We start from the raw sequence: 51210 nt of genomic DNA on the forward strand, positions 1-51210 counted from the left end.
GGCCGCCATGTGCGGACGTTCTTCTCCGTTGGCCGGCAACGCAGACGAGACATCTAGTCTTTATATATATCTATGGTCTCAGCTGCTCTTGTTTATCACTGATGTGAATTTAATGCGAACAGATCTGAGAACAGTTCAGCTCATAAACAGAGAGAAGCTGCAAGCCTCAGCCCCCCCCCCCTGGCGGATGAAAGCGCCGCTCGAGTCAATCGTCTCTTTTACACATTTATTTCCAAACAGCACAAAAGTGAATGGCATTTCAGCAAGCAGACCACAACCATGGAAAAAGAAAATGACATGAAATTTCCACTATTGATCTATATAAATATGATAGCATGACATATAAAAGATACAAACGGACAAAAAAAAGAGAGAACTGCGCTCGTCGGCCTCCGTCACGTGAAGGCTGTTTTTCAAACATATAAAAGAAACCGTGAGAACAGCAAGCACTGGTTCTGTAGATTAAAAAAACATCTCAAGAGATAAACATTTGTATTCATACACATTAAGACGACACAACCCCCCCGCTCGCACTCCGCTTTGTAATTACAATGTATAGCTACCTCTAGGGGGGGTTAGGGTTCTTTTTTTCTTTTTAGACTTCAAATGGTTTTGGAGAAAAGAAAAGGAGGAGGAACGGTACAAGTACAAATACTTTACGTATTCACATTATCATAACAAGTTACTCAAACCAGAACGCTTTTCTTTTAGTGTCATTATATGTATTTACAAAACTCGTACACACGTACACTACGGGCAGGAAGCCTGGCCTCTCTTCTTCTAGCTTTTTACGATTAACATCACCACACGTTATTCACACTACACAGGCCCCGCCCCTCCGGTGACCTCGTCTGCTGATGAAACGCCGTCCAGGGGTCGCCGCTCGCGTTGGTGTCGCAGGGAAATCGTCACCGTAGCAACCGACTCGCACAGATACCAAGAGTCCTAATGCGTTTCATATAAATAAATATTATAGCAAAATAAAAAAACAAAAATCAGTGTCAATTCTGCGCTCACCAGATGTCGAGGAATTTTTTTGTTGTGGCTTGAGATCATGTGACCGGCGTCTGGAGAAAAAAGAATCGACGACTTGAAGCAAACGAATGTGAGAACGATGTAAAGTAGAAAAATATCGGCACTACAGCGATCGTGAGTACAGTGGGGGGGGGGGGGTGTTGTGTATTAAAATATGTGATACATGGTGTAACAGGCAGGTGGCGACACTCAGGGCAGAGTGATTGGAAAACAATATGGCGGATATAGAAATGCTTTAGTTTGGGGGTTGGGAAGGGGGCGGGGCTGTTTGAGAGCCGCTCCACTATCACAGGTGCGTTCAGTCAGGTGACCAGTAACAGGTGCGTTCAGTCAGGTGACCAGTAACAGGATCAAACATGCAGTAACAATCGCACACACACGAGGTGCCAGAGATTTAAACTGTTTACTGTAGCGTTAAAAAAAACAAACAGCAGAGGAAGCAGCTCCGTTTTCGTCCACATTCATATTCTGCCGCCTCCCTGCAGGGGGCGTGGCACCCGACTCCTCGCCGGACCCCCGGCTCCGCCCTCTACTGGGGCTTGTCCGTCTTGTGTGCGGTGAGGAAGGCCATGCCGTGGGTCCTGAGGTGGGTGGTGAGGTCCGAGGCCTTGTCGAAGCGCCGGCCGCACACCTTGCAGCCCAGGTTCCCGTCGCCGTCCTCGCCCAGCGCCTGGGGGGAGGAGCCTGGGGAGCCGTCCGGGGAGCCGTGCGCCCGCGCCGCGCCCCGGTCGGCGTCGCTCTGGGTATCCCGAACGCGGTGGGCGATGAAGCGGTGGCGGCCGAGGGAGCCGGCCGAGGCGAAGCAGACGCCGCACTGCAGGCACTGGAAGGAGGCGGTGTCGGCCCGGTGCTGGGGGATGTGGCGCTGGAACTCGGCGCCGTCCTCGGTGGAGAAGCCGCACGGGACGCAGCGGAAAACGTTTTCCTCCTCTTCCAGCTCAGACGCCGCCGGCGCGGCCGCCCTGGTTCTCTTGGCGGGAGCGCTGACCTCCTCACCCTCCTCCGTGGCGTTCTCCTCCTCGTCTCCCGCCCGGCCTCCAGGGGGCGCGCCCTCGCCGTCCTGTTCTGAGGAGCTTCCTGCGCCTTCTCCCCCGGTGGCTGCACGCTTCCTGGTCACGGGGGCAGCCTGAGTATAACAGAAGAGAGAGAGAGAGAGAGAGAGAGAGAGAGAGAGAGAGAGAGTTAATGTTGGACTCAGACTCTTTGTGCAGCTTCAGGTTCCTGTGACTGAGTCCTGAAGCAGATCTTCACTTCCTGCTGCTCAATTACCGAAGGTCACTTTTACAGTTTCAGAAAGGAAACTGTAACCAGCATCACCACAGGCAGGGACCACTTATTGCCTGAATTATTTTCCAATATATAAAAAAATATTATTTGTGATTTTGGCTGTCATACAGATGCTAAATTAAGTGGAGATTGTTGATTTCAATATAGCATAAACAATAGATATAAAATATAGGTATGAAAGGCAAATTAGGCGACATTAGGCATAATAGGGGGTAACCGTAATTTTACAAATTTTCCAGTCTCTGGTATGTAGATTATTATACTGATGCTGCTTTTGCTTGAAATTGACTAACAACATATGTTTCTGTTCAATCATTGCTGTTCCATCATCACAGTATTTCAAATACAGCTTAATATCTCAAAATAACTTTGCTGCACAGAACCAAGGAGCTAGTATGTATTTTCCACTCCGACCACTAGATGACAGCAGAGAACTTCCAATACCTTCATGGTATGTGTAGTATTTGCACCATCAGGCACTAGTGGGATAAAAAGACCTGAATGGGGTTTGAGGTAAATTCGGGACATTCGTCTACAAGGGTTTAAATTACAACTCAGCCATCTTCCCTCACCTGTCCATCCGGGTTTCTGTGATGGAGACGAATGTGTTTGTCCAGTAGGAACCGACTGCCGAAGGTCCGCTTGCCCTCTGTGCAGTATCTGAAACAGAGTCAGGTTTTGTTTCAGTTTGTGTGGTGAAACACCAAAGTGTGTGTTTGTGACGGAGGCTTCGGGGACTCACTGGCAGTGGAAGACTCTCTTGTTTCCCTCGTGAATGACGCGCTCGTGACGCCTCAGGCTGGAGGACGTGCTGAACGTACCTCCACAGATACGACAGGGGAACTTCGAAGTGGGCGGCACACACAGGGACGCAGAGAGAGAGAGAGAGAGAGAGAGGGAGAGAGAGAGAGATAAGGAGAGAGAGAGAGAGAGAGGAGAGAGAGGATAAAAAGAGAGGAGAGAGGAGAGCGAGGAGAGAGAAGAGAGAGGAGAGAGAGAGTGAGAGAGAGAGAGAGGATAAAAAGAGAGAGAGGAGAGAGAGGAGAGCGAGGAGAGAGAGAGGAGAGAGAGGAGAGAGAGGAGAGAGAGGAGAGAGAGAGAGAATAAAAAGATAGAGAAGAGAGAGGAGAGAGAGAGGAGAGGGAGGAGAGAGAGAGGAGACAGAGGATAAAAAGATATTAAATCTCAGTCAAACCCGCGACAGTACAGACAGGAAATGAACAGCAGCCTTCCTCTCGCTCTTTTTTCAACCTCAAAGTTCAATGTTTGGATTTGATGGACTCAGCTTCCTCCTCAACTAGATTCAATCAGATCAGATTCAAATACAGAACAGAGGTATTGATCTCCACCTTGCCGTGCTCCGTCTTCACATGACTCAGGTAGTCGTCGTTGTCGGTGAACGTGGACTGACACTGGGGGCAGGTCCACTCGGTCTGGGCAGCGAGTTGACTGGTGCCCCCCCCCGCGGTCGCCCCCGGGGCCTCGTAGTCCTCGTCGGCGTCGTCGTCTTCGTCGTCCTCCTCTTCCTCCTCCTCCTCCTGCTCCCTCCCCCAGTCCTCCCCGTCAGAGTTGTCGGGCTTCCCAGAGGGTTTGGGTTTGAGGCCCGAGGGGCTGGAGGTGAGGGCCGGGGCCGAGACCGGGTTGGAGGCCTCGGACACAGACTCCTGTTTGGCTGCTGGGCCTCTGTGGGTGGTCTGAGGACAAAGAGACAGACAGAGCTCAGACGGGATTCATTCACCTTCACAAAAACATTTCCATTACTCCCATATAGGGTTGCAAAATTCCGGGAATATTCAAAGTTGGAAACTTTCCATGGGAATTAACGGGAATTTACAGGAATATACGGGAATTAACGGGAATAAACGGGAATAAACTGGAAATGTTGTGGGTAATTTATACTAACTGTATTTACCTTGTCATATACAGACATAAATATAAACATTTTGTCTTGTCATAGGCTGATTTGAGCCCTGAGGAAACTTTGGGCACTTGACTATATGCTTCTGCATCGTTGTGTCATTCTTAACATAGGTCTTTGCACAGTATTTGCAAATGTACACAGCCTTTCCTTCTACATTGGATGGGGTGAAATGTCTCCACACATGAGATAGTGCACGTGGCATTGTTCTGTAGAATAAGATGAGAAAAAAGTTTGTAAAAAAACACTAATGCAATGCCAGAGATATAAATAGTTAGCCAAACTATTGGAATCGTCTGTAAAAATGATTTACATGATGGATAAATGAATGGAAATAGGCTAGATGAACAGATGAACAATCCTCAATCAGAATGCTAATATATTTTCCCAGTAATATCATTGAAACTTACCTGACTAGTCCTGCACACTACAGCAGGCCTCAATAGCCCTGCTGTAGAGTGAAGGATGCTGGGAGTTATCTGTGCATGTGATGGAAGAATGACCAGTGGAGGGTTGAAACTCAACGTGCAGTGTGTGCTTCATTCCATATATCTTTAAAATAGAGTTTTGAATGATGGTTTTATTGCTCAGCGTTTAATTTGCGTATTTTTTTTTTCTTCAAAATTCCCAAAATTCCAAAGCTAAACTTCCCATGGAAAGTTTCTGGAAAGTTTCCGGAATTTTACCGGAAACTTTCCGCCCCTTTGCAACCCTACTCCCATAGCTGCTGTTCTTGGTTTAGAACTTGTAATAAAGTCCCAAGAGAGGAACTCTGCTAAGGTCGATCCAGGAACTGCTGGTTGCCTCAGTTGACACCACGTTCACTGTAGAAAGCATGAAGAGGCAAAAGGCTCATGAACTACAATAAACATATAATACCTGAATAAACAAACCTTAATATGCTCCATCATGGAACCTTTCTGGGCGTAGAGCTTCGTGCAGTCGGGACACTTGAACACGTGCACTTTCTGCTTGGCTAGATGAGTGTCAAAGTGCATGTACAGCAAGGGCTTCTGGGTAAAAACCGTATCGCACATCACACACTTGTAGATCATTCTGCAAAAGAAGAAAAACACAGATATTCTTACAATCTGAGACCAAAAATGTGAGAGTAATTTTTTTCTGAAGAAATTTTCTCAGTGGGTTGAGGCTGAAGCAGCTGTCGTACTTGGCCTGTCCCCCGGTGAGCGTCGGGTGCTGGGTGCTGATGTGGCTCTGGGCGCTGGGGGAAGACTTGAAGGCCATGGGGCAGCTGGGGCACTTGTGGAAGACCTCGCAGTGAGCCGTCTGGATGTGGGACTTGATGGAGTTCAGGCCTCCGAACACCACCTGGCAGCTCGAGCACCTGGAGAGAGTGAAATCTGTTAATCCTCCATATCATAAAAATCTCTGGATTCAAACTTTGTTTTTGGGCAATATATTGTTTGACACGAGGAACATAAAAGACCAAAAACTGCTCGCTATACTGTTGGCAGCTAGTAAGAAATGTGTCACGAGGAAATGGATAAAAGTGAACCCTCCCACCATTGATGAATGGATTGAAATTGTGTATGAGATTTATGTTATGGAAAAGATCTCTTTTTCCCTCAAGGTCGAGAAAGACATTTTTTATAAGACCTGGACCAAATGGACTGAGTATGTAAAACCAGTTAGATCTGATTTTATTTGAATATACTTGTGTTTTGTGTGATCCTCCTTTTTTTTGATGTGATGTGCGCTCCCCGGTTGTGTTCTCTTTACCTCTGTTATTGTTCCTACATGGAGAAATTTAGGTCCATAAAACAAAACCCCAGAAAGGCAGTATGAACAAAATCACCCAAACTTACTACATCCATCCTTTCTTCTTATGTCCTTGACAGACTAAAGCTGTATTTAATGTATGTGATGGAAATGTGCCTTTCTAAATAAAAAGAGAATTTAAAAAAAAAAAAAAAAAATCTCTGGATACATTTTTGCAGATTGTTTTTTATACCATTACACTTTCAGAGACTTGGGCTGTTTGGAAGACTAATGACTTAGATGCTATAAAGTCAATTAACTATATCATGTATCAATAAATGTAGTGAAAACTTGTATTTTCAGATTCAAAAATGTAATTATTTGCTGGTTTTCTTATAGATTATCAACATTTTCCTGGACAAAACTTTTTGAATATGTTGACCTGGGCTTTGGAAAATGAAATGTTTCCCCATTTTCAGACATTTTACAGATCTTTAAGTAAACAGCTAAATAATTTATGATCTTTCATTTTCTTACTGATAAAATGTGGAAAGATAGATAAATAAAAACACTACGTTATGGAAGGTGTCCCCTCACCTGTAGCCGATGCGCCGGGCGAAGTGAAGACACGCCTCCTCCAGGTGGGTCTGGAAGCCGTCCTGCCGGGCGATCCCACCGCACTCGGGACACACGTGGGGCGCTTTGTGTTTGTGGATCCTCTGGTGGGCCGACACCGCACACGAGTTGGGCAGCATCATGGGAGGTGAGCACTGCGTACACGTCTGAAACACAGAAGAAAGAGGAAATCGAACCTTTACCAGCAGCAGACGCCGGCAGCACATTGACCCTGTGCTCTCGTCGCCGAGGCTCACCGAGTTGGGAGTAGCTCTGATCTGCTGGAAGTGGGTGACCAGGTTAGCCTTGCAGGCGAATTGTGTTTGGCACTCGGGACATTTGAAGTTGTGGTACTGCAGCACGTCGGCCTTCTTGCAGGGCAGAGGCATCAGCGCCTGGGGACCCTGAGGCACGCGGCGGACCGGCCGGGGCTGAGACGCTGCCGGAGACGAGGCGTCCTTCATCGGGCTGGAGCTGGCCGACATGGCGGCGCCCCCGGACGTGGTGGAGGGAGAGGAGACTGGAGGAGACGAGGACGAAGAGGTGAGCAGGCCTGTTCAGCCGGAGGGCGGAAATCAACCGGGACAAATGGGACATGGTCAATGGAGGTGAATCGCAAAGGGAGGATGCGTCAAGTTTCTTCAGTGAGACATCGGCAGAGAAACAGGTTTCAATGGTTCTGTTTAATTTTCTACACACATAGAAGATAAAAATGTGTTGAGCTGAAATGAGGAGTCAATCAACGAAAAATGTATTTGGATAATCTTGTAATGACTTTTTTTAAGAAGGATGCAAAACCCCTTTTTCTTTTTGGAATATTTTCCAACTCTCTTTTGGTCTCAAATATAAAAGGTGACTATCTCTAGAGTCTGGACTGTTGATCGGTAGTGGTGGGGGAAAAAATCGATTCTGTTCAGTATTGCGATATTTTGCACCCGCGATTATATTGATACTGTAGCACAAAGTATTGCAATATTTATAAAAAAAAAACTTTATTTACAATTATATATGTAACAGCCCCTGGCTGGCAAAACATGACGAGGAGAGTTTCAGAGTTTAAAAGATACCTAGTGTGTATGTGGAAAGGATGTTCTCCACTGCAGGAGATATAGTAACGGCCCAGAGGACTTCTGAGCATGTTGACCAACTCCTTTTTCTGAACAAAAATGCCAATATTCCCAAATGAATTTAACATTTTGGGTCATGACCTTGCAGCCAACTGGACCGGACTCTAGTAGTACACATTTTTTTTTTTTTCTCAATTTGATTGAAGCTCTAGGTTACTCTTATTTATATGATTATTCTCAGGTTTATGTTACTCTGTTATGTCTGCTTGATGTTACTGTATTGCATTTAAATAATTGTTATGTGCTGGGAGCTCAGCGTTCATGTGAGAGGTCTCCTATTCAGAAAATAATTATAAAGGTCCTGTGTCCTGAATGTTCAAGGACAAAGTTTTTGCACTACAGTTAATGTGTAGAAGACAATGTTGTTCACAGAATTAAATGTGACATTTGAAGTGAGTTGAGCAGTCTTATTATCCTCATTTTTTGTAATGCCTTTCAATAATATGGGGGACATGAATCGCAATATATCGCAGAATCGAATCGCAATACTTGCAGTATCGCAATATATCGCAGAATCGCAATACTATTGAATCGTGGCCCAAATATCGCAATACTATTGAATCGTCACATTTTTGCCAATTCCCACCCCTATTGATCGGGCGTCTAAAGTCAAACTGACTCCAAAAGCATCAAACACAGTTTTGTGATTCCAGGTATCGTCTGTTTCCGACTCCTCAAAATGTACGAATTGAATTTGTTTCATGTGGTTGTAAATGAAAGGCTCTGGGAGATTGTGACGATAATTTGAAAACGAGTAAATTTAAAAATACTTGTCAGCTGCAGCCCAACTCACCACCGATGGGCGTTATGTCCTGCTGGCCGATCATCTGCTCCACGGTGACGGGCCTCATGACCAGGTGCGAGCACTGCATGACCAGCCCGCGCTCCTTGTGCTCCCTGGCGTGCAGCAGCAGGCTGCACTTGTTGAAGAACGCCAGTCTCTTGGCGCAGTGGTTGCACGTCACCTCGATGCGCAGCGATCGCCGGTCGTAGTGGCGAGCCAGGCTGCGCTCCAGGGCGAAGGCGTCGCCGCACTCCAGGCAGCGGTACCCGGTGGCGGGGAGCGGGAGACCCCACTCGGCCGGCGGGGGGGCAGAGAGGTCGGGCTTGTAGCTCGGCAAAAGGTTCTTACTGTTCAGGATCTTGTTGAAGGCCTCCACCAGGCTGGACTGGCTGCGGGAGATGACGGCGCCCGTGCTGTTGACGATGGAGGCGGGCTTGTTGGGCGACAGGGTGCCGCCGCCGCCGTTGGCCGTCTTGTTGGTGGTCGTGCGAACGCTGATCCCACCGGCGGCTACGGAGAACTTGGGGGAGGAGGTCACGGATGGAGTCGCGGGCAGAGCAGCAGACTTGGTGATGCTCACAGCCGTAGCAGAAACCTTGGCCTTGTCAGACGCTGCCATTTTGTTTTGAACCTTGGTGGCGGCGGCGAGCATCACGCTGCTGGCGGCGAGCGTGGACACGGGCAGAGCGTTGAGAGCACTGACCTTCTGGGATGTTGTTGTCATGTGACCGGGGGACGCTTCCAGTTTTTGGGCCTGTTTCCCCAGCAGCTTCCGCTCCCCGGCTGGAGCTTTAGAGTCCGAACCTTTGGCCGCGGCCCCTTTGGGCGCCACCCTGGTGACCGTTCTGGTGATTCCGCCCGTGGAGGTTTTTATTGTCTTTATTCGGACTTTCAAGGGTCGGGACGGAGCTCCGGAAGCAGCCGGTGCAGGAACATCTCCCACATCAGTGGACGGGGCTTTAGGCTTCCCATCATCTACCTCCATTTTCTCCTCAGCCGTTCTCGCATTGTCTCCCTTGTCGGCTTTGCCATCGACGACCCTATCGATCCCGTTCCCCACCTCCATCTCCTCCTCCTCCTCTTTGGGCTCCCGCAGCTCAGAAGGAGGTGGAGAGGAGGCCACCGCCGGGCTGGAGCACCTCTTTGAGCTGACTTGAGCAGCTGACTTGGGGACCTCCGGCTCTGGACTCTCTGGAGAGTCTCTCTCTTCGATGACGTGTTCCGGGTGCCGGTCCTCCGGCTGGGGACTCTCCGTCGAGCCGGACGGGGGGGTGGAGGAAGTCAGAGAGCCCCCGGACGGAGTGTCTCCAGGCTTCGGGTGAGATGAGGAAGAGGAGGGAGGCTGGGATGAGACCGAGTCAGACTTGTAGCGTTGTTGGCTCAGCTGAGTGCAGGTCGGGGAGTCGGGGGTCTCCTGGATCACCAGTGGACTCCCCAGATCAGGGTCCGAATCCTCCTCCTCCTCCTCCTCCATCTGCTGGTGCTGAAACCCAGCGGCGCCACTTTTGGAGGCTCCGTTAAAAGGCTGAGACGAGTGCAGCGGGTGGGAGGAGAGGGCGGAGGGTGGAGCTGGAATCAGAGGCTTGGAGGGCGGAAAGAAAGGAGAGGCCAGTCCGACGGGTCCGGGGGCCGCCAGAGGAGAAGAGCCCGCGGACAGAGAGGAGGACGACGGTAAGGAAGCTTTGACGCCATCAGCTCTCTCCTGGCCGGTGTCCTGCTGCTGCTGGTGCTGCTGCTGGAGGAGCTGCATCTTCCTGGCCCGACCCACCGGATCTCCGGACCCCTGGGCCACGAGCGGTTTGAGTCTGTTGAAGATGTTGCCCCCTTGCTTGTGAGCCTTACTCGCCCCGGGTGCTTCTGAGGACGCTTTGGGGGTGTTCATGGACCACGGCGCCCCGTTGGACTGGGCCTGGCTGAGGGGCAGCGGCGTGGAGACTCCGGACGCCCCGAACCCGTTGTGGTTCAACGCCTCCGACTCGGCCATCCCAGGGGCACACGCAGCCAGTCTGGGACCCACATCCACGGGGTCCTGGTCCGCGTCCCCCTCGTCTCCATCCACGGTCTCGAGGCGTACTTTATTCTTCACGATCACGCTGACGATGGGGGGGTCCGCCTGCGGGTCAGGTGGGCTCGGCGGCCTCAGGGAGGACCCCACACTGTCCTGCTTCCCCAGGGGGGCCCCAGCGGCTCCGTGGGGCCCCTCCGCCTCGTCGGGGGCCGACTGGATGGCCTCCTTGGCATCGATGTCCGGGATGTCAAACGCTGCCAACAGGTCGTCGAAATCTGGGGTCTTCATGTCCCCCATGCCGGAGTTTCACCTCCTGGTGTTAAAACCCAACAGACATGTTAGCAGAATGAAAACATGCCACTGAACCAATCAACGTGCAGCACATTTAAAAAATCATTTACAGCCTTTAACGTGTTTATATTTACGTGTGCATTTCCCCGGGAACACTTTGGTTTGACAGAAGGCTGCAGCCGGTTAGCTTGTTATGATCCTGCACTGCTAGCATACACGTTAGCCTGTTAGCATGCTAGCGTCGCCGTTTCTGCACCAAAACGTGAATGCAGAGACATCCCGATTCATTTCCCAGCTTCGTAAAAACATGCAACATCCTCACTTTGGTGACATTTCGAGCCTCGGTTCAACCCGGACGGCGACCTCGCTTTATTGTGAAGCTAGCGGTATTCCACACCCCCCCCCTACACGCACACAGACACACACACACACACACAGGGCTGGGGCTGGCTAGCTGGCCAGACAGAGGGGTCATTTAGCTAACGAGCTAGCGATCCCCGCTACACACACAAACATGCAGCCGGAGCCGGTGCACCGAGGTGCGGGTTCGCAGCGGCCGAGCCCCGGTGACCGGAGGCCCGCAGGAGAGGCTGGCCGGGACGGGGAGGTTCATTTCATATTTCATGTATTTTTTTGATTGTTTACCTGGATGTGCGATTCCCGACTATCCTAGCTCGTTTTCAGCTGAAAATGCTGGCGCTTCCCGTCACATGATCCGGGACATCCTATCAGGTTGTGTGATCGCGCTGGGAAAACGCAACCGAGGAGGATGATGCTAGCGACACGTATGTTTTGATTTCTGCAGGAAAACGACTTTGAAATATTCCCCCTTGTGTCCTTTTATCTTCAAGACCTCCTGTCTCTGCGAGGATCTGATGGTTCTGTGTCAACCATCAGGACCAGGGGACAAACACACCACAAGGAAATGGACTCACGTATAGATTTTTATTGCAAAAACACACAAAGACTTGACAGGAATGTGTGGCTGGTTGTGTTCTTCCCTTCTTGGGGGATTGATGGGTGTCAACACCACGTAGGAACATGAAGGGTAAAGACTCCACCAGGCCCAAATCCTATTTATAAGATCAAATAAATGTGTGTAACTGGGGAGTCAGATATCACACTAGGAAATGAAGACTGTAGTTTTTTTTATTTCTTGCATGTCGGTGATTTTTTTCAAACAGGAGAGTATTAAATGCCGGTCCCAGGGCCGTCATGCAGGAGAAAGCATCTATTCATACATAAAAAGTCATAATGCATTCGTCTGCAAAGTGTTCATTTTTATTTATCTGGTCAACATCTGGAGTCACTGTCAGTTTTTCTCCTTTTCTTTCTTCTCATTTCTTCTTCTCTTCGTCCTTTTTGGCGGCGTCTGGCTTGTTTCCTGTCTGGGAGGCCAGGGAGCCCATGGCGTTGCGGATGGCCTCGTTGTTCGGGTCGACGCCGGGGAGGTTCTCCAGGACGCTCTGAAGAAACTCCGGGTCTTGCATCACATCGTAGTCGTCTTCCTCCTGTTCAATTACAATAAAGGATCAAAATCAGTTGGGTCCATTGAGTCCTCTTTGAGGTTTTAACATCTAATGGGTCCAGGATGTGGCCGTGTGTCTCATGTCAATCAATCAATCAAATTTTGTTTGTATAGCCCATATTCATAAATCACAATTTGTCTCATAGGGCTTTAACAATGTGAGTTATCCTCTGTCCTTAACCCTCAACAAGAGTAAGGAAAAACTACTAAAAACCCTTGCAACCCGTGCAATAGATGTCAAGTGTAGGAAAACATCAAGATAAAGGCTTTTAGCAGCAATGAGGTTAAACATCTACTATATTTCAAGCAGTCCTGCTGCAATCATAGTCTATCATGTGAAGGTAAACATGTGTGAATTTATTAATATATGAATTATATCCTCATTTTTAATAGGAAACCTCAAATTATGTCATTCCTGTATGTAAAAATGCTTTAAGTTTTCACTGTCTCCTCCATTTCCCTAAACAATGCCATGAGTTGTAATAAGATCTGTAACAAACCCCTTATAACACACCTATTCCACCCAAAATGTCATCCACTGCTGAATGTCTTATTACACTTGTAAAAATTCTCAAAATTGTCTCCTTGTTCATTTTAAGATATGGATGTTTCCTTTTAAAACTCTGGTTCTGAAGTCGTACCTCACTTTTTTCTTTTGACATTTTCATGTTCAGTCTTGTGATTATTTATATGAATGATTCAACCAGGGACTTTTCATCTTCATCTGACCACGAGACTCAAAAGTATAAGCTGTGTAAATAATGGATGGATGGATGATGACTCACCTTGGCTGATTCTGTAGTGTCCATGGCGGCTCCTGTGTCCATTTCACCATACTCTGTTCACAGAATAAAAAAATCTTATTAGCACTATTTTAATAAACACATATCAAGAGCATACATGTGCACGATAAGCAAATGGAACTCACCTCCACCGGCAAGAGACATCTGCATGGCGTATGCGATCTGCTCCTCCTCCGTCATGCTGCTGAAGTCAGGAAGCACCGCGGCACCAGTCTCAGGCTGAGAAACTGACATCTTCAACAAGGCCTCCTCTGACTCTGCGTGAAAACAAATCAAAATTCAGTTTAAGGCTAAAAATATAATCGAATTAAATCCAAAAACATTATTAGAATCCTTATTGTCACTTAGGTGAAGTCAGCTCTCAGATTACCATCTGCAATGGGTGTGGTCACGCCGGCATCGGCTGCAGAAGCGACAGCAGCTCGGCGGGCGTCTTCCTCCTGCCTCTGTCGCTGCTCCTCCATCGATACACGGAGGGCCTAAAAAATGCATAAGAGATGAAGTCAACATGTCAATCATGGGATTTTAGTCTTGATACTAGGGACGGGAATCGGCAGGGACCTCCCGATACGATACTATCACGATACTTAGGTGGCGATACGATATGTATTGCGATTCGATATTACGATTTCCTGGGATTTCTTTTGGTTATTTTTTTTTTTTTTAAATACTGGACCATGGAAAAATGTTGAATCATACCTTCAAATACAACAGTCAAATTCACTTAGAGCTTTACAAGTTTATTTCAAATATTAACATTAACTTAATGACTGCCGGGAAGCCAATAGAGAAAATAAATAAAAATGTGCCCTATTATTGTATAGCTCCTGTCAACTGCACACAAACTGACAGATTAAGAAATGTATGCCACTTAGGCTACTTTTAAACAATAAATAAAAGGTTAATTAAATAGAATGAATAAAAGTTTACTTAAAATATAAACTTTGAAATAAACAAAAAGTAGGCTATTGTTGTTTGCATGTAGGCGATGCAAAGCTAGTGCTTGGGTATGTTTAGATTCTTCAAAAACAAGAGCTGGTCAACATGCTCTGGGGTGATGTTGTTCCCCCCGTATAAACCATTAAATATGTTATAATATATACAATAAAAATTCTTTTTTTTAATATCGATTTGGGAGGCAGCATGGCGATTTATTCACAAGAATCACGATTTGTAACTGAATCGATTTTTTCCCCCATCCCTACTAGATACTGCAAGTATTTCTTTATTGATGCCATTTAAGTGCCCTACTATGTCATCTGCATCACATTGTTTATATTTTTCTGTGTAGATCAGTGGATTCTAACCTCAGACTGGTTCCTTGGAGCCAACACATGTATTTGCTATGTAAACAGTAACTTCTAACATTGACTCATGATGTTAATAGTTCTTATATTGCTTACCAGTGCCAGCTCTGGATCAGCACTGGGATCCACACCAAACTCAAAGTCACTGGCACCAAGACCCATCAAAGCACCGCTTTCACCAGCCAGGATGGGAGAGGAGATCAGTGCATCAGCCAGACTGGGCCCCGGAGGGACGGTGACCAGATGGGAGCCCGTGCCCTCTCTCCCATTAAGAGTATTTATGAAAGCCGTCAGCTTCTCTGTATTCAACTCCTAAATAAAACAGTTTAAGAAAGATGGTAAGGGCAATGGAAAACACATTTTATAAATACATACAAGTGTCAGATTCACAAACATTCTATAAAATTCAAAGCAAGATAAAACAATTCTCTGTCTGACAATCACTCTGTCTTACAACAACACAAAGGGATTCCTCACCTCTTCTCCAAAGTTGACAATATCCACATTCACTTTCTCTTTTTTCAAGCGCTTTGCCATCTTCACAAGCTGCAGAAGTGACACGTTGGGAGAGAAGCAGTCAGAGATAAAGAAAGAAACAACACATAACAGTCATGTAGACAGTGGGACAGATTGTCAAACCTATTGTGTATCATCAATAGGAAAAACAACATTTATCTCTGGTACAAAATATGATACAAGACTTCAAACTCACATCTTTTTCACTATCCTCCACAGGACTCCCAACAAAGGCAATGATCCTCATCTTGTGGTTTTTTCCTTGTCTGTGTTTAAGGGCCAGCTACAAAGGAAAAAAAAAAACATCAAACATATCAGAAATAGGGCTTCACAAAATCGGCGACAACAATGGATTATAAATCAGGAACTGTTACACACGTGAGCCACTCTGATGCCCGTGCAGAAGGTGATATTTCCTTTGGGCTGGATGGCGTGGAGCTTGGACAGGATGCGGCCGGTGTCCGGCGTCAGCGTGGTCAGGACCTCGCAGTTACTGCATGAAAACAAGAGTCGGTGTTACAGCAGTACTGACACATCCTGTTGTTGACATCATGCACAACAAAAAAAGTGTATTCAGCGCAGCAGCAATTACTACTTTGTTGACAAAAAATAATAAATAAACAGCAACAAATAATAACAAATAGCCTTATTCAGGGTTCATACACATTTTGACCAATGGATTTCCATGACTTTTCAACAACTTTCAAATTTCCATGTCCAAACATTTTGTGAAATCTCGGTGTATACATGAAAAAGTGACAAAATGTAGTATTTAAACTAACAATGAGAATTCCAAGGCATACAGTATACCTTATAAATACGCTCACATACGAACTCAGTTAGTATGAGAGCGTATGCCTGCTTATATTTTGAGCGTATTTCTTTAAAAGCATATGAATTATTTAAAACTCAGCGTAAATGAACAACATGAAAATATGAATTTAACAAATTTCCATGACTTCTCCAAAACTTTTGGGATTTTTTTTTTTTCCCAGGACTTTTCCAGGCCTGGAAATGCACATTTTACAATTTCATGACTTTTCCAGGTTTTCCATGACCGTAGGAACCCTGCTTATTTCTTTGTTGTTCTGATCAAACAAGATATCTGGAGACGTCAGCTTGGTCTGTGGGGATTTCTCACTACACTATTATTCATGCAATAAAAGTCACATTAAGTCAGCTATTTAATAATCATTCTGTGCTGGCTTAATTGGAGTAAATTCGTTATTTCACACTTGTGTTTATCTGTTGATGTACAGTAGATTCTCCATTACAGATGTGTGTCCATGGAAAGTGGCCACCAGGGTTCATACACATTTTGACCAATGGATTTCCATGACTTTTCCATGACTTTTCAACAACTTTAAACCAAAATTCCATGTCCAAACATTTTGTGAAATCTCGGTGTATACATGAAAAAGTGACGAAATGTAGTATTTAAACTAACAATGAGAATTCCAAGGCATACAGTATACCTTATGCATACGCTCTCATACGAACTCAGTTAGTATGAGAGCGTATGCCTGCTTATATTTTGAGTGTATTTCTTTAAAAGCATATGAATTATTTAAAACTCAGCGTAAATGAACAACATGAAAATATGAATTTAACAAATTTCCATGACTTTTCCAAAACTTTTTTTTTTTTCCAGGACTTTTCCAGGCCTGGAAATACACATTTTACAATTCCATGACTTTTCCAGGTTTTCCATGATCGTAGGAACCCTGCTTATTTCTTTGTTGTTCTGATCAAACAAGATATCTGGAGACGTCAGCTTGGTCTGTGGGAATTTCTCACTACACTATTATTCATGCGATAAAAGTCACATTAAGTCAGCTATTTAATAATCATTCTGTGCTGGCTTAATTGGAGTAAATTCATTATTTCACACTTGTGTTTATCTGTTGATGCACAGTATTAAATAATAGTGGTGGGGGGAAAAATCGATTCTGTTCAGTATCGCGATATTTTGCGCCCGCGATTATATCGATACTGTAGCACAAAGTATTGCAATATTTTAAAAAATAAATAATAATTTACATTTTTTTAAATTTACAATTATATATGTAACAGCCCCTGGCAGGCAAAGCATGACGAGGAGAGTTTCAGAGTTTAAAAGATACCTAGTGTGTATGCGGAAAGGATGTTCTCCACTGCAGGAGATATAGTAACGGCCCAGAGGAGCACTTTAACATCTGAGCATGTTGACCAACTCCTTTTTCTGAACAAAAATGCCAATATTCCCAAATGAATTTAAAATTTTGGGTCATGACCTTGCAGGTCTCAATTTGATTGAAGCTCTAGGTTACTCTTATTTATATGACTGAGCTCAGTGTTCATGTGAGAGGTCTCCTATTCAGAAAATAATTACAAAGGTCCTGTGTCTTGAATGTTCAAGGACAAAGTTTTTGCACTACCCTTTCTTAGTTTTTGCACTTCAGTTAATGTGTAGAAGACAATGTTGTTCACAGAATTAAATGTGACATTTAAAGTGAGTTGAGCAGTCTTATTTTCCTCATTTTTTGTAATGCCTTTGAATAATATGGGGGACATGAAGGTGAACGTTTTGTTTGATGAGGAGATTAAAACGTACTTTGCCATGGTGATGAGGCCCACGTTGTTCTCTGGGTTGCTTCGTGTTTTGGAATGACACACGATGTTGACCGCATCCTGCTGCGCCTGAAGCCTCGTCGGCAGGAAGTCTCCATTCCTCATGTATTCACTGTTGTCCACACTGAGGAGAAAACAAGTTCAGTAAAGTTGGCAAGACATTCACAGATTCGGACTTCCCGGATCAATACGTCTTAAGCGAAACGTTGTTAAAGCACAAACGCTGCATAATTCCCACCGTAGTAATGTGGACAATGGGCTACTACAGGCGAGTTTTTATCAATATGAGTCGTCCTGCGTGATGGACACATAACATGGGTGTCTATGTACAGCTTGCTGAGAAACGAGTGCGCAGGGACTGTCTACAAAGTGCAACACGGAAAAGATACAAAAATATTCAATAACCTCACTGTAATACTGTATATTCTCACCAAAATCATGTCACAGGTCCAGTGAGTCCTGCTGACTATGCTACACTACAAAGTTTAAAAAAATGTCATTTATCATAATTTTGGGAAATATTTTAATGAAGATTATTCAATAGCTTCACTGTTATACTGTACATTTTCACCAAAATCACTCCACAGGTTCAGTGAGTCCTGTTGGCTATGCTACAGTACAACAAATTCCACTCATCACTGAGCTAGCCTGCTAACATTAGCCAACATGATTGTCAACCTTGACCTCGTTCGGCCCAGTAGCTCATTTTCATTGATGACGCAACGTCCTCTTCGTCACCAGCTCCCCGGGGAAGGGGCTTCCTCGCCGGGGAGTTGGTGAACGAGCTGGCGGTCCAGATCATAGATGGTTCAGATTGAGGATGTTAGCAAGGGAAGCTAACGTTAGCAAGCGGTGTCACCACTGTCGCTCGTTGTAAACAACTAAATATTTAAGGTTGTCAGTTCAATAATCAGCTCGAAGGAACGTAACCGCGAATGATGATACTTAAAAACGTGGAGAATTGACGAAATATTGAATAAGACAGGAGATGTGAGCTACTTTTAGCCACAATGACTCAGCCGTCGGTCGACATCGCGTTAGCCTACTCCTAATCGGCCATTTATTTGACCAGTTTCCGGGTTATTTCCTCCAAATCCCGCTCTGAGGACAACATAGTTACAATTAATAAACAACGCCTCTTCGTGTGAACAGATATCGGATCAAAAACCACAGGAAAAACCAACTTAATCCAGCTCTTACCAGACCATGGTACTTTCCAGCCCCATTTTGGAAACTTCTTGTTGCTCTCTGTCGTGATGTCGCAAGCTCTCCCGCTATTGGGTGAAGGCTGAGCAAGGTGACATCTGATTGGTCAAGATTTTGGTTTCCTGTGATGTCTTTATAAATACAATGTATCATGATCCCATCGTCCACTTCTTTGATCTTTTTTCCTTTGAAGTGTTTATCAAGCTTATGGTGATAATTTAGGGATCTGGCAGTTAAATTCTCACATTTATAAAAACTGCAATTTTGTTTTTATCTGAACAACCTTTGAAGGGTGTCACTGTCAACTAGTGCATTTTTTTTTTTTTTTTAATATTTATTTACAATTATATATGTAACAACTGGCTGGCAAAGCACGACGAGGAGAGTTTCAGAGTTTAAAAGATACCTCGTGTGTATGCGGAAAGGATGTTCTCCACTGCAGGAGATATAGTAACGGCCCAGAGGAGCACTTTAACATCTGAGCATGTTGACCAACTCCTTTTTCTGAACAAAAATGCCAATATCCCCAAATGAATTTAACATTTTGGGTCATGACCTTGCAGGTCTTAATTTGATTGAAGCTCTAGGTTACTCTTATTTATATGATTGAGCTCAGTGTTCATGTGAGAGGTCTCCTATTCAGAAAATAATTACAAAGGTCCTGTGTCCTGAATGTTCAAGGACAAAGTTTTTGCACGACCCTTTCTTAGTTTTTGCACTTCAGTTAATGTGTAGAAGACAATGTTGTTCACAGAATTAAATGTGACATTTGAAGTGAGTTGAGCAGTCTTATTTTCCTCATTTTTTGTAATGCCTTTGAATAATATGGGGGACATGAATATATCGCAGAATCGCAATACTATTGAATCGTCACATTTTTGCCAATTCCCACCCCTACTGTCAACACACCAATAAAAATGAATTTGGGTTTCTTTTTCACCAAACAGACAAAGTTGAAGATCTATATAATGAAAAATAGTCAAACGAAGGCTGCATGGGTTTTCTTTTTCTTTAATAACTTCAGGTATAACTGTACAAAAACATGACAACCACCAAAAGAGCAAGGAAATGTGTAATTTCATATTCTGTGAAAAAGGCACTGCTCTGATCCCCGTTTACAGACATGCACACACTTTATCATAGCAATTCAAAAGTGTATGGGAAATGATGCAGGGAGATTCCCTAATTGTTAAGATAAAAACCATAATCATCACAAAGTGTTCACACTTTAACATTGAATGCCTCAGTCACAGGGTTGTTGTGCTTAAGAAAAGGTGCATTTTCAATCCATCTCCACCATTAATACACATTTTCGAATCAAGAGAAATATATGTAGTAATAAATACTAGGATAAATATGAACATAATTGGTTCAAGGGCATAGTTTCACTTTTATTTGTTGGGAGTGAGCAGTGTGAGACGGTAACATGTGCCAGGCAGAGTGGAAAAACACCTCATACGTACAATTTAAAGGTTGACTGAAAATGCCCAAATGATGTTTATTAATCACATCTCGGTTGGAAAATTGTCAATTCACGTAGAGTATTGCACAGTATATTCATTCACATATACACATAGTATGGTTTACGTTACCAAACCATTAGATCATGTTAAAACACTGCACAAAACAGTTTTTAGATCACCAACAGTAATGCCATCAGTTTTAGTTTACAAAAAAGCAGACAAACAGTTTTGCCTGGTTTCCTTTTCAACCGTCAGGCATCCATCACCACATATTCCAAGTGAAAAGTTGTCACAACCATTTGTGATTCTAGAAAACCCATCTCACAACACTCACACAACCGGCTGCGCTCACCATGAGTTCACCGGTCCAACTGTGAGCTTGTGCACATGACACAGGTTTTTTAAATTACAAGCCAATCACACACAGCATCACCAAATAAACAACAGGGAATTTAATAAGAGAAGCGCTGAAAATCTCTGTTACTGTGTGGAAAATTCAACAAGACATTTTCTATAAACACTGTCATCAAAATGAAAAATAAACTGCGAGTACTGTTTAAGAAAATACTAAATACACCACTTGAATACAAAAAGGAGGAAAAGGAATGAATCACAATCATACAATAAGGTCGATACTTAATAAATCAGTGTGGAAATTTAAAGGCTTTCAACTCTAATCTGCAGCCTTGACTAGAATGTAACATGTGTATAATCCATGATATATATACTTAATGCATAGTTGTTGTTTTACTTTTAGCAGCCGGCGACAGGAAATAGTGAAAAAACACAGTGCCACCCAAGTGTATAGATCAAATATCCAGAAGTACAGTTATATCTCTTACCACCCTGGTTGTTATGGACATATAAACTCAGATTAGGACAACACTTGCTAACTCATAGAACTGAGAACTGACCTGAACACGTGTGTAAATCTTTCTACGTTGTCCTGGAATATATGTTGTAACGTTAAAAACAACACTAGCTACAAAACTCACTGGCTTAAAGGTGGCAGTTGTGTCTGAAATGCTCAAGCTATTTATTTCCCTGCACATCAGCATGTCCTCTTTATCTGCAGATCTGAAACTGCTGCTGGTTTTGTCTTAATGCCTTGTCTCCCTGTTATATGCACTTGAGTTGTTAGTTTGTTAGATGGATATTAAGTACTGTCCCTACCTAACAATGCCCTGCTGGTACCATTTGTTTGCAGGGTGGGGCACTGTGTGTACTGTAAACACTTCCTATTAATACATACATTGCCGGTATCATAATAATGAAAGTAAAACAAAGTGATTGTAACGCGATTTTGTAATAAAGTCGTCCTGTGCTCTTTGCCACTTGATTAGTGAGGTTGTCGGTCTCATTATTACTAACTGCTCTTTCCAGGGTTGGTCAGAGGCCTTAGTTACTATGGCAACCACTAAATGAGAAGACGAAGTTCGCTCCTAGCTGACTAACTCGGTAATTCATGAGACAGGCACAAGGCTTCTGTTTGTCATCCGAGAATCAGTTTGTTGGTCACATTTGGTCATAAACCGTCTACACACTTAACCTGAGACTGAAATCAGATCGTACCGTGTAGAAGTATCTAAAAAAACGTCCTTTAAAAGTAAAAATAACAGTTTGATCAGAACACGAGAGATGACATTTGGGAATCACAGTCTCGACAGAAGAACAGGTCGGTTAAAAACTGCAGGTTGAGGATCACAGATCTTTTCCAGCACAGTTTGCATTTAGAGTACACTGAAGAAACCTCACATTAATATGTATGAAAACAGCATTAGCTTAAAAAAAATAAACCCTTTATTCAAAATTGTGTTCCCAATCCAGATAATATAGTTTTGTGTTAAAGTCCCTGTATCAAACATTGGGTAGGAACAGCAGTCTGGTCTTTATTCTCATAAAGAGTCAGGTGTGCATGAGGATGTGCAACAATGTGGTAAATACAAATGAGGAATCAATTCCCCAAACTAGATAATGGATGTGAAATAACTGGGATTAAATAAGGAAATCATGTTCTCAAATAAGCCCTCGAGTTAAACTCTACACCGTACACGTGCTTAGTTGAGAAAATCTGTGCCATGAACCATCTTTGGTTGAGGCATTTCTCATTTCATTAGATGAATAATAGCAGTCAATAACCAGAGCATTAATATACCAACAATTATTAGTGTCAGAACATGACCAGATACTAACATGCTCCTCCCATGTTGAAATTTGGAAAAGTGCAAAAGTATAAACAAAAAGATCCCATTTGTTTCCCCCTTTTCCAGTTTAGGTACCTCAAATCCCACAAAGGGGCGTTGTAACATTTCATCCATGTTCATAACATCCTCCAAGCTTGATCAGGATTTATTTCAATCTCCCCGCATTTATACCTGCAAACCAAAAGCAACGAACCTGGTTAGAAAACCACCTGGCGTTAGTAGAAAGTGTCACAGAAAAACCAGAGAAGTTCAAGAAAATCAACCTACAGAACATTTGCTTGTGTGAGGAGTTATGTCACTGAGAGCGATTTCACCCTCAGCACCAAAACTTTCTTCGAGAGACGAAGCCGGAGCTCTGAAAACAAGAAACAGAGGAGTGAATCAAAAAGGTGTCCAGAAAGACTTAAGGACATTTTAATTAAGTTTAAATTTTCACCTAATAATTCATGATTTTTGCCAATAGATATCCATTTTAAATATGTTGCACTGCTGAATTCATGCTGAGCTTCCAGAGGTTCTGGTTTAGGAACATTTTTGCCAATGTGTCATACTGTACGGCCATAACTTCCAGTCTGTGTACCAATTATAACAGGTCTACGCCTGAAACACTCGCACTCTGGTTAGGTGTGGCCAATAGCAGCGTGAACACATCCTGGTTCTAAAAAATGGAAGTTAAGTACTTTTAAATCCAGCGATTTTCTTTGGATCTCTCACTAAAATACTAATCTTCATGTCCATTTTTCTCTCTTACCTCTTGGGGGTGCTGCGCTCCATAGCTTTACTCAACATGCTGTTTAAATCCACTCCGACTGACCTGCATGTGTCTTGGGAGTGAATCCCAGGAGTGGTTGTGGGAGTGAAACCAGGGTTTTCCAAGGAGGAGGAGCCCGAGGAGAATGTGGCATCGGCAGCGTTGCCAGCAGCATTGCTGGGTGGGGAGGCCTTCGGGAGGAGGTCAGGACGATCTGACGCCATTACTGTACGAAGAGGGCGGAAAAACTGTTAGTGCTGTGTTATGAAAGAAGAAGTCCACAGGCTGATACATGCTCTCTGTGGTTAACAGTGCACATTCATTTAGTTCATTGGCTGCAGTTGAAACCCCACAGTTCCCCTGTTTTCCTGTATTTACAATTGTCTCCATCGGTTTCATCTCTGGTGTCAGAGCTGCCTTGACGTTGGAAGAAAGCTGGCTGGCTGCTGCTGCTGCTGATTTGTGTCGAGAGAAAAGGCCCAGAGCCCGCTGGTTTTCTCATAGGAACATGGGTCACTGCACGCCGCTTCTTAGATGGAGAGCTCTTCACTGAAGAGAAAGAAAGGTGTTCATTAAGAGAGACTGACATGATCTCTGCATGCTCATCGACAGATTGAGTATATACAAACATGGGATCTTCCTGAAGACTGTGTTGCACATGAACTTCTGAAATCGCTCTGCATAGAAGCCCGGTCTGTGCACTGACACAGTATCCTGAAGGAAAGGAACGATTACAAGTTGACATCTGTTGTTTTTTAATTTCAAACACTATAACTGAGGCTGGGAGAGGAATCTTACCCCATCGTGAACCAGAGCTTTCCATCCGTGCTCAAGCCTCTTCGCCAATCTGAAAATCAAGAGCAGATTACTTGCAGAAGTTCGGTGGTCGGACACGTGCAGTTCCACATGATACATTGACAGTCGAGACACATTCAACTGAAATCCACTTCGAACTTGCATTTAAAGAACAAACAGACCTAGGTGTTGCCTCAGATAGTGAATGTGATGCATTTCCACTGCATCACATTCACTTTCTCAGTCTCACCCAGGTGGAGGACAGCTGCACTGCTACCATGCTGCCTTTACTGTTGGGTTATGTATGCACTGTGTGGGTGTCCGAGACTGAATGAGTAGTTTTTAGACAGACCATTTCGTATCTGCGGTTTACCTGTAGGACTGCAGAATGTCAATGATACCAATGTACACCAGCAGCCTTTCGCCTTTTAAGTTCCGTGCTGGTATTCCTCCAGTTCTGTAAAATAAAACAAAAAAGAAAAACCCAATTTAGGCCTCAGTCATACCGCTCTGTAAAAAAATTGATTGTTGCCTCACAGGGTGATTCTCTGGCTACAGAATCCCTGACACTCACTGGTCCTCAGTGTCCTGTGACCCCATGCTCCCTGACTCGGCCTGGATGGCCTCTATAGCAGTGCTGTACAGGGACTTTTGGCCTAGTGGCCTCCGCTGATCCATGGCCGCTGCCCCGGCCTCTTCGCTCAGCTGCTCTCGACAGGCCAGATCTACATTGTGGACTCCCACCAGGAGGCTGTAGTCCATTATCTTGAAACTCTGCATGAGCTGAAAGGAAATTAGGAAGACGTTGAATCAGACCAGCGACCGAATTACAGGTGAACTTGAAATGTGGATTGTTGTTGTATGACTGGGAGTTTTAGTCTAAAATGAATTTAACAATATCATGCTTGTTGCATGTTTCTTTAGTTCTCACCAAACAGTCTCTCTGAATGGTCCTGCAAACACCATTGTATTTGTCCGCCTCCAGTAACAGCGCGTCAGGCATGTCCTGCATGAAGTCCAGGTCCTTGTATGTGGGCACAGCCTTGCCCTTCTCTTTAGCTGAGGCCCGTCGCTTATGGGTGGAGCCCTTCAGATCAAACTTGAGGTGCATTTTCACTGCACTCGGGAGCAAATTGTTCATGACTGCAATACGGATGTTTTTACCTGCTGCCTGGACACAGTAGAGTCCATAGAACTTTGGTAATAAGGTGCGCTTGTTCTGGTTCAGGTTCTAACGGAGAAAAGAGGAAAGAGTGGAAATATGAACAGCATTAAACAAGTGTCAGTTTCATCGCCTGGAAAGAGAAATGAGCGGCTGCTAAAGTAAACGGAAATATGCATAGTTGATGAATAGATTGGATAAATAAGTAGATATTCCAAGCCACGAGTAAACATGTTGACCTGTACAATGATGCAGTCAGAAATAAATATCTTAGAGTCTTAGATACTGAACATAACATACAGACAAGCAGATAACATAGAGAAATCTCTTGACATGTATATATTTGTACACAAGTAATTGTATGTCTACTTTTAGTAAATTAACTTTTACTCAAGTTGCGACGTGACCAATCTTCTTGATTAATCATTATGTGTTTTGTCCATTCAAAATTCATAAAGCCCAATTTGACTTTTTCAAATTGTTCAATGGAGCTTACCATAAAGTATCCTGGGAGCAGTTTCTGCAAGAACTCTGCCTCTTTGTGCTGCACTGTCTTAATGATGTATTCATCATCACTGCAGACGTAAAAAAGAGATCCACTGGCTCCAGAGTTCGACAGCTCAATCAGTGGGTCGTTACACAGAGAATACTGAAACCAGAGCAGAGCACAGTGGTTAAATGTGTGAGAGCAAAACCAGGACTTGACGAGAGAAGAAACTATTGGAATCATCAGTATTCTGCCTTTATTTTGTCATGTCACACTTCCCTACTTTCATACTTTCCAGTCATTCATTCAGTCCCTCATTTCTTCTTACAGCTCTTTCCCTTTCTGTAGAGCTTTACTCCCCCGCTAGCCTTTTGAACATTGTTGAACACAAAACATGCTGAGTAATCAAAAATACCATGTAGTCATCAGGCCGGATGCCAAACATCTCCCTGAAGTAGCGGAAAGCGATAGGGGCGTATGTTTTGAACCTGAAGTCCCCATAGTGGTGCGCTGGGGTTAGGTTACTGCCCTCACTGCCAATAAAAGACAAAAGAGTCACAAGATTACACCACATACAAAAGGAGGTCCAGAAAATTAGACACAACATCCAGATGTAAGAATTGAGACATGCATTTAGGCTTCTGTTCAACATTCATGTATCCTTACTTCATCAATATAATCTTATCCTTACCCAGGGAAGAAGATGCTTTCCACCACCTCAAAATCCTGCAGCAGGACGTCTCTCTCAGGTTTTTGGCTCAAGCTGCCCACCGTGTGCGTGATGCCTAACTGGATAGCACCTTGAAGGGCCGATGAGGTCGTCTGGAAGACAGAGAAAAAAAAACATGTATCAAAGGACAAGTTTAGTTTAAAAATAATGTTCAGCATGAATGTATGTTGATGGTGCACGATTTTAAGTCAGTGTCACCTTCTTGTACGTGGTCTCTCCAGTGGGATCAATTCCACGATGGCCGATTGTCTTTTTCTGGGCCTGAGTCATGCTCGTGCTCGGACCCTGTCAGAAGAAACAAGGCAGACTGGAGAATTACAAGAGAAAAAGAATTCACAGAAAGTTTGCTGCAATACGTTTCAAAGAGGAAGGAAAACAGGATGTGTCAGCTAAATATCGGTGAATTCCAAACTGCTCAAGATGAATGCAATGTGGGTTTCCTAATCGACTGGATAACGCCTTTCCTTCAAACACATCAGATTTTTTTCTTACCTCTGGATTCACATTTTTACGAGGCCCAGTCGAATCTGAAGTGAGAAAACGGAGGAAACATATAAATTACACAAGAAATACACAGGGTGGATTGAGTGAATCAAACAAACACAGTTCTCACGCTGGAAACATTAGATATCAAACAAGGCTTGAAAGGATAATACGCTTGTAATAAACTGAGAGTGCAATCTGATACAAGCATGTTCATTAAATCTGAGAAAACCGTCTCCTCCAGAACTGACTAGGACTGATTTCCTACAATATTAAAGTGAGTTCATAAAGCGCCAATACATGTGCTAAACTCTTTCATAAAGTTATGTCCCTGGTAGTGAATATTTAACTTTTAATAGGGAACAAAGTCTAAAAAGAAAAACAAGATAATGGTGTCTGAAGACTCTCTGCTTTCCAAGTTACTTTCATATATTATGTTAATTATTATTGGTTGAGTTGTTTGTTCAGCCAGTAAAAGAGCAGGAGGATTCCTGGGGATAAAAAGTATTTCTTTATAGTTTCTTTGATTTCTGACTGACCCAGAGAGGACTTGAGGAAATTGCTTAATTGCTGGATACTAAATAATGGTTTAATGTATGAAATAAAATCCAGGGCAGTATTATGTAGACCTGACACCTTACTGTATTTTTTATTATTAGTCAAATTACAGTAGCTTCTTGCACATAAGCACAAAACTGAAGATAATAAAGACACACAGGGAAACATGAAGCAAAACGGAAAGTTGGAAATTCCTGCAGTGTCCCATTAAAACCTTTGCTATGTGCTGTGCTGAACCTTTTACTTTTAATGGCCCCATTTCCAGCTGTTCATTTACTCTCAGTTGTAAATTTATCTGATATATCCGTTTAGAAAAATGAGGGTAAATGAAATACTATATAACAATAATGAAACAACAGAGCAACAAACCTATTCCTCAAAAACGATCACTACATTCAGTCAACATACTAAACAGAACTAAATAATAAAAAAGGGAATAATAAACTGATAACTGGGTGTATATAAACATCTGTATATTAACAAAGTTCCACCCAAAAACACACAGGTTTTGTGTTGAACTTTGAATAGTGAATCATCTCTCTCACTGGCCATGTGATACGCTCCTGAGTTTTGGAAAACAAGTTCATCAAACAGGATCAGCTAATAAAGTAAGTCAATGTTGATGTACCTGTGTCGGTGCTGGAGGGAGTCTTCAGATTCTTTACTCGGTCGCCTGTGACAGTGATGACATTTGATTATTATGACATTAATGTGTTACTAGCATTTTACTGTCAATTCTGGTTGAATATCTGACTAATTCATGTAGGGTTTTAATCAGTTTTTGCTAATTGATTAAATAACTTGAAGCAGTTATTGGGTGAATGTAGTGGAGTAAAAAGTACAATCTTTCTCTACGAAATGTATTAAAGTACAAGTACCTTGTGCGTAAGATTAAGGTGAAAGGGATCTATTGGCAGAAATTGAATACAGAATAATGTGTTTTCACTAGATAGATAGATAGATAGATAGATAGATAGATAGATAGATAGATAGATAGATAGATAGATAGATAGATAGATAGATAGATAGATAGATAGATAGATAGATAGATAGATAGATAGATAGATAGATAGATAGATAGATAACTTTATTCATCCCCGAAGGGAAATTAAGTCGTCATAGCAGCCGGTATATTTGAATACAATAAAATACAATACAATAGAATAAAATAAAAAATATTGAGGTAGAAAGAATAAAAACAGAAACACAAGATAAATAGGTAGATAAGGTGTAGTGGCAAGATGATGGTCATAGTACTGATGATATGATGGTAATGATATTGTTAGACAGTATATAAAAATAGTACAGTATATATAGTATATAATATAACATAATATATATTTATATATGATAGTAATTATACTAATATAATAGCAGTATATAGTAATAATGGCAGCAACAGTATATATAATATTAATAGTAAGTATAATAATAATAACATGTACACATGTATAAATATGTGTATATAGACTTATATATACAACGAATATACAGAGAGTATGATATACTATATGATATATAGTAGAGGTATAAATATAAGTATTTGACTATACAATAGATAATATAATATACTATGAGTGTAAGAATATGTAGACAGAGTGTGCAAAAGACAATATTATTGTATAAAATGATATATAATATCAATATGGTTTATATGAACACATATCACATATGATGTGAAGTAAGTGTATATGGAGCAGAGTGTTGTACAGGTACACAGTGCAAGGAGACAGGTATATTTAGTGAAGTTCTGTGATGGTGGCTCTGACAGAGGGAGAGGAGTTGTACAGTCTTATTGCGGTTGGGAGGAACGATTTCCTGTATCTTTCCTTAGAGCAGCGGGGTTGAATGAGTCTAGTGTGTAGGATGTGTTAAATTAACACATTATATCATTTCATATTATATTATACTGCATTACATTGCATATTGCAATATGACACTGTTAACTGTTTTGAATTTCGCTTTTTACTTCACTATATCTTTTATCTTTTATATATTTTTATCAGAAATGTTTATCTCAAAATAAATGTTACTTTGTATAAATATTGGTAAAAAGTGAGTAAATAAGAAGTAAACAGTGAGTAAATATATACTGGTTTCCCATTTTTTATTGCTCTCCTATGCATGTTGTATTTATTGCGTTTTTATGTTTCTATGTTCATTGTTTGCACCAATAACCAGAGCAAATTCCTTGTACGTGTGAACGTACTTGGCAATAAAATACTTCTGATTCTGATTCTGCTTGCTGACTTCAATGCTGCTTTCCCCTCTTACTTTATAATATTGTATTTTACAATTAAATGTAGATAGCCTGTTATATATTTGAAGACCAATGTTGTCTGTATGAATATGAGAATGAAAGAACAAGGAAATGTTTGGACAATCTGAAGTGGTACATAGCTGTTAATATTGAGGTGATATAATATATAGTAATTGTTGATTTTCAATCATGAATACTGACGTCTGTAAATACACACTTAAATATATTTCCCATATTATAACACTCATTCTTGCCAGAAGTGCCTTTTGAGTACTTAATGCTTTATGTACTAATTACTAGCTGATAACGTAATAATCTACATTGTAAGAATTGTTGTTTTCTTCCCTGTAGAATGCCACAGGTTCTCCACAGGTGGTCGATAGAGGGAGTGAATAGAAAGCAGGTACTCACTGCCAGTGTGGCCCTGCAGCCCTGGAGGCTCCTCAGCAGCTGTGGCCATTCAGAGCAGTCACTGGTTCTCAACACTGGTTCCAGGTGAAGCTCAGATCTCCAGCCTCTCCTCGGCAGAGAGAAGACTTCACTGGGTTTGGGTGGAGGAGGAGGCCTGCGAGGGACAAAAGTGTGAATGAAGCTCGTCAACTCAAACCAGTCCTGATGACTTCATGCCACAGGTATTGCCTCCAGCCACGTTGACCTGATGGAGGAGCTGATGGAGGATCTGACCCGGGTTAAACACACACAGTTCTGTGTAATGGAGGCAGGGAAGTTGTTGTTGAATGGCGCTAGCTGCGGTACGTGTTGAAACAGGCCCCGACAACAACAACCAGGATGTGTGGGTTGCGACATTACAACCAAACAGAGGCGAGGTAGCTCAGTGCTAACTCCAACTTTTAACTTTTCTAACTTAAACTTCAAGATGTTTCTAAGTCGATAACTGAGCCGCAACAACACGAACCAAAGTGTTCACTCACCCGGGGAACCTGCGAGGGACTTCTCTCCGTTTGCCTGTGAGAGAGAAAAGTTTTTCTCTATCTGGATAAAACACTTTTTCCTGAAACTAATAAACAAGGAAGCAGTGCGGAAGCGGCTGTTTTGTGCCCAGCTCTGTTAGCAGGAGCTAGCACAGCACTTCCGGTTTTAAAAATCCTTCACAATATCATTACTTGTTAATATCCGTATCTTCCAGCAGTAACTGTATACACTTCCCAAATCATAACAAATCTATTATTTTTATTATATTAATTTATTATATTAATTTACTTAATTTAAGATATTATAGAATGATTGAATGTGTTGTAACATTTATTCTTTTGGCTTAATTGTTGTAGATTTGTCACACAACATCAACACACATCTCAAATTATAACAACATTACAATCATGTTGAAGGAAAACACAAAAGAGTGTATGAGTGTTCCACTTTTATTTTGAAGCCAGACAGGAAGTGCAGTGAAGAAATCTTTAAAGAAAGGGGGGGGGGTAATCTGGAGCAAATTCTAATACAACATTTACATTTACTTTCAATGACATAAATAAAAGTGTTTATTTTTTGGCTTTGTCATTCAGGAATCTGTCACCCTCTCGACTATTGAGTTGTACACTTGTTTTTATTGCATCTGTGAACTTTTTATTACACGAATGGATTGAAAATAATCTAAAAAATTTGTCTCAAAATCACTATTATTTATCTTATTTGAAGTTGCCAAACTGTATAGAGTTGTGTGTTCAGTCATAAAACAGCATGTGAAATCTTCAGTTAAGCTATTAAGAGCTCCTCTGAGCAGCTCAAACAAAAACCTGCAGAAAAGAGTCTAAACTCAGCATTATTTTCCATATTTTTTTAAATTTTGTCCAAATCGATAAAACACACTATTTTTATCTCTACTTTAGCAAGTGCTGAAGGTGAATCCTGGCTCCTCGGGGACGCTGGGAGCAGTGTAGCCTGGTGTCGGGCTGTAGTTTGGGTTTGGCAGCTCGCTATCGAAGCACGTCCACCGAGCGTCTCCTTTGCTCCTGCAGCACTCGTATGCCGCAGTCATGGTAGAATATTCCTCCACACAGAACTGAGACAGAGCTTGTTTCCACTGCAAGAAAAACAACATACTATTGTCTCAAAATCTCAGCTAAAGAAAAAAACACACAAAAGTACTCTTTGATCACCCAGGTAGATCTTTATTGCTTTTATGTACGTGGAGGAAACTTGTCATTTTGGTGAATTCCTGTGTGGAAATACTATATATAGCATACATTTACGTCCATATTTAGTTTTTCTGTTGTTTCAAGTTGTACAATAAAAAATAATTTAAAACTAGGAGCTCACTGCGTCTTGTGTGTTTGATGTAGTTACTAAAAATATGTTGCAGTTTTTTGCATAAAAGGTTGAGATGTTTTAGGAGGATTTCTGGAGACTATGACATAAAATATACGGGAATATGCAGTATATCTGTATACATGGAATACTGTGTATAACAGCACACCATTTTATTATTTTACTCAATCTAAAAAAGTATGTGTATTGACTAGGGTTGCAGAGGGGCGGAAAGTTTCCGGAAACTTTCCATGGGAATATTAAGCTCGGAAATTTTGGGAATTAAAAAAAAAAAAAGTTGAGTTTCAACCCTCCACTGTGCATTCTTCCATCACATGCACAGATAACTCCCAGCATCCTTCACTCTACAGCAGGGCTAGTGAGGCCTGCTGTAGAGTGCAGGACTAGTCAGGTAAGGTTAGATGATATTACTCGGGTAAATATATTAGCATGCTTATTGAGGGTTGTTCATCTGTTCATCTAGCCTATTTGCATTAATTTATCCATCAACCAGACTATTCCAATTGTTTGGAACTATTTATATCTCTGGCATTGCATAGTGTTTTTTTCTCTTGTGTGGAGACATTTCACCCCATCCAATGTAGAAGGAAAGGCTGTGTACATTTGCAAATACTGTGCAAAGACCTGTGTTAAGAATGACACAACGATGCAGAAGCATATAGTCAAGTGCCCAAAGTTTCCTCAGGATTCAAATCAGCCTATGACAAATCAAAATGTTTATATTTATGTCTGTATATGACAAGGTAAATACAGTTAGTATAAATTACCCACAACATTTCCAGTTTTTTCCGGTTAATTCCCGCTAATTCCCATGGAAAGTTTCCAACTTTGAATATTCCCGGAATTTTGCAACCCTAATATTGACAATCAAGTCTGGTTTCCCCACCTCAAACATTACTCGTATTTAAACCCGTGCATCTGTCTGTCATTGTCCTCACAAACACTCACAGCTTGTTGGGCACAGCACAGGATCTGTTGACTGTGCTGTGCCACTTGGCCACTGCAGCACGAATGGAACCACGACTCCAGGCGGTTGATGGCGTTTCCACGGCGTCGGAAGTGGCTTGAGCCGGATCTTGGGAAGAAGCTTGCCGGGTACCTGGGTCGACCCTGACCCTGATGGCAAATGGCAGCCAGGTTTAGGGCCGTGGGACGGGCGGGTGGGAAGGGAACATCAACCTCATCGGGAGCGGTGTTTTGGGTTTCTGTGGAAATACACAGAGGTTAACATCATTTTAATTGTAAGAATATATCTAGTATAAATACTGATTGAATCTAGAAGAAGTTACCAGCCACATTTGTTAATGCTTTAACTTGTATCCATGGTTCTTGGACAATAAAGACAGTTCATGACCCGAGATATATTGATCATATATGAATCCATTCCTCCACAGCTCATGAATAACTTCAGAAAAAACAAAAATGCACCTTTATTCAAGCCGTGAACAAGATCCTGACACATTGACATTTTCTTGGCCCCTAACAGGATAAATACCTTCGTGCAGAGACAAGTAATCAGCTGGTAACTTGGTATCCAGACAGGCAGCGTGAGAAAAAGCCATCAAGTGTAAATACTCAAAGAACCTTAAATTACCTCCAAAATTTGCACCATGAAGAGTCAGAAAAGCCACCATCCAAAGTCCTGTGAGACCTCCGGCTGAAGTCATGGCTGCCCGGCAGTGTGGTAGGATTTTCAAAAGGCAGATTTCTCTCCGGTATCCTCTCCTGTGATGTGACCTGATCAGAAACCAGTATATAAGGGTGAGGGGAGTGAGTGTTTGGGTGAGAAATGCTTGTAAGCGGGGGTGAAACGGGTGAGGAGATAACTTGGAAAAAGAGTTTGATCTCTGATATCTGCTGACATTTGCAACATACCAAACTATTACTGAAAGTTCCCAAGGCCTTGAAAGCACCTCACTGCTGGTGGAATGAGAAGCCAAAGCTGACAGTGAAATGTTTTATCGGGGCACTGACCTGTTTATTAAAACCTGCGTGTTTTCTTTCCCTGAAACTTTTGTTTTTCGGTTAACTCCTTCAAAAACTGTCTGAGTGGGCATCCTGTTATCAGAGAGGATGGTTCACATTCTCCAAACATCTTGTGATGTTTTGACTTTCTGCACATGAGAATGAGGGATGCACTCACTCGATGTCAGTGAATCACTTTCATTATTTTTCACTCCCTTAAATTCAAACAACTCTCACACAATTTTTCCTGCTGTCAGCATTGTTGTGTTTGGCTAATGTTGATTCATTGAATCTCTACTGTTCTCCCAAGCTCTCATAAGAAGAAGGTTTATTTTCTTTGATTGTGTATTATCAAGTTATTTCCACATTTAGAATAAGTTCTTGTATATATTTTTTTGGTCTGTTCTGTGTTGCAGGAGGTTTTTCAGGTGTGTCCTAAATTCCGGGAATATTCAAAGTTGGAAACTTTCCATTGGAATTAACAGGAATTTACGGGAATTAACGGGAATTAACAGGAATAAACGGGAATATACGGGAATTAACGGCAATAAACTGGAAATGTTGTGGGTAATTTATACTTACTGTATTTACCTTGTCATATATATAAACATTTTGTTTTGTCATAGGCTGATTTGAGCCCTGAGGAAACTTTGGGCACTTGACTATATGCTTCTGCATCGTTGTGTCATTCTTAACATAGGTCTTTGCACAGTATTTGCAAATGTACACAGCCTTTCCTTCTACATTGGATGGGGTGAAATGTCTCCACACATGAGATAGTGCATATGGCATTGTTCTGTAGAATAAGATGAGAAAAAAGTTTGTAAAAAAACACTAATGCAATGACAGAGATATAAATAGTTCCAAACAATTGGAATCGTCTGTAAACATATTTTACAATTGATGGATAAATGAATGGAAATAGGCTAGATGAACAGATGAACAATCCTCAATCAGCATGCTAATATATTTTCCCCAGTAATATTATAGAAACTTGCTGCAACCGTAGAAATGAGTCAACACAGACTCATTACATTTAAATCATTCTCACCTATTGCAAAGGTGCTGCTCCAAAGTAACTCATATGTGATTTTATTTGTTAAATATGTGTCCACAGTCCTTGGACATAAGGACAGAGTGCGATTCAGAGTGTTTTCATGATTTGGCCCTCAGAATTGATTTTTAGTGTCTAGAAGGAAAAATCCAAACCCTGAGAGTTCAATTAAACCACCTGTTGCTCACATTCTTCTACATCTGATAAATATCTTTGACCCATTAGTTTCATATAAGTAAAAACCTCAGTCTGAACTTGAGCTCAACATGGTTCTACACATTACATATGCATTTAATAACCGTTATTGTCAGGTCAGAAGCTAATACTTCACTTTGATATTTCTCAGATAACAATCCATTCCAAGATACAAGCAAGATCTTGACATGTTGACATTTTCTGTTATCTAACAAGATATATATCCTCAGGCAAAGTTTTACATGTGATTAGTCAGTTGGTATCTGGGCATCAGTGCAGGCAGGAGATACCTTCTCCCTGATTGGCTTACCCAGCGACACCGAAGCAAATAAAAAGGGTGTCAGTCGAGAGGCCGCGTATCCAGATCCCACTTTAATCTGGTTCAGGTAAGAACTTTTTAAAACATTATAACTATAAGGATTTTAAAGGTATTTTTAAGGATTATTTAACAAACATCGGCAAATGGTAGAAATCAGTCAGTGGCTTAAATTCTCTGTGGCCAAATTTCCTGCACAAGACTTCCCTACCTGGTGAGTAGGATATACGCTGGGCCAGGCCGCAGCCGAGATCAACATTTTAAACATTAATCATATTGTGAATACAGTTATTGTAGATCTCTATATTCACACCAATTTAATTAATTTATTTTATTTTTTTGCAGCGGACTGTGATGGAACATACAACGTCACCGAGAGATCAATGCAACAGTATCATCTGCAGTAATTTCAAATCAAGATGGAAGTGTGTTCTTCATGTTTCATTTTGTCAAGAAACCACATAATAAATATATTTGCATATTCATTTATTCCGTCAAAAAACTTTCCTCAACGTCACACAGACAAAATTCAAATGACCTTGGAAATGATTTACTTTATGTCCCCCTGTGTACCATCCATTAAATCAAATATAATTACAGTTTTACTCTATTGCCATTTATGCTATATTACTATTGCATTTTAAGGAGTTACAGTAAATACATTGCATCTATACGTTTACTTATACATTATATATGCTTACCACATGTAATAAAGCAATTATTACATGTTAATATACTGTTTTGTCATCTTGCCTCTCATGTTTATGGCTGCAAATCCAGAAGGTATAATGGCAGATTTATTTTTCCTGTGTTTGCGCATGTGACTGAAAGAGAGTCTGTTGTGCATATTCTGATGAAAGTGTTCTGGAAGCTGGTGAAAGGAGAACTCAGGCAGCAGCTGATGACTTACGCAGAAGAGTTTAAGAGTTTACTGTAGACTTGATGCATTAGGAAGTTGAGCAATATACAAACAATAACAGAGTAACATGAGCAATTGTCCCCCTCAAGTCTGAAGATGGTCTCACACAGCATCCAAATAATTCTTTATCTAGAACCTGACCTTGGATATTGCTTGGAGGGATACTCCGAGTGGTGCTGTGCGGGTGTGTTTTGGGAGGATGGTCAAAAATTCCTTCAAACATTTGTTTAATATTATTCTTTTCATGACCTGTACTGTAGCCAGCCACCAGGTGGTGATCAAGGCCTTTTGACTTGGAAGCCGTCATGTCGTCCATCTTTCAACACACAGTCCATGATCTGTCTCATCAAACCTTTATGATTATCCACCTGGAACCGTTCCCACCGTTTGGGTTTGATAGTGTTTCTGTTAAATAATAATTACTATAGACACTGTGGGCGTTTGGTAACCCCCCATGATAAAAAAGACTCTGTGTGACATGTGTAAATACAGAATTTTTATGAAGTATAAAGTTATCGGGTGTGGTTACGATGAGTTGTGACACTAACACAAAGGTAAAGTTAGACTGACGAAAACTACCTTCCACATTTTCTTCTAGATTCTTAGCTGCAATTATATCAATGTAACAACATATTAATGCAAAGAAAAGTTGTTAAATAAAACCCACATAGCAGAACACGTTTGCAAATGTATGTACCGAAAATAGGACATATTATCACTCTGCACATGTATAACCAGTAAAGCTGCTTTAACCAGAGTGGGCAGAGAGGGTTGGGCTACTAGACACCTGAGAAAGCTGCTGGGGCTGTTTTTTATCTGCTGCTGCTTACACTGAGATTTACATCCACTTGTTAGTTGTTCTGTGAATTGTCAGGTGCACATTAACAAATAGGCACTGCAGATGTTGGATTTTTTTAAATAAGTGAAAATATTGCAAAAGGTTTTTCAACTGTGCTGAAATAAAGTGAACCAAGATGTGTGATTTTAATGTTGCTGTAGCCCTTGCTCCACAGAAGAGATGGCAACCTTATATCGTTGTGCAGACAGGAGGAGACTCCTGAAACAAACATAAACATAAAACATAAATGCCATATTTCTGTCATGTTTCCCTCCTTTGCAGTAATGAGCTTAAAATCAATGATGTGTAAAGGCATTGTAGGAATGTGATAATAAATTGTGGGGAAAGAGTAATGTGATGAACTTGTTATATAAAAGCAATAATTGTACCTTCTGTAACACGTTATTATGAGATCCAATAAAAATATACTAGATACCAAAGTGTTTCCAAAGTTCTGATACTTTAAATCCACAACACAAACTGATTCATCCCTCTTATTATATTTCCCAAAGGACAAGTTAAACCATATACTGTCTATAACTGTATGTAAAAAATAATTAAATAACCCTCTGGGTGAAGGTTTTCAGGGACAAATTTAGAGAAGCATATAAGAAAAAAAAATCTTGATATAATTCAATTTAATTTAATTGTATTTGTATTATATGAAGGCACTTTACATAGTAAGGTCGAGACCAGCAGTTCCCAGAAAAAGCAAATCTCCAACAGAACTAGATTCATGTCATTCTGGTTGTTATAATGAAAATAGCGATAGTTATAGATGTATTAGTGATATTATTATTGTGGTTGTTGTTGTCCTTCTTCTTCTTTCTTCTTCTTCTTCTTCTTCTTCTTCTTCTTCTTCTTCTTCTTCTTCTTCTTCTTCTTCTTCTTCTTCTTCTTCTTCTTCTTCTTCTTCTTCTTCTTCTTTTTGAGCCTTGTGCGCTGCTGGAAATGATAACAATCTTGTCCAACCTGTTTGCCCACCAGGCTATTGAGAGCCAGGGAGAGGCTCGGGAGGGGACAGTGGCAGCAGACAGAGTGTCAACCAACACACAGAGGTGAGGAAGCAGGAAATAGACCGCAAATAGAAGGTAGAGAGGAGGGCAGAGATACGAAAGTAGGACGTTTAAAGTCCAGTGACTTTTGCTCCACACTTAGTGAAAGCTTGTTAAACGTTAGTTTTCCCTTTGCTGCTCACAGGGACACAGAACAGCCACAACAATGCGGATTGAGTTGATTGTGGGCCTTCTCTCCATCATGGTATCCTTGGGAATGGTGGTAGTTATTATGGGCCAGCACAAGGAGCTGCCTATTGTGGAGTTGGAGAGTGAAAAGGCGAAAGAGGATATCCTACAAACTTTTGATCGATTGTCAAACAAGGACTTATTCAAAGAATCGGTGGAGAAGCTGCTGCAGCAGGCGAAGAAAGCAATAGTGGAGCTGGAGCCTACAGTGCCCGACCTGGACGCAAATAAGCAGAAGAAGGAGAAAGAAGATGCGACCTGTCAAGCAGAAAAGGTAAATAAAAAGGCCCACAAAGAACTGCTAGAAAGCAATGACTCAAGTACTTTACAAAAGTAGAGTTTCAGGTTTTTCATCCTTGAATAACTAAGTTTTGTGCCACTTTATACCTGTGCTACACCATATTTAGATTCAAAAAGCATATGTTGAGTTTATGCTTTATATTTGGAAAGATTAAACTCATGCTCTCCGATCTATTTCTTTTGGCTACTCATAAAAATCCGTCTAGTTGAGGCTCAGGTGCATTTACCTTAGATAAAAATAGATGTGCAGCAGAACTTTGTGTTTGCTTCTTTCCCAGTAAATAATACAAATTGTATATCCACATAGCAAAACTTTGTTAGAAAAAAAGTTATCTACATATAAAGATTTTTATTTAAAAAAAAGTACAGACACGTGAAAAATTTACTTAAAAATTAACATCAATGTTAACTGTCTTTTAATGTTATTCAAATGTTTCTGCAAATCATTTTCTGTAAACCACTTCTTATTAAGAAAATAATTGTACACTGGCTTGTATGTACACTTCGGTTCACTTTTACATTTCCTTTATCAATCTAAGCAAACAAAACGAGATGAGCTGGCTCAAAAAGAAAAGGAACGCACAGACACTGAAGGTATAAACACGAAACCACTTCACAGATCATTTGCTGCTACCATGTGGAGAGATGACAGCGTCATCGAATAACCTCCATCCTTTCTCTGATATTAAGCTCCTCTAAAAGTTGAGTCTGATGCCTGGAAGGAGGAGCTTGCCAAACTGCAAGAACAACTAAAGTTACGCAGTCCAATATGTGATTTCCTGAAGGCGGACCTGGGAGAGCTGTAAGACACAAACACTGTTGCATAAATCAAACGTTTGCTGTTACAGAGCATAAATAAGTGGATTAACAATGATATCATTTTGTGTTTTAGGCAAATATGTGCGAAGCCTGTGGAGGCAACCGCATAAAAACCTCAGCAAACAGGAGACACAACCCCATGCCAGCTAATCAATGTTTATGTCAGATTTGTTCTCATAATACTCCTTTCATTCATGTATGAAGTTGTATTGATATGTTGTTGAGCCAACATTAATGCTGTGACCCTGATAATAAAACTGTTTGATGTTTTTCGGAATCTTTTTGTCCCTGTAAAATTATTTATCATTTAATTTAGGACAGGAAGTGAAACTATAAAGGCATTCAGCAGAGCACATATACACGTCCAACAAGGCCCAGCAATCCCCTCATAAGTTACTGGTTTTTATTTTTGTGGTAATTAGTGGACCTGTTGTTTTTTTTCTCACATGTGGGAAAGATAATATTTTTAATCCCCAGTCTTCCACTCTTAGTTTGCACCCAGACTGCAGTTTATTATTATTTCGTTTAACATGTATAATTGATTAAAAAATAAATAACTGTAAGGAGCAAGCTTTCCACGTGACCCACAAATTGTGACTGCAGCCTCTCAAATGTGTGAGTCCCTTGTGTAAACGTGAACACGACACCTGCCACAGTAAAGAGTGTACAGGCGACTGTAGTGAAATATGATAGTGATATACCAGGAGAGAACACATGTGGGCAGCACTGAGGGGCTTTTTAAGTTTGTATGTGACTAAACACATGAATACATAGGTGTAATTAAACAAACAGATATTGATGAGCGTGCATTTCAGCCATTTTACTCTATATCACTTAGTCCAAAGTGCATATAAATAATGTAAACATTTTTATATAAATTATTTTATTTTATTTTAAACTGTTATTTTATCAATTGATTTGTCAATGCACATCCTTGTTCTTTTGCATTGTAGGAATGTGATAATAAATTGTGGGTAAAGAGTAATGTGATAAACTTGTTATATAAAAGCATAATTGTACCTTCTTTAAAAACACGTTATTATGAGATCCAATAAAAATATACTAGATAGTGTATCCAAATTTCTGATACTTTAAATCCACAACACAAACTGATTCATCCCTCTTATTATATTTCCCAAAGGACAAGTTAAACCATATACTGTCTATAACTGTATGTAAAAAATTATTAAATATACCCTCTGGTTGAAGGTTTTCAGGGACACATTTAGAGAAGCATGTAAGACAGAAAATCTTGATTTAATTCAATTTAATTTAATTGTCTTCGTATTATATGAAGGCACTTTACATAGTAAGGTCGAGACCAGCAGTTCCCAGAAAAAGCAAATCTCCAACAGAACCAGATTCATGTCATTCTGGTTGTTATAATGAAAATAGCAATAGTTATAGATGTATTAGTGATATTATTATTGTGGTTGTTGTTGTCCTTCTTCTTCTTTTTCTTCTTCTTCTTCTTCTTCTTCTTCTTCTTCTTCTTCTTCTTCTTCTTCTTCTTCTTCTTCTTCTTCTTCTTCTTCTTCTTCTTCTTCTTCTTCTTCTTCTTCTTCTTCTTCTTATAATTTATCATCACTCTGGACTCTTTATTTTGGACTTTGCCCTCTGATATTAAGAGTATTTTAGTTATTGATGTTAGATTACTTGTTTATTTTTCCCTGTGTCTCCCTTGGCTTATGTTTGTGTTTGGATATGTGTTCTCCCTGAGTTTCCAGTTTCCTGTTTTATTTTGAAGTTTTGTTTTGTATTTTGAACTTCCTTGGATTCCTTCCCCTGTGATTGTCTGCACCTGTTCCTCATGTGTTTCCCCTGTGTCTAATTACCCGTGTATACACAAACACCAGAGGTGTCAAAAGTATTCACATTCATTACTGAAGTAGAAGTATAGATAATAGGGTTTAAAAATACTTTTGTAGAAGTTGAAGTATCAACTCAAGCTTTTTACTTAAGTAAAAGTGTAAAAATACTGGTTTCAAAACTACTAAAGTATAAAAGTAAAAGTAATGTAAGGGAAAAAATTTTTCCATTAAGGACAAACTCTTAAGCCGCTTCTCAGGGGCCTATAGTGCACTACCCCCTCCTCCAAAAAACAAATTTTTCTAAAGGCCACTATGACTATAATGTTATATTAAAATGTTATGTTGAAAAATGTGGGATGCACTAAGCTACCCGTTTGAACTGCAAATATGCCCATTGAAAATTATGAAAATGTATTACAATGCAAATACATATATTGTTAGAAGAGACCTTTGGACTCAACACTACCAATAATCAAACCTGACTATCTAGAGGAAGTAAAAGTCGTAACAAGGTCGTGTTGCCTTTTTTTGTGTTTTTGAACGATGACAAACCGGAATGAAAACAAGCCAAAATTAAATAGGAGTAACAAGGCTATTTTGTAAATGTAAGGAGTAGAAAGTACAGATATTTGCGTAAAAATGTAAGAAGTAGAAGTAAAAAGTCGACTGAAAAATAAATACTCCAGTAAAGTATAGATACCCAACATTTCTACTTAAGTAAGGTAACAAAGTATTTGTACTTCGTTATTTGACACCTCTGACAAACACACACACAGACACTCCTCTCACCATGTTGACATTGTTTCTCCTCCTTCATCCCTCGCTTGTCAAGGCACACGTCATCATCTGCCTATTTGAGCCTTGTGCGCTGCTGGAAATGATAGCAATCTTGTCCAACCTGTTTGCCCACCAGGCTATTGAGAGCCAGGGAGAGGCTCGGGAGGTGACAGTGGCAGCAGATAGAGTGTCAACCAACACACAGAGGTGAGGAAGCAGGAAATAGACCGCAAATAGAAGGTAGAGAGGAGGGCAGAGATACGAAAGTAGGACGTTTAAAGTCCAGTGACTTTTGCTCCACACTTAGTGAAAGCTTGTTAAACGTTAGTTTTCCCTTTGCTGCTCACAGGGACACAGAACAGCCACAACAATGCGGATTGAGTTGATTGTGGGCCTTCTCTCCATCATGGTATCCTTGGGAATGGTGGTAGTTATTGTGGGCCAGCACAAGGAGCTGTCTATTGTGGAGTTGGAGAGTGAAAAGGCGGAAGGGAGTATCACAAACACTTTTGATCGATTGTCAAACAAGGACTTATTCAAAGAAGCGGTGGAGAAGCTGGTGCAGCAGGTGAAGAAAGAACTGGTGGAGCTGGAGCCTACAGTGCCCCTCCTGGACGCAGATAAGCAGAAGAAGGAGAAAGAAGATGCGACCTGTCAAGCAGAAAAGGTAAATTAAAAAGGCCCACAAAGAAATGCTAGAAAGCAATGACTCAAGTACTTTACAAAAGTAGAGTGTCAGGTTTTTCATCCTTGAATAACTAAGTTTTGTGCCACTTTATACCTGTGCTACACCATATTTAGATTCAAAATGTATATGTTGAGTTTATGCTTTATATTTGGAAAGATTAAACTCATGCTCTCCGATCTATTTCTTTTGGCTACTCATAAAAATCCGTCTAGTTGAGGCTCAGGTGCATTTACCTTAGATAAAAATAGATGTGCAGCAGAACTTTGTGTTTGCTTCTTTCCCAGTAAATAATACAAATTGTATATCCACATAGCAAAACTTTGTTAGAAAAAAAGTGGTCTACATATAAAGATTTTTATTTAAAAAAAAAGTACAGACACGTGAAAAATTTACTTAAAAATTAACATCAATGTTAACTGTCTTTTAATGTTATTCAAATGTTTCTGCAAATCATTTTCTGTAACCCACTTCTTATTATGAAAATAATTGTACACTGGCTTGTATGTACACTTCGGTTCACTTTTACATTTCCTTTATCAATCTAAGCAAACAAAACGAGATGAGCTGGCTCAACAAGAAAAGGAACACACAGACACTGAAGGTATAAACACGAAACCACCTCACAGATCATTTGCTGCTACCATGTGGAGAGATGACAGCGTCATCGAATAACCTCCATCCTTTCTCTGATATTAAGCTCCTCTAAAAGTTGAGTCTGATGCCTGGAAGGAGGAGCTTGCCAAACTGCAAGAACAACTAAAGTTACGCAGTCCAATATGTGATTTCCTGAAGGCGGACCTGGGAGAGCTGTAAGACACAAACACTGTTGCATAAATCAAACGTTTGCTGTTACAGAGCATAAATAAGTGGATTAACAATGATATCATTTTGTGTTTTAGGCAATTATGTGCGAAGCCTGTGGAGGCAACCGCATAAAAACCTCAGCAACCAGGAGACACAACCCCATGCCAGCTAATCAATGTTTATGTCAGATTTGTTCTCATAATACTCCTTTCATTCATGTATAAAATGGTATTGATATGTTGTTGCACATCCTTGTTCTTTTGCATTGTAGGAATGTGATAATAAATTGTGGGTAAAGAGTAATGTGATAAACTTGTTATATAAAAGCAATAATTGTACCTTCTTTAAAAACACGTTATTATGAGATCCAATAAAAATATACTAGATAGTGTTTCCAAATTTCTGATACTTTAAATCCACAACACAAACTGATTCATCCCTCTTATTATATTTCCCAAAGGACAAGTTAAACCATATACTGTCTATAACTGTATGTAAAAAATTATTAAATATACCCTCTGGTTGAAGGTTTTCAGGGACAAATTTAGAGAAGCATGTAAGACAGAAAATCTGGATTTAATTCAATTTAATTTAATTGTCTTTGTATTATATGAAGGCACTTTTCATAGTAAGGTCGAGACCAGCAGTTCCCAGAAAAAGCAAATCTCCAACAGAACCAGATTCATGTCATTCTGGTGATTATAATGAAAATAGCGATAGTTATAGATGTATTAGTCATATTATTATTGTGGTCGTTGTCCTTCTTTCTTCTTCTTCTTCTTCTTCTTCTTCTTCTTCTTCTTCTTATAATTTATCATCACTCTGGACTCTTTATTTTGGACTTTGCCTTCTGATATTAAGAGTATTTCAGTTATTGATGTTAGATTACTTGTTTATTTTCCCCTGTGTCTCCCTTGGCTTATGTTTGTGTTTGGATATGTGTTCTCCCTGAGTTTCCAGTTTCCTGTTTTATTTTGAAGTTTTGTCTCCTTGTGTATTTCCCACTCTACTTCCTTGGATTCTTTCCCCTGTGATTGTCTGCACCTGTTCCTCATGTGTTTCCCCTGTGTCTAATTACCCGCGTATACACACACACACAGTGATACTCCTCTCACAACCTTGACATTGTTTCTCCTCCTTCATCCCTCGCGTGTAAGTTTCTTGTGCTCCCTTGTTTTGAGTTCTTTGGATACCAGTGCTTTTCTGTGTGTGGACTGAAAAATACCAAAGTACAAGGCACACCTCATCACCTGCCTATTTGAGCCTTGTGCGCTGCTGTAAATGATAGCAATCTTGTCCAACCTGTTTGCCCACCAGGCTATTGAGAGCCAGGGAGAGGCTCGGGAGGGGACAGTGGCAGCAGATAGAGTGTCACTGTCAACCAACAGAGAGAGGTGAGGAAGCAGGAAATAGACCGCAAATAGAAGGAAGAGAGGAGGGCAGAGATACGAAAGTAGGACGTTTAAAGTCCAGTGACTTTTGCTCCACACTTAGTGAAAGCTTGTTAAACGTTAGTTTTCCCTTTGCTGCTCACAGGGACACAGAACAGCCACAACAATGCGGATTGAGTTGATTGTGGGCCTTCTCTCCATCATGGTATCCTTGGGAATGGTGGTAGTTATTATGGGCCAGCACAAGGAGCTGCCTATTGTGGAGTTGGAGAGTGAAAAGGCGAAAGAGGATATCTTACAAACTTTTGATCGATTGTCAAACAAGGACTTATTCAAAGAATCGGTGGAGAAGCTGCTGCAGCAGGCGAAGAAAGCAATTGTGGAACTGGAGCCTACAGTGCCCCTCCTGGACGCAGATAAGCAGAAGAAGGAGAAAGAAGATGCGACCTGTCAAGCAGAAAAGGTAAATAAAAAGGCCCACAAAGAAATGCTAGAAAGCAATGACTCAAGTACTTTACAAAAGTAGAGTTTCAGGTTTTTCATCCTTGAATAACTAAGTTTTGTGTCACTTTATACCTGTGGTACACCATATTTAGATTCAAAAAGCATATGTTGAGTTTATGCTTTATATTTGGAAAGATTAAACTCATGCTCTCCGATCTATTTCTTTTGGCTACTCATAAAAATCCGTCTAGTTGAGGCTCAGGTGCATTTACCTTAGATAAAAATAGATGTGCAGCAGAACTTTGTGTTTGCTTCTTTCCCAGTAAATTATACAAATTGTATATCCACATAGCAAAACTTTGTTAGAAAAAAAGTGGTCTACATATAAAGATTTTTATTTAAAAAAAAGTACAGACACGTGAAAAATTAACTGAAAAAAATTAACATCAATGTTAACTGTCTTTTAATGTTATTCAAATGTTTCTGCAAATCATTTTCTGTAAACCACTTATTAAGAAAATAATTGTACACTGGCTTGTATGTACACTTCGGTTCACTTTTACATTTCCTTTATCAATCTAAGCAAACAAAACGAGATGAGCTGGCTCAAAAAGAAAAGGAACGCACAGACACTGAAGGTATAAACACGAAACCACCTCACAGATCATTTGCTGCCACCATGTGGAGAGATGACAGCGTCATCGAATAACCTCCATCCTTTCTCTGATATTAAGCTCCTCTAAAAGTTGAGTCTGATGCCTGGAAGGAGGAGCTTGCCAAACTGCAAGAACAACTAAAGTTACGCAGTCCAATATGTGATTTCCTGAAGGCGGACCTGGGAGAGCTGTAAGACACAAACACTGTTGCATAAATCAAACGTTTGCTGTTACAGAGCATAAATAAGTGGATTAACAATGATATCATTTTGTGTTTTAGGCAATTATGTGAGAAGCGAGCAACCGCATAAAAACCTCAGCAACCAGGAGACACAACCCCATGCCAGCTAATCAATGTTTATGTCAGATTTGTTCTCATAATATTTTTTTCATTCATGTATGAAGTGCTATTGATATGTTGTTGAGCCAACATTAGTGCTGTGACCCTGATAATAAAACTGTTTGATGTTTTTCGGAATCTTTTTGTCCCTGTAAAATTATTTATCATTTAATTTAGGACAGTAAGTGAAACTATAAAGGCATTCAGCCAGTGTTAATTTTGGCAGCTATTTTTGATTTAGTCTTAGTCTTAGTCTTTTGACGAAAATGCATATTAGTTTTAGTCACATTTAGTCATTTTTATCCTTAGTTTTAGTCTAGTTTTAGTCGACGAAAACAAATTACATTTTAGTCTAGTTTTAGTCACATTTAATAGCCACATTAAACTCCTTATCTTCCCTTCTCAGGTCCAGGGACCCCCTGTGTTGTGTCTACAACTGCATACTAGTCTAGCTTTCAGTACTTAGGTTGTCCATTATAAATCCCTCCTATAGGTCTATAGCAGGGGTCGGCAACCTTTACTATCAAAAGAGCCATTTTGCCCTCTTCCCCCAAATAAAATTTGTCTGGAGCCGTAAAACATATTTGATAACAAAGCTGATCAAATTTTATATAAAGTTATACTATACTAATCTGTAGATTATTGCATTTATGAAATTATAGAACAACAATAAAGAAAACTGTTGACATTTTATTTATTTTTACCTGTTACAACAAAGTGAAACACCAAATGCTTATGAAGAGGAGAAGAAAATACACAGGCAAGTGTAGGCCTACTTTGAAATAAATTAAACGCAGAACTATGTAGGGTTATTTGAGTCATCCCCATATTTGTGGGAAATGTATGAAATAAGAAGTACCCTATTTTGATATAAATAAAAACATATAGCTGCAGCCTATATATTTTAGTTGGCGTTGGCGAAATGTGAAAACAAAAAGTGAAAGCAGATCAGACTGGAGACGGACAGTGAAACTGCACCTCTGTAGAAACCAGCTGCAGCCTCTGCTCTGATCCAGAAGCTGCGGCGCTGATCTCAGAGCAGCTGAGACCAGAGAAACTCTGTGTTTTCACTGTTTCCATAGTTAAGAAGCAGCAGGTGAGTCAGTGACCGCCTGCTTCACATGAACGAGCTCTGATCTCACTTTGTCTCTCTGAGCGAGTGCGCGGGGACGGAGCCTCGGGACCGGTACGCTGTCTGGGAGCACACACACACACACGCGCGCACACACACACACACGCACACACACACACACACTCGCCACTCCGGGTACTTCATGACGGCCTGATACGATTATGTTTTTAAAAATTGTTGTGACTTAGTCAACCGCCAACATTTTCGTTTCGTCTCGTCTCGTTAACGAAAATTAAAATAGATTTCGTCATAGTTTTTATTTTCAAAGATCCATTTCGTTACGTCTTCGTCTCGTCTTAGTCATGGGAAAAGGGGCGTTAACGAATATTTCTCGTTATCCTTATCGTCAACCAGGGGCGTTTCTAGGATTGAAAGAAAGGGGGGGCTTAGCCCCTAAAGGCTCTTATATACTACTACGTGTCCGTTTCTCGGAGAGTTCTCAGCAGGGGGCAAAGACTCTTTTTGATTTTTACTTCTCCGTCAGTCTACGTCCGGAAAAAATTCACCGCCAAACCCATAGGTGGCGCAACGGAAGACGAGCTCAGAGGAGCCTACCCCATTTGGGAAGAAGAAGTCCACGTGTCTCTGTTGACATGTTGGCCTGCGTCCCACACACTGAACCATGGCAACTAACAGAACTAAATAAAGTGACACCCAGCGGGTCAAAATGCTGATGTAATCGTTTCTTAGCGCAGCGGTTCCCCGGTCTTGTTTCCGAACTGTGTTGCTGATTCCACAGCTTGAATCTGCTTGAGGCTACATGTAGCTAGAAGCTACACGGACCTAGCTCCCCCCAGCTTCCACACACAGTCAGCAGGGACTCCCGACACTAACTACTACTATCCAGTGTTTGCTTCTAACCTGACGGTATTATAGAAACAGTGTCATGATAGAAGTGGAATTAAAGTCGTGACGGCGGGTTCTTGCACTGTTACCACCGCAGTTAGCATGGTGGCTAGCCTAGCCCGCTAGCCTAGCCTGCTAGCGCCGTTTTGAAAGCTCGTTATAACCGTCTGTGACCGTGCACACATGCCCTCAGTGCTCTAACGAGCCACCGTCAGCCGGACAACTCCGCTGGCTTAACACACACGTCACATTAATCGTAGAATCATAGTTGTGTTCGTGTTTGATGCTACATGGAAGTAAACAGGAAGTAAACAGGAAGTTTGAGGTCCGGAAATACGGAAATGACGTCATACGGAAATGATGTCGTTCGCGGACCAATCACAGCCAAGAGCGGTCCATCGGGTCTCCAACATGAAGACGGATAGTTAGAAAAATCAGACGTGTACGAAAAGCTGTACGAAGCATTCGGAGAGTGCGTTTCACGACGGATAGGGCGGTCTTATCTGTCCGTAATAGAAGAAACGGAGAGGCATAAATTGGCCTTAAGGATGTTGAATGTTTGCGCACACAGCGCGCGCCAATTTTTTTGGGCTCAATTGGGGCTGCGGATATCCATTGTCCATTTCAGACAGTTCATAGATTGGTTCTATCAGAAAGAGTGTGATTTTTCTCTGTATCTTTGCTTGAATTCATTCAGTATAAGATAACAGAAGTTATCTATCACCTCTGCTAAAGAATCTTCTTATATCCATCTGGTCAATGAATTGGATGATATACCGATACAATAGCGTTATGAGGGACACTGACATTTAGTTTTCACTAGCATTAACTGATTATAAACAACAACATTCTATAAGCACTGATATTATTGTTTTAAAATACTAGAGATAGATATTAATGCAAAGAATAGAGAGCTGTCGATAGTTATTTCTTACATTTCAAATTTGCTCATTCACACTCTTGCTCACTGGAGACATTTTCTAACAAAATAGCTAGCTAGCTAGCTTAGTGTTAACATAGCTCATTACAATATTCCCTTTCATTTGCCTCAAGTAAACCTAAATTTAAGCAGGTAACAATCGTTAACAACTACAGATAGCCACATTCTGTAACTACCTGTACTTACAATTTCACTCTGTGCATCATTTACTATGAGCTAAACTCCTTGGCTGTAATCCTGCTGTCTTGATGAGAGACGTTAAGGCCGGCGCATGCTTCTGCGTTTTCACGGGCCCGGAGACGCAAGAGCCCTTCCGGGCCCCTCACGGCCCTTCTTACGTCCTTACGTGCGTCGGCCAATTTTTCTAACTAGACTGTAAAGCCCCGCAAGCGTCACCCGCCCGCAAGGGCTGTGATTGGTCTGCTGACTACATCATTTCCGGAGTCGCATTTCCGGTTCATGCCCGGAAACCACGGAAGATTTAGAAGAACGAATATGGACCAAATAGAAGAGCACTTGGCAGAAGAGATCCGACACTATGTCCACTAGTATTACCCGTCACTAACCGGCGGATTTTTCCGCCAGAAAAAGGCTCTGAGGAGCCGCCGTGGTAAATAAATTGCTCTTCTTCGTGCAACACAGGAAGAAGAGCCGACTTCGACAAAAAACATTACTGCGCCTAGTGTTCTGGCGGGGAATTGCATGGCAACACTCGCAACGGTTAGAAAACGATGAATGAGAACGAGTCCTGCGTTACAGCTGCGTGCCTGCGGGCCCCTGACAACGCAGAAGCATGCTCCGGCCTATACTTGGCAGAGTGAGAAAGTCAGCGCAGCAGCGATGCAGACTCCCCAAGGTCCTAGTGCCCTGTCCTTTATTGTATGATGAGAGGCTGTTGGATTGTAATTTGAAGTGGTAGAAAACATACAAAGCAGAAACGCCCTCACATATGTAGCATGTTAGAGTTATAAATAACTTGTCCATGTGTAAAACAATAGTTTAATTTAAAAAAAAAAATTAAAAAAAATCCCCAAAATTATTTGGGGGGGCTGAAGAACATTTTAGGGGGGCTTCAGCCCCCCTAAAACAGGCCTAACGACGCCCCTGTCGTCAACGAAATTAACACTGCATTCAGCAGAGCACATATACACGTCCAACAAGGCCCAGCAATCCCCTTATAAGTTACTGGTTTTTATTTTTGTGGTAATTAGTGGACCTGTTGTTTTTTTGCTCACATGTGGGAAAGATAATATTTTTAATCCCCAGTCTCCCACTCTTAGTTTTCACCCCGACTGCAGTTTATTATTATTTTGTTTAACATGTATAATTGATTAAAAAATAAATAACTGTAAGGAGCAATCTTTCCACGTGACCCACAATTTGTGACTGCAGCCTCTCAAATGTGTGAGTCCCTTGTGTAAACGTGAACACGACACCTGCCACAGTAAAGAGTGTACAGGCGACTGTAGTGAAATATGATAGTGATATACCAGGAGAGAACACATGTGGGCAGCACTGAGGGGCTTTTTAAGTTTGTATGTGACTAAACACATGAATACATAGGTGTAATTAAACAAACAGATATTGATGAGCGTGCATTTCAGCCATTTTACTCTATATCACTTAGTCCAAAGCGCATATAAATAATGTAAACATTTTTATATAAATTATTTTATTTTATTTTAAACTGTTATTTTATCAATTGATTTGTAAATGCACATCCTTGTTCTTTTGCCTTATATCAATCTTAAAGAGGCATTAAATTAATTCAATTTGTGTTTGTATAGCATAAAAT

The 51210-nt window shown here is 41.2% G+C and overlaps 3 protein-coding genes across 3 annotated transcripts; all 3 read right to left on the bottom strand.

Annotated features, from left to right (window-relative positions):
- Window positions 1-211: 211 nt before the first annotated feature.
- On the bottom strand, window positions 212-11004 carry znf687b (zinc finger protein 687b). The gene is made up of 10 exons (XM_061092933.1): window positions 10919-11004; window positions 8495-10806; window positions 6832-7127; window positions 6557-6741; window positions 5409-5585; window positions 5134-5296; window positions 3672-4016; window positions 3065-3165; window positions 2895-2982; window positions 212-2161 (listed from the first exon to the last, which is right to left on the bottom strand). Exons 2-10 carry the CDS (start codon window positions 10788-10790, stop codon window positions 1565-1567), a joined length of 4248 nt encoding a protein of 1415 aa, XP_060948916.1. The 5' UTR covers window positions 10791-10806; window positions 10919-11004; the 3' UTR covers window positions 212-1564.
- Window positions 11005-11715: 711 nt separating this feature from the next.
- Window positions 11716-18798, bottom strand: LOC133026127 (26S proteasome non-ATPase regulatory subunit 4-like). The gene is made up of 10 exons (XM_061092988.1): window positions 18749-18798; window positions 17532-17672; window positions 15317-15431; window positions 15135-15221; window positions 14900-14968; window positions 14519-14734; window positions 13486-13594; window positions 13241-13372; window positions 13098-13150; window positions 11716-12295 (listed from the first exon to the last, which is right to left on the bottom strand). Exons 1-10 carry the CDS (start codon window positions 18772-18774, stop codon window positions 12122-12124), a joined length of 1122 nt encoding a protein of 373 aa, XP_060948971.1. The 5' UTR covers window positions 18775-18798; the 3' UTR covers window positions 11716-12121.
- A 951-nt stretch (window positions 18799-19749) lies between these two features.
- Window positions 19750-30212, bottom strand: LOC133026104 (phosphatidylinositol 4-phosphate 5-kinase type-1 alpha-like). Its single transcript, XM_061092961.1, has 16 exons — window positions 30059-30212; window positions 28016-28060; window positions 26839-26873; window positions 26545-26631; window positions 26308-26438; window positions 26032-26149; window positions 25626-25778; window positions 24899-25198; window positions 24542-24750; window positions 24341-24424; window positions 23971-24019; window positions 23802-23886; window positions 23551-23721; window positions 23173-23398; window positions 22689-22776; window positions 19750-22592 (listed from the first exon to the last, which is right to left on the bottom strand). Exons 1-16 carry the CDS (start codon window positions 30105-30107, stop codon window positions 22587-22589), a joined length of 1836 nt encoding a protein of 611 aa, XP_060948944.1. The 5' UTR covers window positions 30108-30212; the 3' UTR covers window positions 19750-22586.
- Window positions 30213-51210: the final 20998 nt, after the last annotated feature.

This window comes from Limanda limanda, chromosome 19, assembly GCF_963576545.1.
Source record: "Limanda limanda chromosome 19, fLimLim1.1, whole genome shotgun sequence".
In the NCBI taxonomy this organism is placed as follows: Eukaryota; Metazoa; Chordata; class Actinopteri; order Pleuronectiformes; family Pleuronectidae; genus Limanda; species Limanda limanda.

What these genes read in the sequence shown, in the direction of transcription:
- znf687b (XM_061092933.1), bottom strand. Translation starts at nt 10,790, where the DNA reads ATGGGGGACATGAAGACCCCAGATTTCGACGACCTGTTGGCAGCGTTT. An exon ending in GGACATAACGCCCATCGGTG is followed by an intron (nt 7,128 to 8,494) that starts GTGAGTTGGGCT and finishes CCGGCTGAACAG; the next exon opens with GCCTGCTCACCTCTTCGTCC. An exon ending in AAGAGAGTCTTCCACTGCCA is followed by an intron (nt 2,983 to 3,064) that starts GTGAGTCCCCGA and finishes ACTCTGTTTCAG; the next exon opens with ATACTGCACAGAGGGCAAGC.
- LOC133026127 (XM_061092988.1), bottom strand. Translation starts at nt 18,774, where the DNA reads ATGGGGCTGGAAAGTACCATGGTCTG. An exon ending in GGCCTCATCACCATGGCAAA is followed by an intron (nt 15,432 to 17,531) that starts GTACGTTTTAAT and finishes GTTTTCATGCAG; the next exon opens with TAACTGCGAGGTCCTGACCA. An exon ending in CGGGCATCAGAGTGGCTCAC is followed by an intron (nt 15,222 to 15,316) that starts GTGTGTAACAGT and finishes TTTCCTTTGTAG; the next exon opens with CTGGCCCTTAAACACAGACA.
- LOC133026104 (XM_061092961.1), bottom strand. Translation starts at nt 30,107, where the DNA reads ATGGCCACAGCTGCTGAGGAGCCTCCAGGGCTGCAGGGCCACACTGGC. An exon ending in TGCTCCCAGGATACTTTATG is followed by an intron (nt 25,199 to 25,625) that starts GTAAGCTCCATT and finishes TTTCTCCGTTAG; the next exon opens with AACCTGAACCAGAACAAGCG. An exon ending in AGTCTTCAGGAAGATCCCAT is followed by an intron (nt 23,722 to 23,801) that starts GTTTGTATATAC and finishes CTTTCTCTTCAG; the next exon opens with TGAAGAGCTCTCCATCTAAG.